This window comes from Papaver somniferum, chromosome 5 (genome assembly GCF_003573695.1).
Source record: "Papaver somniferum cultivar HN1 chromosome 5, ASM357369v1, whole genome shotgun sequence".
NCBI lineage: Eukaryota > Viridiplantae > Streptophyta > Magnoliopsida > Ranunculales > Papaveraceae > Papaver > Papaver somniferum.
In genome coordinates, this window is record NC_039362.1 from 125,689,919 (window position 1) to 125,762,007 (window position 72,089).

Genomic DNA, 72,089 nt, shown 5'->3' on the forward strand with positions numbered 1-72,089 from the left:
TAATAATTGAGAGAAAAACCAATGCCAACATGCAGTACCCAAACTAAAGCTACGAGTTTGTCTTTCGGCTTATGAGTGTTTACTATCGTTGAGGTAACGAAAACTCCATATTGTAGTAGTCGAGGTAAAAGTTACCTAACGTACAGATACTGGAACTCGATACTTGCAGGTACTTCACACAATTAATTCCACTATCAAGCTATCAGTGGCCAATCGATACATATATAGACTTAAAGGAAGCATCAGTTGATCACAATGCCTGCACAGTAAAATCAAAACTATGATATTGCACTAAATTTTAGAAATTAAGTCAAAAATGCAAACCAACTCAATATAAACTAGATACTTATCATACCACCACATAAGTACCTCATGCTCCACCACCTAATCCTCCGCTACAACCAGTATCACTTCCAATTTATCTTCCAACACCAAGTCCACCACCACCAACAATATCGTTAGTTACACTGTGATGACATATCGAACCCATAAAATCATCCCCAACACCATCATTTGTTACCTTTTTTCTTTGGCATCATGAAATAATTACCACCAACATCATCTCCTGACAACCGCCGCCAACACCACCACCACCACCTTACATAGAAATTGTTAAGCACAAATTGCAAAAATCTATGCATAAATCATCAAATTAACCAAAAAATTTTATCTTCCATACATCTTAAATTTATCATTTTAATTTTTTCTTCTTCACATTTTGAAATTCAAAGATTAATTATCAACACTAATTACAATGAAAATCAGAGATAAAGCTTACCTTTTAATCTATTTTGATGATTGAATCTACAGATCCAATTATTGATGACGATTTCGGTCATCTCATCCCAATTAATACATAAACTTCTTTAAGAACTAACGTTGTTATCATCGATTTTAGGTTCTTCAAGCCGGATCGAGTTGAACCCAAAATGAATCTAATGATCTAATTCTCAAAATTAGGTTTTTAAGACCATTTTCTCGTTGATTCATCACCAGATTTAAGTTTTTGTAAGTAGTGATGGAGCTGATTATGGAATATGTAGAGCCAATGGAGTAGGAGGTGGTACCAGAGATGATGGTGGCGGAGTTTGGTTCGATGGATTTTTCGTGGTGGTAGGAGATGCAGATGGTGATGGTGGCGATGAAGATGATGACAGTGGAGATGAATAGACTTTTAATGTTTCGGGGAAATTCATCGATGGATAAAGAAGGAATAGATGATAGGGAGGGTAACTTTGGAAAGATGAAAAAAATTAGTGGACCCTTGATGGACTTATAGATGGATATGGATATATTTATAGTGAGATAAGGATATTTTTGAAGTCCATCAGAAGGAGGGACAATAATTCAATTTCCACATACGTTATGCACTCGGGTGCATCTTGTGTGCTTCATGGATAAATCTAGGTTTATCCTAGGAATCACCCACAAATATATTTTATACAACCAAAATCACTAGTTTATGATCTCGAGCAATAATACCATCACATTCACCATCAACATCAACAAAAAACAAGTATTAAAGAAGAAAAATAAAAGAAATAACAAAAATTCAAAAAAAATATACGGTATGCACCCAAGTGTAACCTGACCAAAATATATTTTTCTGTCAGAATATGCATTTTTTACTCAGGTGCATCTTGTGTATTTTTATAGATAAATCTAGGTTTATCCTAGTAATCATCAATACCACAAGTTCCAGGATTATCACCATCGATTTCACCAGCAGATTTGTGATTAGTTAATAAGAGAATCAACTCAGTACTATAACATGACCAAGAGTTAAATCATTTCGTGCAAACCCATTCAAGGATTCGTCATGAATTTTACATTAGCAATAGATTTGGGGGAAAATCTCTCAAATCAATAAGAACCCTAATTATTTTGATTTTTAACAACTCCAATTTAAGGATGGGTGATGAATTTTTTCAAGTCTTCCAATTTTTTTAATATATCTAATTAAATTTGTTGTATGTAATAACACAAGTGTTATCAATGGTCTAATATTATCTAAGACTAGATGATCGTGTCCACGGTGCTGACCTACCAAAAATCCGAACAGATTTCAAGATTCTATTGCGAGATTTTGGTTGTTTTGAAGATTCTGATTTTTGTGACATTTATAAGAGTTGCTATATAGTTCATCAGTTAGCAACATATGTAGTTTGTTAGCGTGGCGGACTATCGTTTTATTCGAGATCTCTTAGCAATTGTTGATTCTGCGATAACAGAAAAAAATTAGGCAAGTGTATTGTCTTTTTATTTATTTGCTATTTTTTTTCTTGCTATTTATGTTCTATTTGATCGATAAGAATTCGGTGTCAACGAGTTTTAAACTCAATTAGGTCATAGGTATCATCACTTACTCACCAATAACTACAGAGAACCATCAAGTGGTTTGTTGGTTCACATTCTCCCTCCCACTGTGGAGGTAGGGTTTGAACCTCGTAATTGCAAAACCATCTCCAATTTAAAGGACTTTGGATGTAATACCCGGTGTTTTTAGCATGGCGCATGCGCTATGGCTTATGATGAAGCTTCATCCAAATTAAAGCTTCATCCAAATTAAAGCTTTCATTGCCTAGTAAGAGGCATTTGGCCAAAGGCCAATATCATGCCAAGAGTGGCGCATTTTTTTGGGAATATTGGCCAAGGCCAATATGACACCAAGAGGAAGCTACATTAGCCTAGAGCCAATAATGGCGCATTATGGCGCATTTGGTAAGCTATACTGGACAGATGCCAAATTTCGCATCAAATAGTGCGTTAGGCCAGTTGGGTAGATGGTCTTGGGCGTTGCAGCACAACCATTGCGCATTATGCATGCTATTGGCCTAAAGCCAATATCGCACAACAATTGTGCATCAGACCAGATCGGGCTGGTCGAGTGAATGTTTCGCAATCATTGTGCAATATTGAAGCTGGCATATTCCCAGAACAGAAACTCAGCAATCATTGCCGGTTATTCAGGAACACATGGCAACAACCATGAGTAGTGAAGCAAGCACCTCAAAAATGGTACTTGATGAATGTCAATCCGGTCCCCTAGTTTAGGTCGTAGAAATGTTATTAAGACATATATAGGGAGGGGTAGTTGGTTGAAGGTGCATATGCGGACTATGCACCAAGTAAAGCTTCATAACTTAGCCGGAAGAACATGAATGATGCTTAGGCCTGATTTATAGCTGTGTAGCCTCCCAATGGAGCGTATTTCACTTATCTTCTTGTTAGGGTGAAGAGCAGTGACATTTCATCTCAGCAAAAAATACACCTTAACTAAAATCGAATCCCATATAACCATGAGTATTCCCCAATCTCTAGTACAAACCTTCACATTGGCCACGTTTTTTGGTTTACAGCCTAGCCACGTTTCGGATTAATTACGTGGCTACTGGTCATAGGTATAACTATAGCTACGTTTTATGTTACCATGTAGCCATAATGTACCATTTGGTCATGGGTTTAAACCTAAACCGTTTGACTGTATCCATAAGGAACCTTTTGGTCATAGGTTTAAGTCTAAACCCATCACTCGTAGCCATAGATGGCTATGTGGCCACATTTACCAATTGTGTATGTGTCTAATGTTTTGGTCGGCATTAGACACGCCTATTCAGTCGAGGCTGTAAGTGAATTTATTTATCCACTTTGATTTATTTTTTTTTCCAAAATGTAGGGTTCATAGACATGTTACATGTCCAAATCATTGATCTTTTGTATACCCACCTACATGAGTATAGTTTGCGCCACAAGTATCTTGTTTTTTTTCATCCTTTGACATCTGACACACTGTAATGTAAATTTTTCTTACCAATTTAGGAATCGGGATCTTGATCAGTTAATCTTATCATGTAATGGTCATATTTAACGAAAACGGTGTTGGTCACTAAGCAAAAACTATGCACCATTTAGGGTGTGGTGCACTGAATCCTGTGATGCTGTCACATCATGTGCTAAAGCATTAAAAATACTCTTTCAAAGAGAAAACTTCATCAACATCAATGGCTTTGCCAAAACTAACATCTTTGCGGAATGTAAATTTCATCATCATCACCGGCTTTGCCAAAACTAACATCTCCGTAGAACAAATTAAACGAAAAAAAATTAGGATTGCAAGGAAAAATCCAGTAAACCACGAAGTAAATAAATCCACTGTAGTCAACTTCCTTGATCTCTGGTCCAGCACCACCAGCTCATGCTGCAAGACCATCATCGTCCATCCCAACAATTCCCATAAGATAGAATGAGAAATTAACTTATGGTGGTCAGCTGCATAATTTGGAGTCTTGTAGTCAAAAACAATCAAGAAAGTTATTCTAAGGCTGAGCAAAAATATTTCGATGGTACTATTACCAATTTAGAGCTAAAAGGCGTATATCTGGTGAAAACTTGCTATGGAAAATGTGTTGTGTATATCACCAACAATGAAAATGTGAACATCTTCACAGGGAATATATGTAACAAACCTGGGAAGTCTGAGCAAGCCTGTGAACAAGTGAATGTGTTTGTTGTTGTAGGAACAAAGTTTTTTCATAAAGCTTCCTTTTCTTGGATATAGATGGAAATCGCATATCCATACGACTCAATAACCCCAATTACTGCAGCAGTGGCATCTACCTGCTTCATTTGTAAGGTATTACTATGATTACTATGATCCTCATGGAAGAGAGCAAGTCTCTCTTCACTAGTAGTGTAGTTCTTGCAGTCCATACATTTACCATTTTCAGAACAAAGAATGTTTCCTTGGAAACATTTGCGGTATTTCTTAAGACATTCTAATTTCTTGCAATATCATCCCTTATGGTGCTTTGCAATCATTGACATGTCGCCATTTTCCTCCTAATTATTTGGGTTTAGACAGTCCATGTTTTTCTAGAAAGAGAAAGTGAGAATCTAGCAAATGGGAATATGTGAATAACAAGTTTTAGTGTGAAGTTCTTCACAGACATAACTTGTTAAATTGGTAATGTGAACATGGGAATCTAGCAATATTTGAAATTAGTCAACTTCATTTTCTCATGCCGTCTGTTTCTTACATGTTCATTTGTTAAACATAACCTAGCAAAATGCAACACAGACATGTAACTATGGGAAGTTTGGGTTTATATTTAGTTATTTACACATTGGTTGTCAATCAAAGAACTATTTTGAAGTAACCACGTATTAGATAATATTGTAAGATAAACAAACAAAATAATAGATGTGTGTCAAAATTTACCATTAAAAACATATGTTAGATGACAACACATATTTGTTTGATCGTGTTCAAGGAAGATTGAACAGTAGAAATCTCATGCTCACAAATATCTCTAGATTAATAACTCAAGTTTTGCTTCAGCTGAAGAGGATGATAGACCAAAAATAATTATGAAACAAGATGGTCACTACATCATAATTTTCATCAATTCGGAACCATCCATTAACGAACATGAAAGATAATAACCCATGGACACGTTTTTTAAAAACATAATGAGCTAGACCACATACCTTAGTATCACGAACTCCATGAGAACTACTAGCAATCTTTGTCCGGAATGCATTCGGATAACCGCTCTAAAGTAGCTTCCACAGACTCTTGCCTAGAGATTTTTTTCTCAACATTGTTAGAACAACTTGTGCAGTTGCATCTCACGGTAAACTTCTGAACCAAAGTAGTCACTAAATAAAATTAGATAACTTAGGAAACCTCCAAATTTAAAATAATAATAAAAAAGTCAAATTAATACAGCCCCGAAATCAATGTGTGACTACAGGGAACAAGGTATACGGGTATACCTTCTTTTCTTCATCTTCAAAATCAATGTGCTTTCCCTTCACCGGTTTTTCCGAGAAGCTATGCCAGCCCGACAAAAATGGATACATATAATGATATCAACAAATGATCCTGAAATCAAACTGACATTATCAAAATGAGCTGAAACTCCATAATAAATGGATTATATCTACAGATAATTCTGCTTTCACACAAAACAAATAAAAATACACACTTGAAGGTTAATTCTAGTGCCGATCTTAATAAACTAAGGAATTGGGTTATACCTACCACTACAAATAATGAATTTCGAGTCAAAGAACTTCTGAACTGGGATTCTTACTGCTCAACACAATCACATAAATTCAAAGTATCAATTTCTTTTTTCTTTTTTTCCTAACGACAGACTATCCTTAATTTCAGTGAAAATTGAATGGCAAGAGACATCAAGGAAAAATCGGTTATCTAGAGAAATATTCAATCAAAACCGTTTAAAACTCATGAAGGGAAAAAAATATCCCAAATTGAAACATCATGCTCATAAATATCCAGATAATTAGAATAATGCTTCTTCAACAACCCTCAACCAAAATAATGTCATTTTACGTGGAGTCCTTCCAATGATTTCAGAGAGTCTAGCAACAAAGGTACCCGGTGGAGCAGCATGAACGTCTCTAGGCAAAGAAGTCACTGCTGAACCAGAATGATTTCTCTTTAGGAAAAGTTGACCCTCTGCGAGTATCTCGCACATATTACAACGAAATTTATAGCTCATCCGAGGGATTATGCATGAACTTAACTAAGAAACTCAAGGTAAATTGAATATAATTTATAACCACTGTAAAGCCATTGCATTACCAGCATCTTTCTTTGTCGTTTAACAACTGATGTTGGGGGATCTTAGGCGCATTTTTCTTCAAATAAATCGATATATCATCTTTTTCTCCATCTTTCAAAATCTCTGAAAAATCAATAAGGTGGTCCCTTTCCTGTTTCCTGCAAGAAATCATATCTCAAAACACTTCACAATCCAGCTAGTCCTAATTATAGACTGCTGAAAGTTTGATGTACCTTCATTCTGGGATGAATTTGTTTACTAATTTTGTTAATCCCTGGCGGACTCCACCTGGGAGCTATCATTCTTATTGTCTGCTTCTTGTTTCCCTCTCCTCATGTTTTTAAACCTATCCTCCTATCCTGCCACTCATGTGTTTCTCCCTAACCGCACAACATTTCCAAAAATGCAACGATTCACTAATTGCGACCAACAATTCTACAAGAGTTCAAATAAATTTATACTTTTAACTACAAGAACTTAGAACTTAAACACTGCACAAGCCTTGTTAATTATAATCAAACCATCATGAAACCACACTCATTTTATTCAGCAAGTTTCTGAATAAGAAAAAATGACCCATCTCTTGAAACAATGAAGAGGAAGAAACTTTTCAACAACTCAACAAATTTTAAATCAAATTATATCCATGATCTGAAAACTCGAATAATTAAATCTATAATCAACCATGAACAATATGAGAATAATAAAAAGACCTAGCTTTTGTTGATTTTGAGCCGATTCATATGAATCCAGTCAAATAATAATTCACATAATTAATAATGAAAAACAGATCTTCATACCTCCAAAATCAGTGTACGATTATTGGAAAGAAGATAAATCTATATATCATGTTTTTCTCCATCTTCAAAATCTCTGAAAAATCAATAATTAATAAGATAAAATCTCAATTTACCAGATAGGTTTTGATTTATGGTTGATTAACCACTCAGAGATGTATTGTTTTCTGATTTTGTTTGAGAAAAAATACTCTACTTCTTGTTTATTGATATTTTGGTGGTGAACGGTGGAAGTGGTGAAGTTCTGTTCAGTGTTCATGGATTTTCTCGGAGGGGTTCGTGCTTGAAAAGAAAGGAGGAGGAATACGATGATATGTGGTTAGTGTTTCGAGGGAAAAGAAAAATTACTGAGATTTTAGGGGGAAATAGTGCGCCTAAACCTCGTTGTTCCCGCCCATTGAGATCGCAATTTCCCTCCTTTGTATAAGATGGTAAATTGGTGATACATATGAGTTCTTGTGTTTGCATTTATATTCGTTGGATTGAATATTGTGATTTTCCATTTGTCGAATAAACATTGTACAGATTGTACTTTGTAATATTGCTTTGCTCGGTAATTAATCCATGTTCAATTTCGTAAAAAAAAAAAAAATCATAGGTGACCAAATTTATAATTATGTGATCCAAGATTGTCATTTCTTACAGGTCGATGAATGATTTATGACGCCTACTTAGATCCTACAAAGTCTAGCGATGAATTCTAATAAATCATTAAGATTGGGCGAGACATGGAGAAGTTTGTAATGAAGTTTGTACTTGAATAAAAATGTAAATATTTAAGCATCAAATGAGATTGGGCGATTTGAAACAAAATCCGAGCCCAAATTTGATGAATAACGACGCAATTGAGTGATGTCGAAGTGAATAAGATCCGATCAAATTGAGTAAAATTAGATTCAACTGGATGGAGTCTAATGCTAACCTAACTCAAATTTTGTGGTTGTTTTTACTTTTTATACCAAAAGAAATATATTTAAATTAAGCAACACTTGCAAGAAGTTGTTCGTCCAATAATCTGAAGCTAATAATGTTGGATGGATCGGTAATCGAATCCTCAAATTTGTGGATAATTAGTCAAAATAAGCGTTATCCAATGACTGTGAGATAAGAAGGAGTACAATTCGGTTAAATTGAGTATTGTCTAGTAATTTCGAGTATAATTTGATGGAATGTTGAGTAAAATTGGATCAAATTTGTGGATCACCACTACAAGTAAGTGTTATCCAGTGATTGTGGAAGAAGGTTGAGTATATTAGGATTTGATTGGAACAACATTAGGTGGATAATGGGTTATAGTGAGTATGATCTAGTGATTTTGAATATGCTTTGGTAAAATGGAGTAAACTAGATTAAATTGGTGGATAACCAGTCATGGAAAGTGTTATCTAATGATAAAGAGAGAACTTTAAGCATAATTGAATTACATTAGATGAAATTGGGGTCAATGATCGGCCATATTGAATATCATCTAGTGATTTTGAGTATGATTTGATGGAATGAAGTAAAATTGAATAACGTTGGATTTAATTTGTAGAAAATCAGTTAAAGTAATAGTCATCTAGTGATCGATGAAAGAAAGTTGAGTTTAATTGGGGGGAATTGGATGGACTTACATGGGTAATCAATCATACTAAATACGACCTAGATATGTTGAATATGATATGATAGAATAAATTATTATTGAGTAAAACGAAGTTTGTGATCCATATTGGGTTATTACATTAAGGAGTCAACTAGAAAAGAAAATTATATACAAGTATGTTTGCCAAAGGTGTCAACTAATACAATTTGGTCGAAGAAAATTTGAACAATATGGTTTCATATCGTAGTCGGAAAAGAACCTGGCTGGCTAAATCTACACGACATCTCTCTATATGGTTGTGGCTTAACGTTCAATGTGAAATTAGTCTTATCAGGTAGTTGTGGTACAACATTCAATTTTGAATTAGTCTAAGTCGATGCTTAATTTTTGACATTATACCTGAGAAATATCAAGACACACTTTGGTATATTTTTTTTTATTTTTTTTTTATTTTGAAGCATGCTTTTTATCAAATATTAAGAGACTATTACACGAGGATATATAATACCCAAGATTCATCGGTTACTACAAGATTTGGCAAGCCAAAAATCTATACCAAAATGATCTTGGGGGTGAGAAAACAGTCTTCGGATCGGAGTTACATCGGTGGGTGTGTTGGAGTCGAAGGTCGGAAGGCTCAAAGTTTAATTTTACTTAGATTCATCAGAATCCCCGTGTCGTACTCTCTATAATAGGTTACTCGCATAATCTCATCTGGTTTTTTCCAACTAAACTCATTTGTCACTCATTAACACTAGATCACACTTACCTTATGACCAATTATGCACCTAATGCCCGTAAATAGCTAGATTTTTTGAGTGAACCGAAAAATTGTAAGTATCAAATAGAGGAATGATACTAGTGTGTCAGATTATAATATAAAGAAGATAGTTATTTGGCCAAAATTTTATTCTTACGTAGATTATTTTTATTATTTTTAGCTTTTTTTTGGTGGTCTAATTTTTGTTTATACGGGAAAATGATGTCCAAAGACAATAAATAGTTTCATATGTTAAGATAATATTTTTAAAAAATGCTATAAATTCGATTAGTTTTTGGTGGTCTAATTTTTGTTTATACGCAAAAATGATGTCCAAAAACAATAAATAGTTTCATATGTTAAGATAATATTTTTAAAAAATGCTATAAATTCAATCAGTTTTTCAAAAAAAAAAAAACAAAAAAAGAAATTAAGTTTGAAAAAGAAGCACCGTCGATATTATTTCCAGCTAATGTATTAGATGTGAATGACCACCGTTGGATGTTCTTATCAACAATCGCTTGTTAGAAAAACCCTAAACTAAGCCGCCTCTCAATGCATTCTCCTCTCCTTACCCTTGCGCCTGAACTTCTCTTCTTCTCATCCAACTAGTTCGATCGATCAAATTATCTGGTACTTACTCCTATTTTCTAATCGTAGAAGAAGATGATTGATACATCCGCTGAATCTTCAAACTCGTATGAACTTTTTTCAATTGGATGTATCACCTTTGATCTGTTTCAGTTGATTTTGGTTGTTTGTTTTTGAATTGATTTTTTTTTTTCTGTGAATTTGTAAATACAGGAAGGGAACGAAGGGATTTTCAGTAAACCTAGCTATTCTGGATTGTAACCAAGCTGCAAGTTAATTTGTCGTGGATGAAGGATGAACGATGATAACTCTGTTACACCCAGAAACCCCGAGACCATGGAAATCTCACCGCTCTTTGGTGGTGATATCATCCTTATCAAGGTAACATCTTTTCTATATTTTTGGTTATTAAGGTTTGTTTGATTGTTAGGGTTTCGAATATTTATGTTAATTCTTATGTGGATTATTACAAAAAAAACTTGGAACTGTTGAGTCTTATTGCTATGCCGATGTAGTTATTTGTTAGTGTTTAAAAATTCTAAGGTATGGGAATTATTCGGTGAGAGTTGTTCAGTAAGGGTTGGCTTTGGATCTTTACTTGTATGCTGCATTTTTTGAGTGGGTGAAATGATTCAATTCAATTGGGTTTGGAAGTGTTTTTGTTAATCTTTTATTGGTGTTATACTCAAAATTGAGTGGGTGATAATGCTTCAAGTCTATTGGATTTGTATTTTTTTTTTTGTTAATCTCTTATTGGCCTCGTACTCAAAATTGACTAAGTTTTTGTATCTTCTGATGCATTATTATTTTGAATTCTCACTTTTCTGGTCTAACTATGAGGCAGTTAATTGCATTTAGAATTTTAGAGTTTCCAAAGTCAAGTTCTTTTAGGTTTGTGCAAACCTTTAGGGCAAATGTTGTTTATACTGATACATATGATTAATGTACTTAAACGTTTTTGTTTGTTCATCTAGTTTTATCTTACATATTAGCAGCTTTCATTCCTTCTGTTGACTGTCCGCATTATGTCTGCCAATCTTTTAGTCTGACATGCAAGAACAACCTATGTAACCTTTAAATGCTTCCAATCACTTTGTCTTTTTTTTTTCTTCCATAGGTTCGTGAGTCCTAAGGCGTAAAATAATTCTACCAAGCACCTGTTGGTTTTTATCTTTGTTGAATCTGCTATCTTTCTCAAGTATGTGTACTTTACTTTCAGGACATATTGAAGACACAAGGGGGACGCGTAGATTGTTCAATGCTGTTGAATCTATTCCCCGTGTTACAAGGAAGGAAAAGTGGGCCTTGAATTGGATTCAAAGGTATTATTACATTTCCCTTACTCATTGTTGTTACATGTATCGTCGTCGATTTTTCTGGAACAAGGTTTATGTTACGGATCAGATTTAGTTTCCCTTTCAAATTTATAGTTTGTTCGAGAAGGGTCAGGGGCTGTATCATGCACCAAGTTTTGTCTCTATCTATTAACATCGTAGTCAGTGTCACGCTCTGAATACTCTGTATGTTGTGCTTACTATTGGATAGCTGGTAATACATATTGTAAGAACCTACATTTGATAGGAAAGCAGGATTTAAGCATCTGATCAAGTACACAATGTTCTCTTCATTGTTGCAGCTGGAGATTTATAGGTTTCAGCACAAGTTGTTCTTGTACGATACAAATATCGACAAATGTTATCAGGTTTTCAAAGTTACCTAAAGCTGTACTCTATACATCAATTTAGAAGCTTGCAAGTTATATGGAAATTGATGAGCGTTCTTTAAGGTTGATGATTAGAGATTGGGAACCAAAATTGTTTTCACTTTTCCCAGTTTAGGACCTGCACATCCCAGGCCAATTTTTATGACTTAGAAGCACAAAAGCCATCCTGTTTCTGTTGACGGCTGAAAGATTACCTCCAATGCGGGTTAATTTACTTGTTGATGCCTGTGACTGTGTTTTTAGATCTTTTGTACGGATATTATTGATTTGTAAGAATAACTATATGGCACTCTATACAGGAATCAGTGTATTGTAATGTTTTTCAAATAAATAAATAAATAGAATGTTCACTTTCAATTTTGTTTTTTTTCTTTTTTGCAACAATTTTCTTACATTTTTTATTCTTTTGTGTGTTCCTGAATTATATTTTCTTTTGCTTATTAGCTATTCAATCACTTGCATCACTTAATATTAGTCATGTTGAGTCGATCGTAACTATAAGTAGTGCATTGGTCATGTTTAAATGCACTTTGTGTGTGTAAATGATAAAGATGGCCATGACTAGAGCTGGCAAACCAGCCAAAACCCGCGGATAAACCCGGCCCGGCCCGTGAAAACCCGCACCCGGCTTGGCTGGTTGTCCAAACAAGCTGGGTTAGGGTTGTAGAAATGTTGGCCCGTAGAAAAACGGGTAAACCCGGACCGGACTGTAAATCCGCGGGTTAAACCCGTATACCCGCAGTTCCACCTCTCCATTCGTCGCGTCACGCGTGTCCTCTCAGGCCCTCACATTTAGTCCAAGTGTCCAACTCCAACAAATAAAATCGAAAAAGAAAAAAAAACCTAGCCCTCACTCTCTTCTTATTCCTCTTTCTTCTTCTTCTCCTCCTTCCATGATCTTCATCTGTTGCGATTCTGTGAACCATGCTATGAAGTGAAATCGTAGATTTGAGATCGAGAGAAACATGAAAAGATTAAGGAGTGGTTAACAGTGGTGGTGTGATTCAAGGAGGTGATTCAGACGCAAAGAAAAAGCTAATTCGGGTGTAATTTATGGTTCTTTGAATTCATAACTAATTACTGTAAAATTGATTATGAATCGAGGAATTAGAGGATGGGTTTAGCCAATTTATTAGTGATGTTCATACTAGTTTCAATTTCTTAAACCACTTCATCTTTTTTCCTTGTTTTCTGAATTTTGTTGGTGTATTTTTTTTGTCATCATACTGAAATCAATCAAGTGATTGTTAATCGTGTTGTAGCTGGTGCTTTTGGGTGTACAATCAGCGAGGGGAGATTTACTGTGTTTGCCATGAAACGATGAATTTGATTCAGCAGTGGTCCTTCATTTTGATAGAGTTTCTGCAAGGTTTGTTAGTATTTATCGGTATATGACAAGTCTGAATGATTTTGTAATTGTGATTTGATTTTCGAAACCTTTTTTTAGCTAATTGGTATTTCAAAATTTTGATCCTAGGGTTTCATTTACATTCTTTTTGTAGTTAGGCTTACTGATTTATGGAATTTTTACCTTTGGTATGTTTCTGTCATAAGAAAAGGCCTCTTCAATGGCAATTTACATTTCAACAGGGATAAGAAGAATTTATGCTGAGATATTAAGGTTTCACTGGTGTTGAATCTGTTGATTGAACTGAATTGAATAAATTAGATGAATGTTAGGTTGCAGCCTTGCAGGGAAGGAGCTTTAGATGGCGTGAATGTGGCCTGAAATAACCCAGAAAACAGAGGAAACTCTGTCAAAATCGATTTTTGCCGAGTTAACTGACCAGAAACCAGCTAACCCGTGAACCCACAAGCTTTACCCGTTACGGGCGCGGGTTGAATAAATGACCACCCGTGAAGAATATCAACCCGCAGGTTTTGGCCCGTGTTAACCCGAACCCGTGTAACCCGTAACAAGCCAGCCCCGGCCCGCCCGTTTGCCAGCTCTAGCCATGACTGAAATGAATCCATGTAACTTTAAAGTAGTAAATAGCCACGCTGAAACCATAGTTTGCGTCTATAAGGGCTTTATTGCCATGGTTTTATTGATTTGTCGTGTCACTGTAAATCATGGATTGGTCATGATAAAACTAAATTCGTGTCTAAAAGGTAAATAATAGCTACGTTGAAAGATGTTTGTGTGTCTAAAAGGTAAATAATAGCTACGTTGAAAGATGTTTGTGCGATCGTAACTCATAAATTGGCCATGGTGAAACGAAATTCCTGTATCTGATTGTTAATGAAGGCCATGGTTAAAATAAAATCCATGTGACGTTAAGGTAAAATTTAGCCACGTATAAATCAAATTGTGTGTCTATAAGGATCCTATAGCCATGGTGACAGTAAAAACGCTTAACTACAAAAAAACTAATGAGTACCATATAGACAAGGTAATAGAGGTACGGCCATGATAAATCATATTTTGTAGTCACTCAAAGTTTATGTAGTCATAAAGGTACCTCTTTGTCACGGCACCTGATGCCACATTTTTGAAGTTAAAAATTTTCATGACCAAAGGTCTATGGACACGGTGATTAAGTGTGGCCTATGTAAAGATTTGTACTAGTGAATTTGTGAGAGTATGCACCAATCGTGGGTTCTAAAAGTATCCACGAGACGTATAATAACACTTAGTGACTTGGAGGTATTTGTAAAGCATGTGAAAATGATATTTTTTCAGTTCCCTTTAAGGACTGCTTAAGTTTCTCTACCAAACTATATGAGCAGCCTATCCTACTAAATGTAGTTAGTCGATAAGTTGATTTATAATCAAAGATAACTTATTTATTTTTGAAGATTAAATGTGGATGTATGTATATTTATAAAGGTTAATTACAAAAGCATTGATCTTTTGATCTGATAATATAATTGAAGCCTAGGGAACCATTAATCATGTAGCTTAATAGAGTTCAAACTTCAAACAATACATCACTATCATATTAGCTACAGTTCATCAACAATTTTTTGATTTATTTTGATGGATCCAACAAGAAAAATTGCTAACCCGACCATGCGCACGGTTAACTTTACAGACGCTGCTTAATTTGTTTTTCGAATGATCGTGCAATATATAACCTGCTTTCAAAGCTTAAGAGATAAATCAAGCTTTAATACTCCCTCACCCGGCGGCACCAAAGATGAACTTACGACCGAGCACTTGCAAACGTCATTTGGCCGACCAGCTGCCAGGATAGAATCAGATGTATAGTTGTGTGAGTGGTTGTGTTTATCATTCGCATAGAAACAAGAAGAGGATCGAGAATCCCGTGATGATAAATAAGGTACTGGTTTTTGTACCATGGATCGAACTTGGATACCTAGTGATGATTTCTTGATAAAGTTGATACGAGTAAAAGTTGATGACGAAGATGATAATGAACTCGTACTTGATGATGAGAATCCATGGCGGCGCTGTAGGTTCTTGCCGTAACTTGCTTTATAATAACTAAAAGCTGTGAGTGCAGCTAGTGTAGCTGCACGTTCTCGTCTATGAGCATTTTGATGTCCTCCTAGTGCATGTACACTGTGATATTTCCGGTGACAATAGTTACAAGAGAACATAATCGTCGTCGCTACTCTCTTTGGCTGCTGATCAGTAATCTCCATTACTGTTTCTCGATTTCTTAAATCGTCCATGGGGTTGAATCGACTATGATGAGGAAGAGGACTTGGGTTATTGTGGAAGTAATCTCTGAGAGACATGATTTTTCTCTGATGATAATCAGTATAGTAAATACTGAGTACTAAAGGGTACTAGCAATATCTCTAATCCATGATCATTTTAATTGAGTATGTGGGTTTTGGGACTTTGAATCATATACAGCATATATAGGATGAGCTGGGAGACAATCTTTGATAATCACTAAATGTAAACAATATATTTAATAAAAAAGTTAATTCTCTTTGGGTAAATATTTAATTCTTACAATAAGTAGGTTACGTACGTAGTAGTACTGATCACCAGGGAGATTTATTATTAATTAAATCAATCGCTATTGAATGTGATCCAACCTAATCGGCTAATCCATATGATTATACCTACAATCTATGTATATGCTCTATCTACGTAGGAGGAGGATCCCTTGCACTTTTATTATCACATTATCTCATATGTTGGGCGTTATTTTTGTGACTTAAAATCAAATCGTAACGGGTTTGAAGCTAATATTTTGAGGATATGTTCCTCTTACCAAATTCTACATGACTATCAAAAATTAGCGTATTCCGAGAAGTATAACATCATCATCCACTACTTTGAAAATGAGTTGTTGAAAATCTGCGGATTTCTGACCGTAGAAAGACCGGTAGATTGTGAGGTTTTATATTTCAGAATGTGCTCATTTTTGGTAGGTATATAGCACTTGGTAAGAGGAACATATCCTCAAAATATTGACTTTAAATCCGTTACGATTTGGTTTTTATTTATAAAAATGGCGTCCAACGTGTGAGATAATGTGATAATAAAAGTGTGAAGGGATTCTTCCTCTCTATACAGAGAGTATCATTTGTAGTTGCAGTACTTTCTTGGATTTCCACGTACACTACCGTTTTTAGTGTCTTTGGCTGTCCCGTTTTCCATTGAACGAACTGTTCTTGATACTCTACGGATTATGGGTTATTTAGTTCTACCGACATTCATCTTTACCGATGGTACACCTGGACTAATCGTTGATTGTTAAAGACTCTGTTTGACCTGACACTAATTATAACTTTAAGATTAAAAACTCTAACTCAATTTGCAAATTTTCAATGACAACGCCATTATGCAGACACGCGTAACAATTTAAAATTCATAATGTAAATTCAAATGACACACACACATGCATAAGTACTACGAAACCGATATATTGGTACAGTTGCACAACGCCAGAGCAAGGACAAAGAGACACTTGGGCTACCGGCTACCGATCAATAGATGGATCCATGCACAGGGGCGGAGGCAGCCCTATGCAAGGGTTGGCAATTGCACCCCTGGATTTTGACTTTTCAAAATCTCTACTAGATGCGTTCTTTTCAAGCCCCAAAAGGAAAAAAAGCCATGTTTGCACACCTAAAAGTCCAGACCAAAAGTAATGTAGTGCAGAACAGGATTGATAGAGGTGAAAGCAAACTAGTTGCTGGGGATGAGAAGAGAGTTTAAATTTCGTCAGAAACTTAATAAAATCTGATTCTAAGATCAAGACTTTAGGGTTTGATAAAGATAATAATAATATTGATAATTGATTGATTAAAAGATGTATCTCTAAACAAGAAGGCCTAGCCTTTATATAGGTTCTACAAGAACCGGCTAAAAGAAAGAAAAAGAAATACTACCTAAACTAGGAAAGTAAAGGACTTGCAAGGCAAGTAAACAAAAACAGACACAAGGGATCAACAACTATTGTTGATACATACTAAGGGATCAACTATAATAGTTGATACATACGAAAGGGATCAACTGGGACAGTTGATACGTTGAGAACAAGTAGATGTCCTACATCAGTCCCCCCTTCTTGAAATAAACTCGTCCTCGAGTTAGCTAGTAAAAAGAACTTCATTCTCTCCATAAGTTGCTATAGACTTCGAATTGTCATCACAGAACATGAGTTCTTTTCTTCCATGAAAATTGTAGATTCCACGTTCAACGGCTTACCACGATCAAATACAAAAGTCATAGCTCTAGAGATTATAAACCAAAACGTCCAATAAATGTGTCTCAAAGTATGATAAGAGTTGTGTTTAAATTTTCCTCGATCGAACACAAAATTCACGTCATCAGTGGCGGTAATGTGAAGTAAGCCAGCAGCGACCTCGACGAGTACACCATATGTATATGCCAAGAAATGGATTAGAATCCACCAACCAAGTCTTCTAACATCGGCGTAACGTCTTGTTTTGATTGTGCTATCCAGCAAATTCCTAAAAATATGAATAAGCCTTTCTCCGTCTATTGGTCCAAATTCACGTATATCATATCCATCATTATGGAGTTTGTTTCTTTCTCCATTAAACTGACGTGCTGCTCTAACAACAAAAAGACCAAAGGCCTGGAATACTCCACCACTTGTTTTCAAATAAATTACTTTTTCTAGCTAAGATGAGTGGCATAATTTTTCACTCATAAATTTACTGCTTCTTGTGATTCCAGTTAGAAATGACAACAATTTCTGTTATTTATCGTTGTCCGTGATGCCAGGTGGATTATCACTCTCAATGTAAACAATATGTAAGCAAAATGAATAACAACTCAATAAACAATCGTCGGAGAACAGTGCACCAAATGGAGCTCACCAGTTTTGGTGTACTGACTGAAATCGTGAGAGGAAGAGGAAGCATGCAGTGTAAATTGTCCTTCATCCATCGTTTGCCCCTTATGCAAGTGGTGCTCGTCATAATCATCTCTAAATCTCCACATATGAGTATTCACACCATAAAATTCTATATTAGTTGCCGATATGCAAACTTGCCCTACACAGCTTCTACCAAAGCTTGAACAACTCTTCTTTATATCACCACCACCTGCTATAACATTGCGACGATCATGATAGATCCAAGTATGAGCTGAAAGAAGATTATAGACTTCACATACCATATCTAAAATCTCTAGAATTTCAGCTAGTGCAATCTGTTGAAATTTCTTGCTCTGAGATGTCGGTATAAGTTTTATGACAAGCCCACAAGAGTGACTAGAAGGTTCCATGTCGAGAATAGGTAATGTTTCCCACACCTTATGGTTCGAAGTATGAATAAGTCGTAGATACACATTCTTGATGTACTGCACATTTCGAGCTCCTTCAAACAAAAGTTGCCGGAAAACACGATCAGGAGGACCCATTACTCCAACACCTATTGTAAACGTATATATCTTATGAACGATCAGCCGACGACATGTAGTGCAGCGTTTTCCATCTGTACCAACAATAACAACCAAGACAGAACAGAAAGCCAGTGGGATGTACGCATCTTCCATTGTAAATATGGCATTGTTGCCACTAAAGTTCAGCAAGCATTTACCAAAACTCCGATTAACCGTATCTTTTGCTATGACTTCACCAAACTCAGCTCCTCCAAAGAGAACACCTGATAAATTGTTTTTCTTCAGAACTACAGAAATTATTTCAGTCATAGCGATAGTTATCAATGGCTCTGTTGGCGTTCCTTTCCAAGCAACATAAGGTTCAAAGACTAATGCAAAACATGCATTCCACCGAGAAAGTTGTTCAACATCCGAGCAACATTTCCATACATAAACAACCACACGAACTGTTGTCGAAATGTAGACTTGTACTGTACATCTTATGAGTAAGCTTGAAATATACCTCTTCAAACCATTACCATCTTCTTCACAAGATAGGCGTGAGGGTTCAAAATAGAAAACACTAGTAGCTTCACGTGGATCAACATTTTCGAATACAATAAATGCAGAATTCCCTCCAGGCTCCCAAATAATTTGCTCATTATTGATATTTGCAGACAATCCAAATAATATACTTCCAGTAGCAGTGGAGCCATGTATTGTAGCTAGGTGCGAAAATATTTCTCCAGAGTAAGATGTCCACTTCGACCTTTTCCAAGGTTGGTATGTACACAACAACTCCAAGAATATATACCATATTCCAATCATGACGAAGAATAGGATTTTTGTTGGAAACAAAGCACTATAATCAAATTACACAAAGAAACCGCTGAGTCGCGTACTAGGTCGCTATCTTTAAGGTGTTCCGCGACTCTGCCTCTTGATTGTGCTAGCAGTCAGTTTTTTGTCGAAACCCTATGGGATAAAACAGCTTATCTCTTTCGATTTCTCTGCACTGAGAAATCGAATCAATAATAACTCTTTCAACAACACTTGCTCAGAAAAAAACTTGACGAAATAAAAATAACGTTCTATATATATTCTTCCAGAAACCAGTTTTTTTTTTTATAATCAAAAAGAATCAATGGAATTAATGGAAAATTAATTTTCGATTAAATGCCAATTAAATTTCTTTGTAACAGCAAAAAAACGGCCGTATTAAAATTTCAACATTAACTGTAATTAATCATGATATAATTATCTTAATACGTTTTGAAAATTTAAGTTAAAAACAGCAAAAAAAAATTGTTTCTGGATCAGCAGACCTCCCAAGACCCCCAAGGCCCCGCTCCCGGACTAATGTAATATAATATATAGTATAAATAGTATATACCCTAGTGAAATTGTGTGGGGTGGGAATTGAACCCATGCCTATAGTGTGGGAGCTCAAAACAATGCCACCATACTATCTCTCTAACTTTTGCATATTATTACAAAACTATGTTTTTAAATATATACCCCAACAATCCCCCACTTATATTTTAAAACATTGAGCAAGTGCTATACAGTTGTGCATAAGCAAAGGTGCCTTTCGACTTGAACCTCTACATAGTGTTGAACTTTCTAAGTATCAGGTAACTAGAGTGACTCTCGTCTTGAACTCTAACTAATAATAGATTATACAACACACACAACTATATCTTAGAGTAAAGTTCTTAATTTTGCACATTAGGGCCATGTGCTTATCCCTTTCTTAACGAACGATCTAGAGAAATGCCCAAGTTCTCATAGAAGGCGGCCACACCTTCACATTCGTATAGGTGAGTCTATCAAGGATACTCCTGTATATCCCACTCTTAACTTAAGAGCTATAGACATCATTAAGAGTTTAAACACTCAACCTGTTTCCCACTTCAGGATATCATGCTATGGGAATGCATGACTCTATCATATTATTTGTAACTTCGTCTAGTCCCTTTGAACCTATTTCTAGGTTGGGTATCCATTACAAATGACTCAACTTCTCACGGGCAAAAGGCCCATACTTTTAGAGATATTCCATACCTTTTCTCTTGCTAATCCTTTCGTCAAAGTATCAGCTATATTTCCTTCAGACCTTACATGATCTACTCTAACAACACCAGTTGTGAGAAATTCTCTAACTGTGTCGTGCTTTCGACGTATCTGTCGATTCTTACTGTTATTATAACAGTTCTCTACTACTCCGATAGCCGCGGTACTATCGCAGTGGATCAAAGTGGCTGGTATCGGTTTTTCCCATACTGGAATGTCTGATAACAGACTCTTCAGCCATCCTGCTTCTTCACTAGCTGCTGCTAGTGCCATCAATTCAGCCTCCATCGTAGATTGGGCTATAATTGTCTGTTTCTTTGATCTCCAAGATACAGCGCCCCCAGCAATAGTAAAAACATATCCACTGGTGGCCTTGGAATCATCTGAAAGAGTATTCCAATTAGCATCGCTAAATCCTTCAAGGACTGCGGGATGCCTCTTATAGTGTAATCCTAGGTTTGTGGTTCTTTTCAGATACCGCATAACCCTCTCAATAGCATCCCAGTGTTCCAAACTAGGATTACTGGTAAACCTGCACAGAACTCCCACTGCATATGCAATGTCTGGTCTTGTACAATCAGTTGCATAACGCAGACTTCCAATTATACTAGCATATTCAGATTGTCTAACACTTTCTCCAGTGTTCTTAAACAATTTCACATTAGGATCAAACGGAGTACAAGCAGGCTTACAATCAAAATATTCATACTTTCTCAGAATTTTTTCAATGTAGTGAGATTGATCCAAACAAATACCACTACTAGTTCTAGTTATTTTGATTCCCAAGATTACACTAGCTTCACCCAAATCTTTCATGTCAAAATTCGAACTAAGCATACCTTTAGTTTCATTGACAACAGATAAATTGGAACCAAATATCAGCAAATCATCCACATACAAGCAAACAATCACACACACATCATTCTCAAATTTATAATAGATGCATTTGTCACCCTCGTTTATTCTGAAGTTATGTGAAATCATTAAATTATCAAATTTCTCATGCCACTGTTTAGGAGCTTGTTTTAAACCATAAAGGGATTTTTCTAGCTTACATACTTTCTGTTCTTGTCCAGGAATTACAAAACCTTCAGGTTGTTCCATATAAATTTCCTCTTCTAGTTCACCATTCAAAAAGGCAGTTTTAACATCCATTTGGTGAATAACAAGATTATGAGCAGCGGCAACAGCAATCAAAACACGTATAGATGTTAATCTAGTAACAGGAGAATAAGTATCAAAGAAGTCTACGTTCTCTCGTTGCCTAAATCCTTTAGCAACCAGTCTAGCTTTGTGCTTCTCTATTGTTCCATCAGGTTTTAGTTTCCTTTTCAAAACCCATTTACAACCTATAGGCTTACAACCAGGAGGTAAATCTACTATACGCCAAGTTCCATTAGACATATGAGAATCCCATTCATTATCTACAGCTTCTTGCCAGAACTAGACTCTGCAGAACTGAACGCCTCTTGTAAATTAGAAGGTTCTTCCTCTACGGCATAAAATTCAAAATCAGGATCTCTTGTGTCAGTCCTAGCTCTTTTACTTCTTCTAGGTTCAACTTCAGTGATCCTAGTTTCTGCACTTCTAGGTTCTTCTAATCTATGTTCAGAATCAGCACTAGGTAAAACACTAGATAAAGAACCCCCACTATTACCCCCACTTTCTAGATTTAAAAGGAAATCTCTCTTCAAAGAAATCAACATCAATAGATTCAATAATAACCTTATTATTAATATCAAAGAACCTATAAGCTTTACTGTTTTGAGCATAACCAATAAAAACACATTCATAAGCTCTACTTTCTAACTTATGTCTTTTAGGATCAGGTTTTCTAACAAAAGCTAAGCAACCCCAAACTCTAAAATAAGAGACATTAGGTTTTCTATTTCTCCAAAGTTCATAAGGAGATATCATGGTTTTATTATTAGGAATGCGGTTCAAAACATGGCAAACAGTCAGCAAACATTCACCCCACCAATGAGAAGCAGCACCAGAGCTAAGCAAACAAGCAACAGTCAATTCAGTAAGAGTACGATTCTTTCTTTCAGCTTTCCCATTCATTTGAGGATTATATGGTGCAGTTCTTTCATGTATAATGCCATTAGTTTGATAAATTTCAGTAAAAGGAGAAGAATCATATTCAGTGCCTCTATCACTACGAAATCTCTTAATTTTCCTACCAAATTGATTTTCAATTTCAGCAATAAAAATCTTAAACTTTTCAATAGCTTCGTTCTTATGGCTCAACAAATAAACATAAGTATAATTAGAACAATCATCAATGAACGTCATGATATACCTCTTGCCATTTCTAGTTAGGATACCTTCATATTCACACAAATCAGAATGTATTAAGTCTAGTGGTTTCGATTCTCTTACAACAGATTTATGTGAAGTCTTGGTTATTTTTGCTTGACTACAGTATTCACATTTTTCAAAATCATTTTCAGAAAATTCAGGGAGGACACCTAACTTACTCATGTTATTTACTAACTTTTTACCCACATGACAAAGCCTTCCATGCCAAACATTAAAATTGCAAACCATATAAGCAGAAGAATCAATTTTATTCATAGCATCAACATTAAGCTTAAACATTCCATCAGTAGCATAACCCTTTCCTAAAAATTCTTATTCTTATAGTGTAAATATCAGACCCAATAGTTTGATACAACCCAGCCTTGTTGAGAAGATAGCCGGAAACAAGGTTCTTTCTCATTTCTGGAGTGTGAAGGACATCTTTCAGCATGAGTGTCTTCCCAGAAGTAAACTTCAACTCTACCGTACCAGAACCTTTCACCATAGTGCTGTGGGAGTCTCCCAATAACACTTTCTTGTCCTTGGTTTCAGCATAAGTCTTAAACATGGACCTATCAAAACAACAATGACGCGAAGCACCACTGTCTATCCACCACCCATCAGATCCACCAACCATGTAGAACTCTGGATCAGAGACCATGGCAATTATAACGTCACCCACAGCATTAGCTTGTGCGTTATTCTTTTCCTTGTTAAATCTGCAATTCCTAGCCATGTGGTTTGGTTTATTACAGATATAACAAAGAAATTCAGAATTGGAATTCTGTCCATTTTTCGATGGGTGTTGGTTCTTGTTTTGATTAGGCCTTCCTCCTTTCTTCTGGTTCGGGTTAGGTTTCATATCCCTTTTCTTAGGTTTTAAATTCGGATGAGTTATTGTTAGAAACAATGAGAATCTCTTCCTTCTTATCTTGTTTCCGAGCTTCTTCCTCAACCCTGAGCTTAACAATCAAACTTTCAAGAGAAAATTCTTTAGTCTTGTGACGCAAAGTATTACGAAAATCTTTCCAGCTAGGTGGTAACTTGTCAATCATTACAGAAACTTGAAATTGTTCATCAGTTTTCATACCTTCGGCCACAATTTCGTGGTAAATTTTTTGAAGTTCATGAGCCTGTGCAACAACTGATCTATCATCCACCATTTGGTATCTCACATACCGGCTCACAGCATATTTCTTTGAACCCGCTTCCTCGGTGTCATATTTTTTCTGTAATGCATCCCATACATCTTTAGCAGTTTCAAAAGTTGAATAATACTCATATAAATCGTCAGATAATGCATTAAGAATGTAGTTTTTGCAATCAAAGTCATTATCGATCCATTTGTCGATGGCCTTTTGTTTTTCCTCGGGAGTTTGAGAAACAACTTCTTCAACACCACCGGTAGGAGGTGGATCTGTAGCAGCACCACCGCCAGCAGCAACAGCAGCAGTCTTATCAGCAGCAGGTTCCAGGGTTCCAGGATGAACACTCGACACAATCATATGCAGCTTCATCAGTTTGAGATAAAAGAACATCTTCAGCTTCCATCTTCTGAAATGCAACCCTTCAAATTTGAAAGGCTTGTTGGTATCATCAACGCGCTTCTTTTCATTCTCCATAGCAGAAACGATCACCTTAAAATTGTTGGAAACAAAGCACTATAATCAAATTACACAAAGAAACCGCTGAGTCGCGTACTAGGTCGCTATCTTTAAGGTGTTTCGCGACTCTGCCTCTTGATTGTGCTAGCAGTCAGTTTTTTGTCGAAACCCTATGGGATAAAACAGCTTATCTCTTTCGATTTCTCTGCACTGAGAAATCGAATCAATAATAACTCTTTCAACAACACTTGCTCAGAAAAACTTGACGAAATAAAAATAACGTTATATTTTTCTTCCAGAAACCAGTTTTTTTTTTATAATCAAAAAGAATCAATGGAATTAATGGAAAATTAATTTTCGATTAAATGCCAATTAAATTTCTTTGTAACAGCAAAAAAACGGCCGTATTAAAATTTCAACATTAACTGTAATTAATCATGATATAATTATCTTAATACGTTTTGAAAATTTAAGTTAAAAACAGCAAAAAAAAAATTGTTTCTGGATCAGCAGACCTCCCAAGGCCCCGCTCCCGGACTAATGTAATATAATATATAGTATAAATAGTATATACCCTAGTGAAATTGTGTGGGGTGGGAATTGAACCCATGCCTATAGTGTGGGAGCTCAAAACAATGCCACCATACTATCTCTCTAACTTTGGCATATTATTACAAAACTATGTTTTTAAATATATACCCCAACAATTTTCACAGCGTGCATGAGGATTGACGAAAAGAGTTCGAAGAACTTGAAAAATATTGTAAAGTATTCCTTCATGCTCCCACCAGTTCGAAAATGCACAATTCCTTGATCGACGCAGTGATTCCCCACAATACATAGGTTTCTGTTAACATGAAGCAAATCCATAATACCATTGTTACATACCGGAGTGATGATATTTGACCTTTCACCATTGATGCAATTGGCTTCGACACCAGATAATGGCCAATAGCACCAAATAATGTTCCGTAGTAGAAAGTAGTAGATTTGCAATGCTATAAACAAATAATATGGATTATAACCAACCACCTTTGACGTTCGTTCTGTTTGTATTCCCCCCTTTGTTGAGCTAACATACTGCAGAAATGTAATACTGCATTGTTCGTTGATAATAGAGAATACTCTACCTCTCTCGTAGTAGTTACAAAAATGATCATCTTCATTGCATCTTCTGAGATGACCATGTAAACTGAACCATCGCAATACCAAGCTTGCCAGGAGCATAACCTAATGATTTGATATGAAAAATAGGTCGATTATCTCTTTGAAGAAATAGTTCGTCTTTTGGTGTTAAAAATTCCAGTTCCATCACCAGTTCCAAAACAGACGAAAAGTGATCAGACGTAATGGTTGGCACAGTTGCACAATGCCAGAGCAAGGACAAAGAGACACTTGGGCTACCGGATACCGATCAATAGATGCATCTATAGAAGTATAAGGCGACACGGAAGAATTCTCATATGATAAATCAACAAGTTGAGTCGTACTAGTACTTGTATGCAATACTTGTGTATCCAGTTGATCACTAACTTGACTATGTTCAATCCTAGATAAAACAGGCATATCAACATAAGAAGCTATGATGCTAAAACACGAAAGCTTACCAATAGGTTGTAGTGAATCATCCGTAACCTTTTCAACTTGATTTCTTTTTTCCTCCTATGAAGTATATTCAGTACAGTCCTGGCCAACAAAATCAACGTGAATAATTCCATTGCTTTTAGATGACACCAAATCTTCTCGAATTGAAAACGAAACTTCGTTAACCTTATTTTCTTCCTCACCTTCGTCGACCAGATTTTCTTTATCTGTTTGAGAAGAAACTATAATAACTGGTTCAAACGGGACTTCATGGAACTTTCTAAACATTTCCTTAAAGTCATTAAATTGAGATCTTGTAATTGGTTTATCAATAATCTCCTCAAAAACAAGCGAAGCTTTGTCTACATGATTTTCTTCAGAAACCATGTTCACTTCTTCACGAACAGGTGTAATAGAAACATCTTTAACACCCATAGATGACAGTGAAACCTCTTGAGTTGAAGAAGAAACTTGTTTAACCTGAATTTCCTCTTTCTCTGCAGAAGTAGCTTTTATCTCTTCCACGGGAACACCAACTTCCAATTCGTTTGTGTTAACTGAGGTAGCCAAAACAGATACAGTAGTATTAGAAGATGATGATTCCACTTCAGTTGACAATGAAACTTTTTAACCAGATTTTCATCTTTCTTTACAGAGTTTTCGAAGAAAGATATGATACTTGTTTCCAACTTTGTGAAAACAGTTTTAAGGTCAACAAAATCATCTTTTGTAATTGGATTTTCACGTTTAGCTAAAGCAAGCTTAAACTTTTTACGTTCAACTTCAGCCAAAGCAAACTTTTCACGTTTTTTACATTCAGCTTCAGCCCTTTCACGTTTAGCGACAATAATCATATACTCTTCAAGTTTCTCCGATCTTTGGTTTTCATATTCTCTGACACAATAAAGCCTATTTAGTTTCTGTTCATCTTCTACACGGCAATAGATTATACGACGATTCTATATTATTTTCTCCTTGTATTTTTGAATACTTGTTGATAACTCTAATCTAAGTTGTAGAAGATTTTCCATAGATAGGTCTTCAAGGTTTGTTTTCTTCATGATCAAAAACGAGAACAAGAAAGCTAGGATTTTTGTTTTTTGTATTTTTTTTTTATATGGGATAGGGTTTTGAGTTTGCGGAAGCGGGTTTAAGGATCTGTTTCTAGATAAGAATCTAAAAACGCTGTATCTGATACCAACTAATGTAGTACAGAACATGATTGATAGAGGTGAAACCAAACTAGTTGTTGGGGATGAGAAGAGAGTTTAAGTTCCGTCAGAAACTTAATAATCTGATTCTAGGATCAAGACTTTAGGGTTTGATAAAGATAATAATAATATTGATAATTGATTGATTAAAAGATGTATCTCTAAACAAGAAGGCTTAGCCTTTATATAGGTTCTACAAGAACCGACTAAAAGAAAGAAAAAAGAATACTACCTAAACTAGGAAAGTAAAGGACTTGCAAGGCAAGTAAACAAAAACAGACGCAAGGGATCAACAACTATTGTTGATACATACTAAGGGATCAACTGTAATAGTTGATACATACGAAAGGGATCAACTGGGACAGTTGATACGTTGAGAACAGGTAGATGTCCTACATCAAAAATCAACTAATTAACTTGCTTTTTTTTGACTATTCTTCGACACACGTATTCACATGGGAACCACTTACGTTCCTAATTATAAATACCAAACGTAGTGTCCCTGATGATGTGATTACGTTCTTCTCTCGATCATATCACCAGATTTGGAGCTTGGGTTGTGTGTTGCTAGTGCTTCTGATCGTTATAGTTTAGTGAATTAGGTCATCCGGACATGTATTTATGTGCTCAATTTAATTTTAGAGTTTGATCTTAACTAATATATGTTTGCTATTCATTTAAGAGTATTTACAAAAACAACCACACTTTTCTATTTCGGTTCACAAAATGATCCCACTGTTAGCAAAGTGGTCACTCGGTCGTTTACTGCAAAGTTATGTCACGTGTCAGGCGTTTGTCGGGCTGTTAACTTACCTAAATTCCCCTAAACCGTGTCATTTGCACGTGTGGGATCGAGTAGGATTGATTAGCAAATCTCTAAAAAATCTGGTACTTTGGATCAAAACAAAAGAAAACCCTAGCTGAAATATGATTGTGTGACCATTTCCCACCTTATTTCTTGCCGCCTCTGTTCCTAGCTTCTTCTCCGAAGAAATGGAGAAGATGATGGCAATTACATGAATCATTTACAGATCGATCTGTTTCTTCACATATTTCTTCAACATCTTTTCCTCTTCATCTCGATCTACTAGTTGTGAAGCGAAAAATGAGTTTACAGAGTTGTGAACCGTCAATTATCGAACTGTGAAGATAATCAGTGTTAATTTTTTCCATCAATATGTTTACAAACATCACCAGGTAAATACCCTTCCTCGTTATACTGCTTTTGTAGATTATCAACTCGATTCAGAAACCCTAATTTTCTGAATTTTAATTTTTTACTGATAAACCCTAAATTTCTGAAATTGGGGGTTTGAGTAATATGTTAGTAAATGGTAATCATTGTCAGTTCAATTTTGTGCAGGAAGTATGTGAAGTACCCAACTAGGAATTTTAGGGTAGAATGGTTTTGGACAAATAAGGTTCAGTATTTTGATAATGTGGATGTTAATTCTGGTGGGTTGAAGGCATTTTGTGATAAAGTTCATGCTGGTTTTAAGTTAGCACCAATTAAGAAGGTTGAGGTTATTTGGATTGGTAATGATCAACCAGAATATATGGGGCTGTTGCTGAGGAAGGGTATGTAAATTTATGGTGCAATGTTAGTGATAGGATTGTGCCTCTTGGTGACGGATGTGCTGAAACTTCTGGTATATCAAACAAGAGAGACTCAACACCATCCAAGGTTATAAGCAGTTCAGTAACATGCATTAACTATGCTTCTTCACCAGGCATACTTGATCCAGAGATGTTTGCCACACCTAAGAAGGAGTTAACTTGCATTACATCACCATATCAGGTCAGAAGGAGTCCAAGGATAATTAAGAGATTTGTTGATGCAGTGACTGAAAGTACTTGCAGTAGCAAAAGGTTATTTCAGAATGTTGATGAGTATGTGAATGTTGATGATTATGAGAATGTTGTTTTTAGTGCTGAAACACTCCAAGCTGAAAGGGAGTATGAGAACATTCAACTACCTAATGATGCTGAAGATTTCTGTCATCCCAATGATGATCCTAGTAGTTCAGTTTCTGATACTGATGAAATGGGACTTGGTGTATACTGTGACTTTGTCAAAAATTACTTTAAGGACCACAACTGGGTTGACTATGTACATCCAAAACATTATATGAAAGCAGTCAATGAAGTACAAGCAAGTGATGTGGAGCAGGAAGGTGAGCAGGAGGATCCTAAAGGAAAAGCAATTGTTCCTTATGAGGCTGAGGGTAATGATGATTACAATAGTGGTGAGGAAATTTCAAGCTCTGAAGGTAATTGTCTAACTTATTGGGTTTTATTTTGGTATTTTTTATTTTAATCATGGCATTAGTTTGTTTGCTTCCATATAAAAGAACTGACAAACCAAGTCCTTATGCGTATGTAGGTGTAACTTAAGTACAAGGACCCAATGAGTGTGGTAATGAGCCAACTCATCAGAAACCTAATCCATGGTACAACCAGTTTGAGCAAATACATGGTCCAAATATTGATGCAGATGACAATGGAGATTTGTTTCCTGATGCTGATGAGAATACATTTCTCATGGTTGATGTTGACACAATGTTTGTGGGAATACAGTTTATGGACAAAGATGACTTCAAGAAGCACCTAAGGGGTTATGCCATTAAGAAGAGGTTCCAGTACAAGCTTAAGCCCAATGACAATGATAGAATTAAAGTTATATGCAGGTTCAATAAATCTCAATACTGCAAGTTCTTCATCTGGGAAAACGTTACCAGGGGTGAACCAACTTTTACTGTGAGGAGGTTCAACTTAAAGCATACATGTAGCACTCAACTGAAGACCAGGAATAGAGCAGCTAACGCAGAATTTGTTGCTGAGTATTTGTATGACAAGATAAAGAGAGGAGATGCAATGCCACTGCCATATGCACTGAAGTATGAATTCTTTACTACTCACAACACCAATTTTCCATATCATGTTGCTTGGAGAGAAAGAACTATGACTTTAGAAAGACTCAATGGGAGCTATGATGAATCTTATAAGCTGATTCCAGCCTTTTGTGACATGGTAAAAGCAACTAATCCTGGATCTGTTACAAATTACACTTTTGGAAGGTGGGTTTCAATCTAACTTTAATAAGTTAGTACATTAGTTATGTATTATGTATAACCACATAATACATGGTGGATGTCTAATGGCAGCTATGCTAACTTATGTCTTATGATTATGTTTGTTTCAGTGAGGAAAACTGTTTTGAGTCCATGATGATTGCATTTGCAACACCAATTCAATGATGGAAGGCTGGCGGTAGACCATTCATTGGTTTTGATGCCTACCACTTGACTGGAAAACATGGTGAATGTCTAATGGCAGCTACTGGTTTAGATGGACAGAATGGGATTGTTACTCTAGCCATAAAGGTGGTCAGGAATGAATGTGGTGAAAACTGTCACTTATTCATGAAAGAGCTGAAGCCACTTATTGAAGACCATCCAGCTGGAAAGATAACCTTTATCTCAGACAGACAAAAAGGTCTCTAAGAGTCATTGGATGAGGTTTTCCCAGAACATTTCAAAAGATACTGCCTTCGGTGAGTCTTACAATATCTTATTATTTAAAGAAAACCTTGTTATTGTTTAAACATTTCTCTTTAAGATGTTCAAGAACTCTTACTGAAATGATATGTTTTACAACCAGTCATATGTTCAAGAACTTTAAGACTCACTTAAAAGGATCAAAGATGCACTACCTTGTACACAATGCTGCAAAATGCTACAAGGAGAGACACTGGAAGGTAATCTCTCTTCCTAATTCACTGTTGTCAGTTTTTTTTAGTCATGTCAATTATGGATTTGCATTTAATTAATCTTGTTAATGGTATGTGTAGGCCAATGTGGATGATCTGATCAAGTTGTCCCCAGCTGCTGCAGCTTACATGTTGAAGGAGAAACCAGAACAATGGTCTAGGGATTTCTTTGACCCATCTGCATGTTGTGAGCACTTAAACAACAATTTCTCTGAGTCCTTCAATAACATGGCTAGACATATGAGAGACAAGCCTATTTGTACCCTTGGAATGATGTATGGCCAGCTAGTTATGGGTACTATGTACAAAAGAAGAAATGTGAGTGCAAATTAGGAAGATGGTAAGTTGGTTCCAAGGGATCAAGACTTGATTGATGAGATGCAGAAATGTTGTGGAGCATTCACGGTTAATGGAGCTATTATTGATAAGTTATATGAAGTGACTTCAAAGACCAATGTTGTATTTCAATTTGATGTGGTTGAGAAGACTTGTTCCTGTGTTCAATGGCAACTTAGAGGCTTTGTATGTCAACATGCAGTGTGTGTGCTCATGGACATGAGAATCAATTGGGCAGAGTAAGTATTTCTGACCTACTACACTTATTATTGCACCGGTTTAATGCATCTCTGTTAGTTGTTGTGCATTTATTTTTGGGTTGTTAGTTGTAATGGTTACCTATTTCTCACTTATTATTGCTCTGGTTATTTATGCAGTTATTGCAACAAGTACTATCATGTGGAATATTATAAGGAAATTTATGCACCTGAGATGGGGTTACTGATTGGAAGAGAAGAGTGGCCTGAGGTATGGTGTTTCTTTTTTTAACTTTTCATAGTTTGTCATTTTTCCTTTTGTCCTTTAATGTCTTTTGATGTCATTTAACAGTATTATTGTAGGGAATCTTATGTTTTTTGGAAAATAATATTTTTAGATTAGGGTTTTCATTCTCTTCCATATATACTTTCTTATAGATACTTATCTTATCTTCTTCCTTCTCATTTCATTTTGCAGCCATTGGTAGAAATCAACCCACCCATAGATATGAGGAAACCAGGGAGGCCTTGCAAGAAAAGGAAGAGAGCACATGATGAACCTTACAGTCCGAAGGTGGTCAGAACTTGTAAGAGGTGCAGGATGCCTGGTCACAACAGGAGGACATTTGTTGGTGCACCAGTTGGATCCAATCCAAAAACAAAAAGACAGAGAACTATGGTAGAAGGAGGAAGTCACAAGACTACTTACCCAGATCCTGCAAAGCTTAGTACCAGTAGAAGGGCAAGTAACATGGGAAGAGTAAAAGGATCTGCATCATCTTCTCAGCCTACCACTGCATCATCTTCTCAACCTACCACGGGATCATCTTCTCAGCCAACAACTGCATCATCTTCTCAGCCTACCTATGCATCATATGGATTTAGGGGTGGAAGGGGTTCAAGAGGTGGGAGAGGATCTAGGGGAGGTAGGTCTGGTGGTATATATGTACAACATACATTGAGCCAGATCATCAGTGGTACTGTTGGGTTGTCTCATACTCTTTCGAAGGCATTCACAGTCCCTTAACCAAAGCCAAAGAAGGTGACCTTCTCTGCTACTCAATGAAGACTAGTTGCTGGTAGTTAGAATGGATGTTGTGTTGGGTTCAAAATAATTTCAATACTTTGTTGTTGTTTTTTGGGTTTTTTATCTTGTTTGAATGGATATGTATGGTGCTTGGATTTCACTGCATCCGTTTGCAGTTAACTTAACAGACTTATATTAGTTATTAATGGGTATTAATATATATGTAATTAACTTAATCTTCTTTCTTTATTGATTTTTCATTGTCACTGACTGCATTTTACATATTTAGATTGCATATTTGGTTGCATAGTTCTGTCACTTTCAGGGTTGTAGCTTTGGTTTGATGGAAAACAGCATCAGAAAGCCATTGAAACTCCAGACATGTGGTATATTTGAGGTAAGCTATTCCACCATTATGTTCATTATTACATATATATAATGTTATTTTGCCCTTAAATTTCTTCTTCTTGCAGGGTTGATTTGCCCATGGACAGTTGCTTTTTCCATGACTTTTGTCACCACACGCAAAGCAGTAAAGTGGAGATGGAAGCTGAATTTGCATTGCTTTTCCAGGTATTGTAGCATCTGAAAACCACTCAAAGTATGAGCATATGGAACAGCTGAAGAACTTCTCACCAGCATGATCATCAGTTTGTGCTTTCAACAGCTTCCTCAAACCATTGCAAGGTACCATTTTGCATCTAGAATAGATCCATGGACAGTCTATTGCCTCATGCATACATTTCTCACACATACCACAATAGTTGTTGATGCTTCTCATCTTGTTCTTGCTACTTGATGTCTCACCTGAACTGCTGCTGCAATATTCTTCCATCTTGCCACCACCCATTCTAAACATATTAGTATTTGAGGATTGTGAATGGTAATGAATGTGTGTTAGTTCTGTCTGCAGGTGTGTGTGGTTTTATAGTGAAAGGCACATCAAGCCGTTGGGAACGGTCACATTTCCAACCACATAGAAAACGCCACGTGTAAAAATGTCAGGTGGATTGCCACGTCTTCAAGCTGTCAGCTGACATGTCAGTGCCACAGATGCATGGAGCTGCCACATAGATGTATCTTAACCATGGTTCAACTACCACAATTACAAGAGAACAAGGGGTAGATTAGTCACAATATTTACTGTTTTTTTCAATTTGTGTATGTCGGATGGAGAAAGACTACTTTGTAAACCTTAATTTAAAGTATGATCATTTTGTAAACCAATTAAGGATACTGTGACCATTTTGTAAAACACCCTTCATTTAATGTCGCCGACAAAAAAAAAAGAAAAAAAACTTGCACCCCCTCTCTCAATTTCCTAGTTCCGCCCCTGTCTATGCACCATATATATTTGAACGTAACTTCCCTTTACCTTTTTCTTGAAGGAGAAGTACGTATATCAGTATATTTGAACATAACTTCCCTTTAGTCAGGGGCGGACGCATGTACAGGCTCCCCCTGGCTTGGGCAACCCTTAAGAAAGAAATTTTTTCTATGAAGTAGTAAAAGTTGGCCCATTTGAGTTCAAGCCCAGGTTTACATTTAGTCAAGCCAGGGTAACAATCTTCTTAAACCAAAATGTACGAGGAAAAGAAAAAAAAATTGTTCTGTTCGTCAAATGGGGATGCGGGAGAAGGAAAAGAGGGGAAAGAAAAGAAAACCCTAGGTAAGGTGATTGCTTTGATTTGATGTGATATTGAGGATGAAATTCTTTCAATTACTGCTTACTTTCATGAAAAAGACATTGGGTTTTCTACGACAATTGCAGAAAGATATTTTTCAACAATGAAATTGGTTAAAACAGCTGCTCGCAACAAGACGGAAAAAGATTTTCTTAGGGATTACATGATGATCTACATCGAACGAGAAATTGCAGGATCTATTGATATTGATTCAATCATAAATGAATTTGACGACATGTACGATCGCAGGGTACCACTTAGGTACTAGGCTTCGGTTGGCGATAGTCAGTTTTTGGCAGAACACTTTTATGTGTATATTTTGGGTAATATGGGTTTCTAACATTATTTGGTAAAACACTTTTACGTGTATATTTTGAAAACTTAATATATATATATATGCATATATGAAACCCTTTGTTTGGATTCATGGTGTTCAATGGGCTCTTGGTATTTGTATGTGGTATGTCGTTAGCTTTTCTTATATTTCTTATTATTATTTAGGGTATATTGGTTACCAGTACTACGGAATTGATTGTAATACTCTTGGGAAAACCATGACAGGTAATAAGAAATGTTATTTTTCTCTGTCTTTATTGTCTTTCTGACTTAATTTTTAGGTTGTTGAACGTCATTGTTGGTTGTTTTTGTTTACAGGTATGAGATATGCTCACAATCCTATAACAATTTTTCAACATTTGAATGGTCTGGATTGCTTACTGGAAGTTCAGAGACTCTTCAATTGTCATCGAATAGGTAATCTTCTTTTAATCTTTGCATCGCAAAAAAAAAAAATTATGAGTGTACATAAATTTTCCCAAGCCACCCCAGTCTTCCATCCTGGTTCCACCACTGCCTTTAGTATTTACCTTTTACTTGAAGGAGAAGTACGTATGATCAGTATGTATGTGTTTGTGGTGGTTCGATTTAATGGCAACTTCAAGATGAAACTTAGCTTATATAAAGACAACTCTCTTTATTGATGTTTATAAAATCTCTCAAAACTAAACACAAGCTCTAATCTTGCTCATATGATCAACCAAAACTTTGGTGATCATATATATATAGAACTATGAATTCCTTTTCCTAGTCCTATTACCTTATTACATGTCTTTCCTTTTCTTAGAACTAGATGACTTCTAATTCCCTTAGGATTACATCAATTTCCTAATCTTGTCCTAACCAGCTTGTTAGTGACTTCTATGTTGAAGTTTAACCAACATTATCCCCGTTAAGATTCAACCTTACCCGTGACATATCTTGTACTCCAACCAGTTGTCTCATTTCTTCAAACTTGATCCGAGCTAATGCCTTTGTCAATATATCTGCTTTCTGCTCAGTTCCTGGTATGTGTTCAACGTTGATGATCTCCTTCTCGATACATTCTCGTATGAAATGATACCTTTTGTGAATGTGTTTCGTCTTCCCATGAAACTCTGGATTTTTAGTAAGTGCAATTGCAGACTTATTATCAATCTTGATGAGAACTTTTTCAGGTTCTCTTCCTTTGATTTCACCCAACAGTTCTTGAAGCCATATTGATTGTTTAGCTGCTTCTGTTGCGGTCATAAACTCAGCTTCACAGGATGAGAGGGCTACAATGTCTTGCTTCTGTGAACACCATGTAATAGGTGCTTCACCTAGATAAAATATATGACCAGTCGTACCTTTTCCATCATCTTGGTCAATATTGTGACTGTTGTCACTATACCCAACAATTCCTTTTGATCCTCCTCGACCATACTTCAATCCACAGCTGATTGTTCCTCTTAGATATCTCAATATATGCTTTATTACATCACCATGAGACTTGCGTGGACTCTGCATATAACGGCTTGCTACTCCCACAGAGAAATCCAAATCTGGTCTTGTGTGTAATAAGTATCTTAGGAATCCAACATTTCTTCTATAACTCGTTGAATCAATCTCTACTTCTTCTTGTGCCTTTGAAACTTTAAGTCCAAACTCCATTGGTATCTTAGTTGGATTACAAGTTTCAAGTCCTGCTTCTTTCAGAATTCTCCTTGCATAAGCTTCTTGTTTAATCTGAATCCCATCTACTCCTTGATGGACTTCTATGCCAAGGTAATAAGTGAGTTTTTCGAGGTCTGACATCTCAAACTTTGATGACATTTCTCTCTTGAACTCATTGATCACCGTAAGGGAGTTGCCAGTCAAAAATAGATCATCTACATAGACTGGAATCACAAGAAGCGTTCCCTTTTCTTCTCTTCTGTATACTGATGTTTCTTTAGAGCACTTAACAAATCTGATTTCTCTTAATATTTGATCTAAATTTGTATTCCAGGCTCGAGGAGCTTGTCTTAGACCATATAGAGCTTTTGATAACTTATAAACCTTATGCTCTTGTACTTTTACTTCAAAACCTTCTGGTTGTTCGACATACACATATTCTCGCAATTCACCATGTAAGAAGGTTGTCTTAACGTCTAAGTGGTGAATTCCCCATGAGTTTGATGCTGCTTCTGCTATTAAGAGACGAATTGTCTCTAGTCTGGCAATTGGTGAGAAAACTTCATCAAAGTCTATGCCTGATTCTTGAACGTATCCCTTAGCTACAAGTCTTGCCTTATATTTGTTAATAGTTCTATCAACATTTCTTTTAACCTTGAAGATCCACTTGAGGCCAATCACTTTTAACCCACCTGGCTTATCAACTAGAAACCAAGTCTTGTTTCTGTTGATTGAAATAATTTCTTCTCTACATGCTTGTGTCCATTTAGTCGAGACCTTTGCTTCCTGAAAATTCCTTGGTTCATCATTAACAGAAAGTAGCATAATCTCACATTCTTCTGCAGCTTGAAGAACATAATCCTCCAGATACTGTGGATTTTGTATCTGTTTTGTTGATTTTCGCAGTGGAATGGGTTGAGTTATTTCATCGATCTCTTCTTCTTCTTCTTCTTCGTTATTCCCAGTGTTTTCATTATTCTCTTCTTTTTCTTGATTAACATCATTGTTTCCATTGGTATTGATGATTATGGGTCCTTTGCCTTCATCAATTACTTGACCCCATCTCATGTGAAACATTCCTGGATCCCTACTTGGTCCATCATTAGTTTCTTTCCAGTTCCAGTTTGGTTTTTCATCGAATACCACATCTCGACTCACTATTACTCTTTTCGTTGTTGGATTGAATAATCTGTAAGCTTTGGATCCAGGCTCAATTCCTAGATGCACAAGAGTCTGAGATCGATCATCCATTTTTTTAAGAGTTGCAGATTTGCGTATGCTTTGCAACCAAACACTCTTAAATGATCTATGTTTGGTTTTCTATTTCGCAAACTTTCATATGGAGTCATGTCTTTCAGAGATTTCGTAGGTATCCTGTTTATTAGGTATGTGGAGTGTCGTACAGCTTCTCCCCATAGATAATTAGGTACCTGCATAGCCTTTAAAGAACTTCTTGTCATCTCCATTAGAGTCATGTTTCTCCTCTCCACCACTCTGTTTTGTTGTGGTGTATATGGTGCTGTGAGTTGCCTTTTGATTCTATTTGACTCACAGAACTTGTTGAACTCTAAGGAAGTGAACTCTCCTCCTCTATCAGTTCTAAGCATTTTGACCTCCTCTTTTAACTCTTTTTCTATCAGATTTCTGAAAGCTTTGAATCTGTCAAATGCTTCACTCTTTTATTTCATAAGAATAGACCACATATATCTTGAGAAGTCATCTATAATAACAAATATGTATTTGTTATTTGCAAGGGTTTGTGGTGTAATAGGACCACATAAATCAGCATGAAGAAGCTCTAATGGCTTTGAGGCTCTGAATGTTGTTGCTTTTGGGAAACCTTGACGAGTTTGTTTCCCAATTAAACATGATTCACAGATTTTTGCTTCATCATTTATCTTTGGTAGTCCTAGAACCATCTTGTTCTGAGACATTGCCTTTAAAGTTCTAAAGCTTATGTGTCCTAACCTTGCGTGCCACTTCCATGTCTGATCTTCCAGTCTCATATTCAGACACAATGGCCTTCCAATCATGAGACTTATCTTGTAGAGTCTATTCTGTGAGCGTGAGACTCTAACTAAAAGTCTTCCACTTGGGTCATGAACTGTTAGATAATCTTGTCGCATTCTAACATCACATCCAACTTCTGTAGCTTGTGTTAAACTTAGAATGTTGCTTTGTAAGTTTGGGATGAAGTAGATGTTTGTGACAAGCTTCTGTTCTCCAGTCTTGCTCTGAAATAGAATTGATCTTTTCCCTTCAATTTCTACAGAAGATCCATCCCCAAACTTACCTTGTCCTTTGATTTTCTCATTGAGTTCAGAAAAGTAGTGTCTCTTACCAGTCATGTGATTGCTGGCTCCATTATCTAAATACCAGATTCCTTCTTCTCCATCCTTTGATTTTTAGTTCTTTGGTATTAGTTTCCCTTCGTTTAAGAATACAACTTCGTGCATGAAAAGAGTTTTATCTGCTTCCCTTGTTTCATTCTTGTTTGCTTCTTCCATCTTTTGTATTCTTTCAGGGCATACAGAGGAGAAGTGTCCTGGTTTATCACATCTGTAACAAATAATGTTTGATTTATCCTTCTTTTCTTTCCCTTAGTTTTGATCATTCTGACTTGTTTTTCTATCTTGTGAGTTAAACCTTCCTCCCCTTCCTCGGCCTCTGTTTACTCTACCACCTCTTCCACGACCTCTTACTCTTGTCGCAGAGTTTTGTTGGTAAGAGTTTGTGTACAAGAGTTTTCCTTGAGTTTCTCCATTGTTTTCTTCATCAAGAATTCTCTCTTCATATGCTTTCAATCTTCCAATTATATCTTCATAGCTAGTCTTCTTTAAATCTAAGACTTGTTCGAGAGAGGATATGATATGAATATACTTGGATCTTGGTAAACTATTGAGAAACTTCTTTACCAGTTTATCTTCATCAATGGATTGTCCAAGTGACGCAGCTTTTGAGGCTATCTCTGATAGCTTTCCTGCTAAGCTATCAATAGTATCAGTGTCTTTCATCTTCACTCTTTCAAATTCAGACATTAAGGTTTGCAGACGGGCTTCTTTAACTCGATCATCTCCGAGATTACGTGCCTTTATTGCATCCCAAATTTTCTTTGAAGTTTCCTGTTCACTACTTGTAGAACAAGACATTCTGGTATTGCTTGAAAGAGTAATCCAATGGCAACATTGTTTTTGTCTGGGTCCAATGTACCAGGATCAATTGTTTCCCAAACTTTGTAGATTTTCATCAGTACCTTCATTCTCATGGCCCATACTGTGTAATTTGTGGCGTTGAGGATTGGAACTTGTATTAATGGTGGCATGAACTGTTTTACACCCACAATGGTGGTTTCGTTTTCCATGGCTCAGAAACTCGCTTTGATACCAATTAATGGCAACTGCAAGATGAAACTTAGCTTATATAAAGACAACTCTCTTTATTGATGTTTAGAAAATCTCTCAAAACTAAACACAAGCTCTAATCTTGCTCATATGATCAACCACAACTTTGGTGATCATATATATATAGAACTATGAATTCCTTTTCCTAGTCCTATTACCTTATTACATGTCTTTAATTTTCTTAGAACTAGATGACTTCTAATTTCCTTAGGATTACATCAATTTCCTAATCTTGTCCTAACCAGCTTGTTAGTGACTTCTATGTTGAAGTTTAACCAACACGATTGAAACTAAGGGTCTACTAATCACAACTTCAACTGCATTATATAAATTAGTTAAATCACGTTTGCTTTCATGAACCGATCTAGTTCATCAAGATGATTAAATAGTTAGATCCTAAATGCATATTCCAAATAGCTAAAATTGCAAGCGCAGCTGCGCAGGTATAAAACTGCATTTTTTTAATGATGAATCCGTACATTGTTGAAAACCATTAATCGCAAACTATATAGTGTATTTTTTTTAATATAAATTTACATTTTAAAATAAAATAAAAATTCCACATTATCTCTAATCAAGAGGGTTGAGTTCATGATAAGGAAAAGGCCTAGGGTAAGTTTGTTGATATAATCATTGATTATTCGCTGATGATCAGTATATAGTAAATTCTTATCAGTAGTACTAATACTACTGTTGCATGGTTGTTCTAGTTAATTATCGTTTATTCGTAACTTCCCATTTGTAATTAATGAGCCGGCGAGAAGATGATCATCATAATATGTTAACACTGTTTTTAATACTCATTAGTAGTAATTTGCATGTCAGTACTTAGTACTTGCCTCTCGCTACCATAAGCAAATGTTTTTTTATGGCCAATGTTGATAATGTTAGTAATACCTATCTAGGATCTATCTGACTGTCTCTAATTCTGCATCATATATATAGGTAATAGGTTGATGATGACTTTTTATGCCTATTGCAGTACGTACTTTCTTGAATAGTTATAGTTGACATTAGAAGCAAAGTGAGGCCACCCCTTATTCAAATATTTATATTAATATCAAAATCACATTTTTTAATTAAATAAGTGTAATGATAAGTTAGTGTGATTAGTTAAATAAATGATTAAGTTGAGTAATTAGTGATTAGTGTGTTTAAATTAATAAGTGGTTTTTTAGAAGTATAATTATTTAGAGAAGAAGATGGTTTTGGAGAAAAAAATTAAGATGGATGACTTCGAAATGAGGGTTTTGGGTATTAGGGTATATACTTCAAGTTTAGTTAATGTTGTTTGAATTGGCCAAAACTTTCGAAAAAATAAAACTTTTATAAACTGATTTCGGCTAGGTCATCAATAGAGTTTGACTACGATATCTGAAGAACAGGTAGCCGAAATCCTCTGCAAGTGTAGTTCGTCTAATGTTTCTGAAGACACATGTAGCCGAACTCAGCTATAATGGAGTTTTTGCTTTGTTCGGCTATCTGTTTCCAAGAGAGGTAGCCGAACTTTTAGGCTAGAGTGTACAGGGTGATGTTCAGTTTAGTCGAATGTACCATTTTTTAGCCGAACTTTAAGCCTTAAATCAGCAGGACTCGTAAAGTTTGCCATGCTCGCAAAAAATTCTTCGTGTTCTTCATCTTTGAAAGTTCGGTTACAAAACTAGGGTTTTTTTCAAAATTATCCTAACCGAACTTGCTACTGTAACTTCCATTTTTAATCTATTTTGATGGTTACTGCTCAATTTTTCTATTTTGATGATTCCTGCTGAATTTTTTTAAACAAAAACGAATTAAAAGTAATGGAGTTGTGGATAAACGAAGATGACGAATAATAGTGAAAGAGGGAATAAGAAAAGAAGATGAGAATTTTGTTTTTCAATTTCAAAAACTCGGCTAGGGGAAGGAAACGGTTTGGTTATGATTTAGTTTTGATATTAGATTAAATTAGGTTAGATATTTATTTAGGGTGGATGTCCTAAGTAAACCTAGCTAAATTGGGGCCTATGCCACTTAGTTGGGGCCTATAGCTAGATGACAAAATAGGGTCATTAAGAAATATTTCATAGAAACCCCTTATCAACTATTTATGTTAATACCTAATATACCCTTGTTAAATTAGTGCTAATTCGGATTATTAAATAATACTTAATCAAGCTAATCCTGAAATTAACTTTCATTAATGCATAATTAACAGTTGTCAAATTTTTTAATTTTCTTTCGAAAGACTCGATCCAGAATCGTTTTATGTTAGTTAATTTGTAAACCGATTTTGGGTTGAGTATTTTCAAGTGACGAAGTAAACCCAGAATCGGAGTTTGAACAATACCCAAATAAACCGATTCCCAAAATCGGTGTTTATATATATATATATATATATATATATATATATATATATATATATATATATATATATATATATATAATCCGATTATTCCTTAGTTTCAGAAACAAAATATTCATTACATAGTTTAGGAAATTAGTGCAATACATATAGGATTCAATATGGGAATTATAGAATTCGACACATCAAATGCTCGTCAATGAACCTCTGAGCACGTCGGTACAACGTCGTGTATTCTTTGTGGTGAATCAACTTTCTTTCCCTATTACGAATTCTCCATAGCCCGTTGAAACGTTCCAGCTGAAATTCAATGAATTCTTATATGTTAGTACGTGAACTTTTGACATAGGTATAAAAATGATCGCATTACTCACTTTTTCCCTAAGAGGAGCTCGTGTATGATAGTGGTACACCATATTTCTAACTATTACGTACTCTGGCATTGCCCCTTTAATGTATTGGAATCGAAATGCCAAGTCTCTTCATTTGCGGTTGTTGGGATTCGCGGTACGCCCGTAAAAGAACTCTTTAACTCTCTTCCAAAACATTGAATAGATTTCATTCGGACGTTCACGGAACGTATTAGCAAAGGATTTAACGAGACACAAATATTCAAACGGTTCCCATTCCATTTTCTATGCTGAGTGTGTGATATGGGAGTGGGTGAAAGAGATTGTCCTTATATAGATAAGGACTCAACGGCTATTTTTTTCAAATTCAAATCAAACAATCGGATTTTAGGTATGTCCATAAAAACCGATTCTAAAAGTTGCAGAACTTTTCTTCTTAGCAATTGAAGAGTGCTAAAAAGTGCATATTTCTATATATTTTTCTAAGCATTTAACTCATCTTTTGTGCATTAATTCTACATTTTATCCCATATTCTGTATTTTCATTGTTTTCAAGAATAAATATTTTTATTAATTAATTTTGTATTTTTAGGTACTAAATAAAGCTTGGATGAATTGTTGAGCGAAAAGAGCAAAGAAACGGTCAAGACTCCCGCAGGAAGGCAGCAAAGAATGATGTTTCCAAGAGCCGGATAAACTAGAAGTGGGCTTGAAGAGGAAGAATTATTCTTAAAGAAGATATGGGCTTGGCATACCCAAAGCCCAAAACCCTTACCCAAATCCATTTCCAATATCCATACCCATTTCCATGAGAACCGTCAGATAGGATCCATCACATCATCCTACGGTCGCCTCATCATCGTGCATCAAACTCTGAAGTTCCTGTCAAACATCATAGTACCTAAATCCAATCTAAGCCGTCAGTTTTGATGTATCATACATCCAACGGTCGCTCCAAGCCTGCTTCCATCTTGCCGTTAGATCCATTTCATAAGTGACAATCCAACGCTCATCTTCGCTGTTCATAAAAATTTTCTGCACCCGCTCAACACCACAATACCTAACCCTATTCACCCAAAACATAACCCAACCAAACACTCCCTTCTCTCTTCTCCCATCGAACTCTCTTCGTTCTTCTCTCCCTCACCTCCTCTGCAACCACCATTCCCACCACCTTCTCCTGCTGCCTCCACCAACTCGAGCAGAGATCGAGAAATAAAATCATCACCACCCCAACCACTAAAACCCATCATCACCCTATTTCTATAGCCATCTATTCCATCGATTTCTCACCTCACCTCTCCCTGAAACCCTAGGTGAGAAATTGATGAAATAGGTGAGTCTATAGACGTAATTGGAAGGCATGGAGAGGAGCAGGAAGAGCAGAAGAAGAGTGTGTCGAAGAGATGGAGCAATTGTCCCATCTAATTAGGTGAGAAATCAGAAACCCTAACTTCCCTGTTTTGAATTTGGGGGAAAATTTTAAACCCTAATTTTGAGTATAAATAGAAGGTGTTTTGTGCTGTTGTGGATATGCCTGGATTAGCCAGAGCACCACCAAGAGGCCTGGAATATCCAGGACCTCAACTGTTAATGTTGTTTCAATTTCAGTTCAAGTTCAGTTCAATGTTTTAAACAATTTCAATTCCATTGTCATTTAATTTCATTATGTTCTAACTCCATTTGCTAGGGGTTAGATGATACTCTTGAATTGTAAGCTAGGATAGTCCTTGTTCATGTCACTGTTCTTGTAGTGCTGAAACTAAGTAGGATTGATAATTGGCTAGTTGAGTGAATGCACCTGTGATCAGCTGTGCTGTAAGAAGACAGCTGATTCTAGGGGTGTAAGAGTGAGAGTAGCTAAGGATTCAGTCCATTTGAAGGACTGTGCTTAATTGAAGTAGGGAAGTTAGTAAACTTAGTGATCAAATGCACCTGTGATTGAGTGTGCTGTAAGAAGACACTCAATGCTAGGGGTGAACTAGAGAACTTAGGGGATTAACCTTCCACTAATGCGGATTGCTAGATGGCTGGTTGAGCAAACAAGCCTGTGATCAGCTGTACTGTGAGAAGACAGTTGATGCTAGGGGTAAGTTAGCAAGATTAGTTAAGTAAATCATCCATAATCTTCCCTGAGATGAAGCAATAACATGATTTGATTAGGATCTGCCTTAGTTTAGGATCAAGAAGTGGATTCAAAAGCCCTACCATGTTCCTGTTTACTTGCTTTACATTCTACTGTTTTTCAGTTCAGTCACTGCCATCATCTCAAGTGTGTTTTAACACAACCAAGACTCTTTGTTACAACTCAGTTTTAGTGAAACCTTAAGCTTCAACTACACACACCTTGTCCCTGTGGATCGACCCGTATTTGCATTGTTCCACACCTCGACACCGTGCACTTGCGGTATTAGTTTGTGACTCTTTTAGAGAGCCACCAAGTTTTTGGCGCCGCTGCCGGGGCCAAAAACCCACCTCTTTCCTAAAAATCCAAAGTTTTCCAAATGTTTCCCTAAAAACCAAAATTTTTCTTTTTCCCACAAAAACCAAATGTTGTTCATTCCCTTAAAAACCAAATTTTTCCCAAAAAGTCCAATCCCATTAAAAACCAAATTTTCTTGTATAGAGTCTAGTAGATAGTTTCTTAGTTAAATCTTTTGTTTCTTTTGTACATATTTTGCTAATCCAATGTGACTCTTAACTGAAATATGTTGGATTTTTGCCTTGAATAACGGAGTTCTAATCTTGCTTTCGCCGACATCCGGGTATTCTCTTTCCTTTTTCCCTGCTCAGCATGGTCCTATTCGTATGTTGTATTATAATTTTATTCATCTTTTGAAACATTGAGGACAATGTTTAGTTTAGGTTTGGGGGTATAGAGTAGATACTTTGATAACATGCCATAATCAAAAAATTGAACTCTTCCTTTTTGAAAAAAATGAAAAAATCAAAATCAAAAATGAAAAATTGAAAAAAACATAAAAATGGAGCTCATTTACCTTGAAATGTTGACTCTTGTGCAAATATGTAATTATTAGGAGTCTTAGTCTAGATATTTAGGCACCCTGATTCTAGCACAATTCACATAGTGATAAGAAACTTGCACGCGCACGATCTACCAATACATGTATAGCCTCATCCTTGAGGTGTTCTATCGGAAATTTTAGTTGCCAATCACTTTAGAATACTGAACGAAACTTGACTAGCTTGTTCTTTGGTTGGTTGGGATAGAAGGTGGAGGTTACATTAAGAAAGACAACCATCGAATTTAACTGGGTGCATCAAAAAGGGCTACCTCTTGCAAAGTGTCATGTAATTTTTTTTTTCCTTTTGTATATGTATCAAAAGTGTTTCCTTAAAAAAAAAAATGATGTATATTCAGAAAAAAAAAAAATCAAAAAAAAAAAAAAAGTCAAAAAAAAAAAAAAAAGAATGAAAAAAAAGTCAAAAAATCAATCAAGTATTTATCAATTCCATCCTCTCTTGTTCCAAAAATAAAAGAGAGTAGTCAATGTAAATAAGAGTCATGTAAAGAGTCATTTTGTTGTTTCATTGTAATAAGCAAGGAGGGTGTATGCCATTGATGTACAACGCGAGTAATTGTGAAATACCTCCAACTCATTCACAATTCTCGTAAAGTCAGGACAGCTACCTAGATTTCGACCTTGGTTCTTAGCCTGAGAAACTATCTCTTAGTGATGAGTAGTCATAACATCCGATCTTTCTTTACACATGTGTAGATACACTTTACACTCTTATCACATGTCTTTATTTGTTATCAGTGCTAGGATTGTGCCTTAGATAACTAGATTGACATCTCCATTTTGCTGTGAGCTTAAACTGACTTGCACATGTCACATTTGATGGAATCTGAGCTTATACTTTGTCCTAGAACTTTGTAGGTACGTTCTAAGCAAATCTTCACGAGACTTCACTCGTCCACTAGGGACACTTAGTGGTTTAAAAGGCTTAGTGCATATGCTAAATGCATTCGAGAGACCAGCGACAGTGGTATAGGTAGGATTTCCTTAGTTTCTGTTTTACTTGAGGACAAGTAAAATTCAGGTTTGGGGGTATTTGATGAGTGCTAAAAAGTGCATATTTCTATATATTTTTCTTGGCATTTAACTCATCTTTTGTGCATTAATTCTACATTTTATCCCATATTCTGTATTTTCATTGTTTTCAAGAATAAATATTTTTATTAATTAATTTTGTATAAAGCTTGGATGAATTGTTGAGCGAAAAGAGCAAAGAAACGGTCAAGACTCCCGCAGGAAGGCAGCAAAGAATGATGTTTCCAAGAGCCGGATAAACTAGAAGTGGGCTTGAAGAGGAAGAATTATTCTTAAAGAAGATATGGGCTTGGCATACCCAAGGCCCAAAACCCTTACCCAAATCCATTTCCAATATCCATACCCATTTCCATGAGAACCGTCAGATAGGATCCATCACATCATCCTACGGTCGCCTCATCATCGTGCATCAAACTCTGAAGTTCCTGTCAAACATCATAGTACCTAACTCCAATCTAAGCCGTCAGTTTTGATGTATCATACATCCAACGGTCGCTCCAAGCCTGCTTCCATCTTGCCGTTAGATCCATTTCATAAGTGACAATCCAACGCTCATCTTCGCTGTTCATAAAAATTTTCTGCACCCGCTCAACACCACAATACCTAACCCTATTCACCCAAAACATAACCCAACCAAACACTCCCTTCTATATTCTCCCATCGAACTCTCTTCGTTCTTCTCTCCCTCACCTCCTCTGCAACCACCATTCCCACCACCTACTCCTGCTGCCTCCACCAACTCGAGCAGAGATCGAGAAATCAAATCATCACCACCCCAACCACTAAAACCCATCATCACCCTATTTCTCTAGCCATCTATTCCATCGATTTCTCACCTCACCTCTCCCTGAAACCCTAGGTGAGAAATTGATGAAATAGGTGAGTCTATAGACGTAATTGGAAGGCATGGAGAGGAGCAGGAAGAGTGGGTCGAAGAGATTGAGCAATTGTCCCATCTAATTAGGTGAGAAATCAGAAACCCTAACTTCCCTGTTTTGAATTTGGGGGAAAATTGTAAACCCTAATTTTGAGTATAAATAGAAGGTGTTTTGTGCTGTTGTGGATATGCCTGGATTATCCAGAGCACCACCAAGAGGCCTGGAATATCCAGGACCTCAACTGTTAATGTTGTTTCAATTTCAGTTCAAGTGCAGTTCAATGTTTTAAACAATTTCAATTCCATTGTCATTTAATTTCATTATGTTCTAACTCCATTTGCTAGGGGTTAGATGATACTCTTGAATTGTAAGCTAGGATAGTCCTTGTTCATGTCACTGTTCTTGTAGTGCTGAAACTAAGTAGGATTGATAATTGGCTAGTTGAGTGAATGCACCTGTGATCAGCTGTGCTGTAAGAAGACAGCTGATTCTAGGGGTGTAAGAGTGAGAGTAGCTAAGGATTCAGTCCATTTGAAGGACTGTGCTTAATTGAAGTAGGGAAGTTAGTAAACTTAGTGATCAAATGCACCTGTGATTGAGTGTGCTGTAAGAAGACACTCAATGCTAGGGGTGAACTAGAGAACTTAGGGGATTAACCTTCCACTAATGCGGATTGCTAAATGACTGGTTGAGCAAACAAGCCTGTGATCAGCTGTACTGTGAGAAGACAGTTGATGCTAGGGGTAAGTTAGTAAGATTAGTTAAGTAAATCATCCATAATCTTCCCTGAGATGAAGCAAGAACATGATTTGATTAGGATCTGTCTTAGTTTAGGATCAAGAAGTGGATTCAAAAGCCCTAGCATGTTCCTGTTTACTTGCTTTACATTCTACTGTTTTTCAGTTCAGTCACTGCCATCATCTCAAGTGTGTTTTAACACAACCAAGACTCTTTGTTACAACTCAGTTTTAGTGAAACCTTAAGCTTCAACTACACACACCTTGTCCCTGTGGATCGACCCGTAATTGCATTGTTCTACACCTCGACACCGTGCACTTGCGGTATTAGTTTGTGACTCTTTTAGAGAGCCACCAGCAATCGGATTACATTTATGTACATAAACACCGATTATAAAAGTTACAGAACTTTTCTTCTTAGCAATCAGATTACATTTATGTACATAAAAACCGATTCTTGGCTTCAAAAGTTACAGGAGTTTTCTTGATGACAATCGGATTTTATAAAGGTACATGTAAACCGATTTTGAAACTAGACATCTGGGAAATTGTCATAATCGTTTTACATATAGTTAAATGTATACCGATTCTGACTGAAAAATGCCAGAATCCTATAATTTTTGCACATATTGTAGTTGGGTATTTTATCGCGTCTTGGACAAACACAAACAATTTTTTAAAGAGACCAGATTAAGTCATTCATAAACTAGGAATATAACCAAACATAATTCAACAATAAGTTTAAGACGAGACATAAGTTTTGACCCCATAATTATCCATAGTTAAAGACATAAACATGAATGTTACTATTCATTCATCAACATCCCCACCACGACCACGACCACCGCGTCCTCGTTTAGGAGGTTGGGCACTGCTTGATGCACCTTCAGACATCCTTTTTGGGGGTGCTCTCTTCCTTTTTTTATTTGGCTCCTCCTCCTCATCATCATCATCATCCTCTTCCTGCTCCCCACACTTTGCACCAGCTTCTACATCTTCGAGACCGTTCAATTCATCAATTATCTTTTCATTGGTCTTCACATTTTTCCCTTCCCTGATTTCTAGCTTTGCCTGGGTTATCAAGTGTCCGACTCGTCTTCTCTGTTTCAATTTCAAATAACAAACATTCAATATATAATGCTAAAACCATTAACAAAATCGTAATTGAGTAACAATACGCACCAAGTAATCGAGAGTTGTATCTTTGTCCTCTATCTTAGGCCTCTAATCTACTCGTATCACTCGAGTATGCAAAACTTTGAGGTACCACGGTATGTAACCCGGAATTGTCTCGTCATCTGCTCGAGATGGACCATCCAAAGGATATCTGTGAAACGCTATGTCGTCCCAATAATCACATGATGGTAAAGGCTTGTGAACAATGACAATATCATTATAATAATGTTTACATCACATAGCATAAGGTTTAGGTACTTACTATGGTATTGTAAACGACGGAGGCCTGATTATATTTTTCGTGGGGTTGTAGTAATGAGGTTCAAACTCTCGGACTTGTGAAGATTAAATTTAAAGATTTAATAAAATTATATACAAAATTATTAACAATGGGTGCGAGAGGTAACAAAGACACTAGATTCCACTATTATGCAAAATTGAATGATAAATATTTCAAAACTCTATTCAATTCTTAAGTCCCTTTTTATCTTTAATTCACTATCAATCATACAGATTCTCAAACATTATTTGCAAACCTTAAGCATAGATTATCAAGAGATGAAACCAAGCATAACCTATCAAACTGAATAGCAAATAATTAAGACAATCATTCAATCAATTTAAAACTCTGCAAAAGCAGCGATTAGGTGAATTATATAATTAAATGAAATAGTTACCCATTTATGTTGCATGAATAGCTTCCTCCATTGCCTTGGTTACGAGGGAATTAGCTCATCATAGTATAAATGCTCTCAAAATAATTTATTATGGCTCAAAAATGGTTTACAAATGATGAGAAGAAGAGAAAATGGTGTAAACTGTAATCTGAGACGCAAAAAAAGCGTCACAGAATGAACGATAAATGACAAGTGCTGCTGCTGTTTAGACTATACTGCGACCCACGGCTGTGCGTCTTAGACACTGTTCATAAACGACGGTCCTTGCGAGTCCGTTCTTCGTGTTCTTGGTGTTCTTCATCATCATCATCAGCAGCAGCAACAGAGTTTCATCAACTCTTGATTTCTGCTTCTCTGGCCCTCCTATCGACTCCCCAAACTCTCGACAACCCTTCTAGGACTCATGTATCTCCTATTTATACATTCCAGGCGCATCAAATCTCGCCATTAATTCCTCAAAATTTTCACAGTAAAGGAAAATTATTCTTGGGAATAATTTCTTATTTTCTTTCTCTGCATGCGTTAATTGTCTTGATAATTTCCAAAATCTGTTGATATGCAACCTAGGAGAATATCTGCACTTAACTTCCATAACCCATGCAGCATCTTTACGTAATTTTCTTTCCAAGTTTAACCGATATCTCTTCTTTCCTGCTTTAATCGAGAATCGATTATCTGGCAAAATTTGATCGATCCCAACCACCACAATATCTTCTTATATCCATATCACATATACCCATTAAGTTTCAGCGATTTAATCTCCTTATAACACCTTCAAAAATCGATTGGAAAATCTACCAGTGTATAAAGAAAATTTCCCGCCAAAATTTATTTTTGAATTTGAGAAGAAGGGTGCCCATTAACCAGAGCTGGGGTGCGAATAGCAATTGGGGTGGAAATAGTAATTTTTCTGGGTTCCTCAAGCACATTTCTGGGGCGTTTCCGGTGCATTTCTGGGGTGCCTTTAGTAATTTTCTTCGGGGGTGTAAAACACCACTTTTTGAGCCCATTTCGCCGCAAGGGCTTATTTCTCTAAAAACATCTACAAAAACCCAAAATAACACAATAAGTACTTAATCGAGTCTAACAATACAGAATATTGAGAACAAAATAGACACATAAATGCGTCTATCAAATACCCCCAAACTTATTATTTGCTAGTCCTCGAGCAAAACTAAAAAATAAAACCGAGTTAATCTCGGGTGGGTTTAACAGAGGTGTACCCACAAAAACCATGACTTCTAATTGGTCACAAGTATCCAAAGAGCTATGAGTACATACATATTCTCAACCTATCTCCAAGTAACTAGAATGCCAGAGAAATTAAAGATGTTAGCTCTAAAGCTGACTGAAGAAAAGGGGAGACACATCCGCACGACTGCTAGATAAAGAGATATCCGCTACACAGCTAGATAAACATTGTAAGATGCGTCCGCTGCTTTACAGCTGGATAAGATTAGGAGAGAGATAAAGATGAGAGGGACATCTGCTACACAGCTGGACTAATTACGTGTGATGAGTTAAACCAGTGCTAGAAAGATCTTGTGCCAGATTGAAAGCAGACTAACAAAGCAACCAAAATGCATCTTTCTTCGACTCTCTCACAGTGCTCAGTAGAAATAACGTCTTCTTCGGTCTTCAACTGTTGATGATAAACTCTCGAACCTCGTAGAACCTTGACAATTAACTCTTCTCTTCGATTTCTTGCTTGACTTATAAATTTCTTCTTCCCTACGGCCTTATTGAACAAAAAGAACGTAATGATGTTTTTTTCATTTTTCATTTTTTTTTTGTTTTGTTTTTTTTGTTTTTCTACAAGACAAAAATTTACATGGCCATGAGAGAAGGACTTTAGAACTTGGATCTTCACAACTTGTGATGTCTTGGTATCATGAACTTCAACAACTTATATCATTTGCTCTTGTAACTTCTTGTAATTAAGTCTTCAACTTTGATTTTTGAATTATTCTTTTCTATTGTTGCTTCTAAACCTTAAACGTCTTCAACTTTTTCATAAATTTTGATGTCACTCCGCTTGTTGATGATGATAAGTTTCTACTGAGAGAGAGTCGTAATCCAGTAACTAAGACTACATTGTGAGGTTGCTCTGTCTTTCTGGCATTTCCTTCTGACCTACTTGCCTTTCCATCATTGATGGTTAGGTCCATCACGGTTACCCTCTAAAAGGAACAAGTTCTCTCCTGAATTTCAAGGATCTCAATGTCTTTTTCTCTAATGTCTCAATAGGTTGTTATCTCTAGCATTCCAATTTCTATCTTTTCGGTGAGAAACAGTATGTAAACTTAGCTAACCGGGTACTATGTGACGCTAGAAGTTTCAAAAATGCGACTAAAATGTTTCTCCCATACCCCCAAACTTAAATCTAACATTGTCCTCGATGTTCTTAAGATAAAATTAAAAGCATGAACAAGGAGAAACTGTTACCAATGAAGAAAAAGAGATAAGGAAAGATATTACCATGTCGCATGAATACTGGGTTACCTCCCAAGAAGTGCTAAGTTTAAAGTCTTCAACCAGACTAAGCAAGGATTAGTCACCACGTAGAATCATATAGTAGTAGCCGGAATAACTGTGGGTCATCTGGATCAAAAAGTGTTACCCACAAGAAGAGGAAACTGCAACAGACCAAGAAGATACCGAACATACCCTTGCTTAAGACAACTACATCTAGTTGTGGTTCAGGTTCAGGCTCTATAAAAGGGTCTAAATAAAAGGTTTTCATCGGTTGGATTTCCTCAAAGCTAAGATCCGGTTCAGGTATTAGAGTCTGGAAAAACTCAACTAAGAACTTATAAGCACATAACAACAACCTGAATAACTGGGGATCCTCTAAGTCAATCAGATTTGACTCACACAGCTGACCACAATGAAAGAGGTGGTCTTCCTTAAGAAAATGTGTCGACCCTAATATCCTAAAGTGATTAGGTTTAGTCTCAAAACTTAATAACCGACACATCTTAAAATCAAAAGTTCCCACAATTGGTAGAAACGTTTTTGGTGGGAAAACAAAGTCAATCTTGGTATTATTGCCTGAGCTAACCTCATCAACCAGAGGATGCGTTTCTAACAGTTGAGACTCGTGTTGAATATTTTTAAGTTCGGGAAAACGAGTACGAAGATAGTCTCGTAAGATGGGTGAGGCACTGATGTCAAGTCCCAAGTGAGGGATATTTTTAAGAGTTAAAGAACATGGAGAATGATAATCACCCCCAAACTTAGAGTTTTCGGCTTCTCTAGGTAGACTAGTCATAATCTTCCTAATTTCTAGGTCATCAGATTCTTGAAAGTGGGCGATTGATTTTCTAAGTCAGGTTCATCCCCGCTAATCTCTACGAGTTCTTCTAAGACTATTGTTTCTAAATCGTTTGACTCGAAAACAGTACTCTCAAGATAAACTGGTTCCTCTAAACTATCATCGGTTTCGTAATCATCGTCTAAAACGGGGGTATTTCTAGTCAAATCCTCGTCCTTCTGAATAGGTAAATAATTATTAAAATTATTTGGAGTTGAACTAGAAATATCATTATAATCATCATCACCATCCTCCTCCTCATCATCATCACAATATAATTTTTGATATTCACGAATTCTCAAGCTTTGTTCCCAACTACATGGTCTATGTTTATAATATTTCTCATAGATCGTTAGAGGTGATTCCTCAATAAAAGTTGGAGTATCCATATGTCGCTGCCCACACATATATTCACCAAGAGTCATTTCCGAAGACGTCTCTTGATAACGAGAATTTCTAGACATATATTCTCGCCACGTCATCGCAGGTGGCGTCTCCTTAAAAGGATTCATCACCGAAGAAATATAAACTACAGAGGGATTATATACAATCACAAACAAGGACGACTCGACTCCACCAAAGAAAACCTAAAGACTTCTAGCAAACAAAAAGCATGATGGCTCCACTTAGATTGTTTCTATACCAGCTTCTATCTCTCGAAGGGGAATTCGTTACAGTTTGAGCAACCCCTCTGGATCAATCCGAGCTAATGTGAGATGAAACTGAGGCGAGGGAAGCTCAATGGAGCTTTGATACCCAAGGCCTCACCGGCGTTACAAGGCGGCTTGTTTCAACTCCCAGAAGTCATCATGAACTTTGAAGTTGCTTAAAAGGTAACCAATATCCTTCGAAAATTTTTCCTAACAAGCTCGATACCCTATAGGTCTCTTTCTAATCAGATTTTAAAGCTTGGGTTCGCGTTAGGTTTTGTTTTCCTAAAATGGGCAAGAAGGGAACGGTGATGAAATCCGAACCCTTATCTTGTTTAGGCCAGGCCTTGCCCTAGACTAGGAAAATAAAGACAGTCTGGTTCGTCCTCAAACAATTATCACCTTAAGGCATACAGTAACTCGCTTGCAGGGGATTCGCGAGTGTTTCGATTGGACTTACCTCCCGTACCAGACGGTGGATGAACCGTTGTCGTCGACTCGGGCCACGACTCCTATGCCGTGTACGAACCCGAGGGGCCGAGACGATATAGTAATCGTCGTCCTTCCCTGCACACAGTTTATATAATTTATTTATTTTTAATAATACCCTTCCGTAGGGTTAAAAAAAGAATAAAGTCCAATTGTCCAGAATAAAGTCCAAATAAAAAGTCCAAAAATTACAAAAATTATGAAAGATAAAGCCTATTTACAAATCCTATTTTTTTTTCTTCTCTTTTAGCTTTTAGCTTTAAGCTTTTTGTTCCCAAGTCCTTGGTATTCCACTTCGAACCTGTAAATCAAAGACACAAAAAGAAACGTAAAAAGGAACAAATAATAGTAAAAAAAATAATAAAAACCTAAAAATTCTACCTAAACACAAATCCGCGTCGGCGGCGCCAAAATGATTATATTTTTCGTGGGGTTGTAGTAATGAGGTTCAAACTCTCGGACTTGTGAAGATTAAATTTAAAGATTTAATAAAATTATTAACAATGGGTGCGAGAGGTAACAAAGACACTAGATTCCACTATTATGCAAAATTGAATGATAAATATTTCAAAACTCTATTCAATTCTTAAGTCCTTTTTTATCTTTAATTCACTATCAATCATACAGATTCTAAAACATTATTTGCAAACCTCAAGCATAGATTATCAAGAGATGAAACCAAGCATAACCTATCAAACTGAATAACAAATAATCAAGACAATCATTCAATCAATTTAAAACTCTGCAAAAGCAGCGATTAGGTGAATTATATAATTAAATGAAATAGTTACCCATTTATGTTGCATGAATAGCTTCCTCCATTGCCTTGGTTACGAGGGAATTAGCTCATCATAGTATAAATGCTCTCAAAATAATTTATTATGGCTCAAAAATGGTTTACAAATGATGAGAAGAAGAGAAAATGGTGTAAACTGTAATCTGAGACGCAAAAAAAGCGTCACAGAATGAACGATAAATGACAAGTGCTGCTGCTGTTTAGACTATACTGCGACCCACGGCTGTGCGTCTTAGACACTGTTCATAAACGACGGTCCTTGCGAGTCCGTTCTTCGTGTTCTTGGTGTTCTTCATCATCATCAGCAGCAACAGAGTTTCATCAACTCTTGATTTCTGCTTCTCTGGCCCTCCTATCGACTCCCCAAACTCTCGACAACCCTTCTAGGACTCATGTATCTCCTATTTAAACATTCCAGGCGCATCAAATCTCGCCATTAATTCCTCAAAATTTTCACAGTAAAGGAAAATTATTCTTGGGAATAATTTCTTATTTTCTTTCTCTGCATGCGTTAATTGTCTTGATAATTTCCAAAATCTGTTGATATGCAACCTAGGAGAATATTCACACTTAACTTCCATAACCCATGCAGCATCTTTACGTAATTTTCTTTCCAAGTTTAACCGATATCTCTTTTTTCCTGCTTTAATCGAGAATCGATTATCTGGCAAAATTTGATCGATCCCAACCACCACAATATCTTCTTATATCCATATCACATATACCCATTAAGTTTCAGCGATTTAATCTCCTTATAACACCTTCAAAAATCGATTGGAAAATCTACCAGTGTATAAAGAAAATTTCCCGCCAAAATTTATTTTTGAATTTGAGAAGAAGGGTGCCCATTAACCAGAGCTGGGGTGCGAATATCAATTGGGGTGGAAATAGTAATTTTTCTGGGTTCCTCAAGCACATTTCTGGGGCGTTTCCGCTGCATTTCTGGGGTGCATTTAGTAATTTTCTCCGGGGTGTAAAACACCACTTTTTGAGCCCATTTCGCCGCAAGGGCTTATTTCTCTAAAAACATCTACAAAAACACAAAATAACACAATAAGTACTTAATCGAGTCTAACAATACAGAATATTGAGAACAAAATAGACACATAAATGTGTCTATCAAGGCCCAACTGCTTTTGTAACCCCATAATACATTTCCTCCATCACCGGGTATCCCTAAAGGTGGATCATTAGGGCCGCGAGCAAACATCTTCAGCGGGTCGGGCATGTGGTTACCTTTCTTCTTCTTTGCTCCTTCTTTCTTCTTACCTTTTTCTTGAGCGTCTCCTCCTTGGTCTTGTTGTTGAACTTCTTGTTCTTTCACTTGTTCTTGAACGACTTCTTTTTATCTCTTCATCAACTTCCTTCTCACTTTCATCCTCACCTTCTTCTTCATCACTTCCATCCTCACCTCCTTCTTCATCACTTTCATCCTCACCTCCTTATTCATCACTTTCACTCTCATCACTTTCTTCTTCAACACATTTCTTCCCACGAATTTCTTCTTCAGCACCTTTCTTGCCACGACTATCTTAATCACTTTCACTCTCATCACTTTCTTCTTCAACACCTTTCTTGCCACGACTTTCTTCTTCTACATTCATCTCCTCCTCACCACCTTCTTGTTCAGTAGGTATATCAGAATCAGATTCTTCATGTGTTGGTTGCTCCGCTGGAGGTGGTGGGTCATTGATACTGATCCCTTTCGCTTTACTCCCCGCGGCCCTTCGGTGGGAAGCATTCAAATTTTGACCACCTTGTCGACGAGGTTCCAAAGGCTTAGGAGTAGCAAGGTCATGTCTCTTCTTATATTTCTTTTCGGCTTGCTTTTGTTGGTTGTCCTTGTTTGGCCTGTAGAATACGGAGTTAAGCGACAAACAACAATGGAATCGAATGCATTTTTTCTAAGTCAAGGTACACAATCGGTTTTTGTTAAGTGCTAATGTAAACCGATTCCAGAAATCGGTTTACTCGATATACATATAAATTCTGATTCCAACTACACAATCGGTTTTTGTGAAGACATATGTAATCCGATTTCAACAAAGTAAAGATCCAGGAATATTGGCTACAACAATCGGGCTATTTATACATTAACGATCCCCGATTCCTTTTCACATGCAGAACAATCAGTTTATAAGTTGAAGAACATAATCCGTTTCTAACAAGCATCAGGTTACTTCGACATTAACGTAACCCGATTCTGTGAACACTGAAACTTTTTGATTTCAAAATTCTCGATTTCTAACCTAATGCATGTTACTAAAACCTAGTTTAGAGGATTGGGTTGATAGAAAAGTACCTAATTCGACCCATTTCTTCCTCTCGTGCAATATGAGAGGCTTCAGATTGTTCTTGCACTTTCTTCGTTCTATTTCGAATCGCTTCAACAAGTCCGGGATTGTCCGCACTAGAATGATTTCTGTTGTAGCATACTTAGTTCTTGGTTTCGACATTTTATAGAAGAAAGAAACGATTAATCATTTTTGAATCGTCGATCGTCGACGATTTTCGGTTTCAAAAATATAAAAAGAGAGGGAGTAGAGGAGATGAAGAATCGGTTTTTAGGTTAGAAATGAAAATTGATTTTTGTTAGTTAGGTTTATTAAGGATTGATGGGGGTAATTTAGTACTATTAATATTTTTTGAGGATAATTTTGGTAGTTTATGTAAATATTAGACACCCTTATCATTGTGTATTAGGCAGATGAAATAATTTATAAGCTCCAATTAAGTGGCATAGCCCAATTTAGCCAGATAAGGAAATCATGGTCCACTTTTTGGAAACCTAAGTAAATCATGGTCCTAAGTAAATTAGGAGTGGTGCCCAAAACTGGGCTTACAAGCCCACTTATATATGGTTGAGTTTTTTTAATGCTCGATTACAATCCCTAGCTAGACTTTTGTTCCTCCACAGTAAGATTTTTGGCTCCGTCCTAGTAACAATGGCATGTAGTATCTTAGTGTGGACTATTATTTTATTCGAGAGCTCTTAACAATTGTTGGTTTTGTTATAACAAACTATGCTGCCCAAGTGTGTTGTCTTTCAATTTATATTTTTATTTGACAGACAAAGAATTCGATGTCAACAAGTTTCGAACATTAGTAAGTCCTAGGACTAGGAATCGTCGTCCAATCACTTTACCATTAATTATAGTGGAAACGGCTAATTTGTATCTCCGTCGTGTATTTCATATCTCCCTCGTCTGTATAGAAGAGAGTGATATCTTTTCCCTTCGGTTCAATTAGTACCCATGAACATTATTTAGGTACTTCACAATTTTTCTTTCTTTGTAAAAATATCCATGAGAGATGTATTTTGAGTTCTAGTGAAGCTTAACTAGTAATTTTGCGGTGTCAGACTGAACTAAAACGTCATTAATTAACACGTGAAATCGTCAACTCAATCTCCCTCATAGATTGATGTAACTTAATATCAAATTGTATGTGAATCAATAACTAGATCATAAAATTAAACACAAAATCGGTTAAAAAGACCAAAATCAACAATTTCTAGGTGAAATAGACAGTTAGATTTTGATACTGTTTAAATGGACAAAAATGTAAAAAGGCAGGATGTAACCAGTTTTATCATGCCCATTTTCAAATATTTTTTCTTATTTTTAATTTACACAGGATGTATCCAGTTTCATCCTTGCTATTTTTATTTTTAGCCATTTCACCCAAATTATTTTTTACTTGTCCATTTGAACCGTGATTTAAAAATATTTGGACAAATGACTCATTTGCCGAAAATTAAAATAATAACACCACTTAATGACTTAGAGGTATTTGTAAAGCATGTGAAAATGATACCTTTTTTAATTCCCTCTAAGGTCATTTATATCTAATGGCAACTGCAAGATGAAACTTAGCTTATATAAAGACAACTCTCTTTATTGATGTTTAGAAAATCTCTCAAAACTAAACACAAGCTCTAATCTTGCTCATATGATCAACCACAACTTTGGTGATCATATATATACAGAACTATGACTTCCTTTTCCTAGTCCTATTACCTTATTACATGTCTTTCCTTTTCTTAGAACTAGATGACTTCTAATTCCCTTAGGATTACATCAATTTCCTAATCTTATCCAAACCAACTTGTTAGTGACTTCTATGTTGAAGTTAATCCAACAATATCTTCTTAAGTTTGTCTACAAAACTATATGAGCAGCCTATACCAGTAAACGTAGTTGGTCGATAATTTATTTTCGAAGATTGAATGTGGATGTAGATATATAATTAATTATAAAAGCATTAATCTTTTTTTTTTTTTTTTGATCTGGTAACATAATTGAAGCCTAAGGAACCATTAATTATGTAGCTTAATAGAGTTCAAACTTCAAACAATACATCGCTATCATATTAGCTACAGTTCATCAACAATTTTTTGATTTATTTTGATGGATCCAACAAGAAAAATTGCTAACCCGACCATGCGCACGGTTAACTTTACAGACGCTGCTTAATTTGTTTTTCGAATGATCGTGCAATATATAACCTGCTTTCAAAGCTTAAGAGATAAATCAAGCTTTAATACTCCCTCACCCGGCGGCACCAAAGATGAACTTACGACCGAGCACTTGCAAACGTCATTTGGCCGACCAGCTGCCAGGATAGAATCAGATGTATAGTTGTGTGAGTGGTTGTGTTTATCATTCGCATAGAAACAAGAAGAGGATCGAGAATCCCGTGATGATAAATAAGGTACTGGTTTTTGTACCATGGATCGAACTTGGATACCTAGTGATGATTTCTTGATAAAGTTGATACGAGTAAAAGTTGATGACGAAGATGATAATGAACTCGTACTTGATGATGAGAATCCATGGCGGCGCTGTAGGTTCTTGCCGTAACTTGCTTTATAATAACTAAAAGCTGTGAGTGCAGCTAGTGTAGCTGCACGTTCTCGTCTATGAGCATTTTGATGTCCTCCTAGTGCATGTACACTGTGATATTTCCGGTGACAATAGTTACAAGAGAACATAATCGTCGTCGCTACTCTCTTTGGCTGCTGATCAGTAATCTCCATTACTGTTTCTCGATTTCTTAAATCGTCCATGGGGTTGAATCGACTATGATGAGGAAGAGGACTTGGGTTATTGTGGAAGTAATCTCTGAGAGACATGATTTTTTTCTGATGATAATCAGTATAGTAAATACTGAGTACTAAGAGCGTCCACAGTGGGCGACTAAATCCAAATATTTAGTCTTTTGAACAGACGTAGTGGAACGTATTATCGATCAAATTTTGATCGACGACTAAAACCCAGAATATATTTGGTCTGGGACCAAGACTAAACCCAAATATAGTCGAGCGTTGGTATAGTCCACGCCCCACCACCAGGCGGACGTATAGCCACGTCCCACACAAGGCGGACGTACAGTCCATGCCCCATATCAGGCGAACGTATAGTGCACGCCTGATTTTTTTTTCTTTTGTGTGGGGCGTGGTTTATACTAACGCCCCACTGTTTAAAACTTTCAATTGCATGGGGCGGGCTTAATACCTCCGCCCCATTTTCTTCATTTTTTTTTTTTTTTTGAATTTCTCTGCACCGGGCGAACGTATAATCTCCGTCCCACACCAGGCGTTGGTATAGTCCACGCCCCACACCAGGCGAACGTATAATGTACGTCTGACCAAATTTATTCTTTCCACCGTAGCGTCACATACCAGATTAAACCCAAAATTTGGTCTTTTTTCCCTCTTTGGTCTTTGGTTATACTCGCACCACTGCAGTCGCTCTAGGGGTACTAACTATATCACTGTTCCATGATCATTTTAATTGAATATGTTAGGGTTTTGGGACTTTGAATCATATACGGTATATATAGGATGAGCTGGGAGACAATCTTTGATAATCACCGAGAGTAAACAATATATTTAATAAAAAAATTATTTCTCTTTGGGTAAATATTTAATTCTTACAGTAAGTAGGTTACGTACGTAGAGAGTTTTTATTTCAATACACTATTGAATGTGATCAATCGCTATTGAATGTGATCATCAGGGAGATTTATTGTTAATTAAATAAATCGCTATTAAATGTGATCCTACCTAATTGGTTAGTCCATATGATTATGTTGCGTATGTAACAATAAAACACTTAAGAAAGATGTTAGAAAAAGATTAATTTCTGGAAGGTAAATAAACACTCAATTGGACTGCAAACAGAGGACAGAGCCACGTGTTCAACACGCTGTCCTTAACACGATATTTGACCGGTACGCCTCAAGAATGAGTGATGCCTATACCTTGTGGTCAAGTTCGTATCCAGGATAAAACTGCCCGTTGCAAGCACTGTTAGCACTACAGTACTTTCCCACTCTTACGACCTCAACAGCGATTGTGCACGGAATGAAAAATAAAGGACCACACAGGGGGAGAAGACGAAAAGAAGAGGATAGTAGCTCTTCTGGACACAAAACGAAATGAGAGAAAGTGATCGCTTTATATAGGGGAGAATAGAGAGAGGTCGCATAAACATGCATTAAAACAATTTCAATTAATTCAGATTTTTTCCAAAGGTTTTAAACGTTCATGCGTCACTTAATATCGATTTGAAACGTTCATGCGTCATTATGTTTGATATAAAACGTTCATGCAAATTTAAGTTTGATATAAAAACGTTCATGCAAATTTAAGTTTGATATAAAACGTTTTTTGGTGTCCATTTCACCCATAATAATTTTTACTCGTCCATTTGAACCATGTTTTAAAAATATTTGGACAAATGACCCATTTTCCGTTTTTTATTTTATTTTTAAGCAAAAGGGAAATATTAATTAAAAATATCAGATTACCACAAAGAAGTGGTAAAACTGATAGAAAACAAAAAAAGCTACCAAGTAGCATTACAAGGCAGGAAAAGCCTGTCAAAACCAAGAGGAAAGCAACAAAGAAACTAAAATTGCAGGACTAATGGCTTCCTAACAAAACAGTCCAATTATGAAGCACTGTATTGAGAGTAAACCCAACAAAAGTATTGGTGCCAATATACCAATTATAAAGCAAAAATTTTACTTCTTGAAGGATCTGATCATAATTCTTGAATTTGCCCCTAAAAATCCTGTTATTGCGCTTCCATACAGTCCACCAAATGGCAGAAGGAATCAAGCCCCATAACCTTTGTTTCAAAGAATTACCTTTCTTACTGCTCCATTCCCATATATTAGCTTTGACATCTTCTCTGAAAACCCACACTAAATTGAAGCTGTTGAAAAATAAATGCCATAGCTTCATAGTCTCTTCACAATGCAGAAACAAATGTGTATTAGATTTAGCAGCTTTCCTACATAAGATACAACCATTGATGACAATCCTATTCCTCAAAGTATCCAAAGTTGGAGCAGAATTATAAACAGGCACCAAGTGAAAAAAGTTGGAGCAGAATCGATCTAGTTCATCAAAATGATGAAATAGTTAGATCCTGAATACATATTCCAAACAGCTAAAATTGCAAGCTCAGGTATAGAACCGCATTTTTTTATGGTGAATCCGTACATTGTTGAAAACCATTAATGGCAAACCACATAGTGTATCTTTTCAGATATAAACTCACATTTCAAAAAAATAAAAAACTCACATTTCAAAAAAATAAGAATCCACGTTATTTCTAATCAAGAGGGTTGGGTTCATGATAAGGAAGAGGCCTATAGGGTAAGTTTGTTGATGTAATATTTGATTATTCTCTGATGATCACTATATAGTAAATACCTATCAGTAGTACTGATACTACTGTTGCATGGTCATTATATGTAACTTCCCTTTCGTAATTAATGAGCCGGCGAGAAGATGATCATTATGTTAACACTTTTTAAATACTCATTAGTAGTAATTTGCATGTCACTACTTAGTATTTGCCTCTAGCTACAATAAGTATAGTCCTAATAAAAAAAATGCTAGTAATACCCATCTAAAATCTATCTGTCTCTAATTCTGCATCATATATATAGCATCACATATATATATAGGTTGATGATGATTTTCTATGTTGTTAGAATACGGGTATCCAACTCAAAATCAATTGATAATGAGTGGAGCGGCTCTTTCATACTATATTTTAAGTTAATTCACCGGATTATAGCATGGGACGATTTATCCTTTCACAAATAGTACGTACTTTCTTGGACAGTTACAGTATTTTTAGTTTTACTGGTCAACTCTCGAACGGAAATTAGAAGCGCAAATAAACGGGAAAAAATGTCAGCTATGAGCTGTATATGGGGAACGTTGACGTTACTATATGGGGAAACACGTCTACTTGTTCTTCTTCTGTAAGTTCTGCATTCTTTCTATGCCCAAAAAAGGCAAAAACTATATTTAAATCGCTATAGCGTCTGTGGTATGGTTATTTCAATACACTGCTGAAACGTACAAAATCTTATTAATAAATTCGATATCCATAAGAGGGTGACAAATCGCTAGCGCTATTCAATTCACAATAACAGGGGCAAATACACCATTAAAGGACTGAATAAACAGCCTAGAACGCACCACCACCAAATAACTTTTTTTTTAATGCAAAAAGTAAGTTGTACGATGTGGTGTTACTTTTAGGGACATTACAAGCTAGTTCAGAAACGTTATTGCATCACGTTTGACATACATGTGCTCGTAAAAATGATGGTTAAGTAACTAAGTACCCTTAAGCACTCTTACAAACCTGATTCCAAACATTCCAAGGGAAATCCAACATATATGATCGGCTAGCCTTTTTTTTTCCGGGTTTAATTGGAGTATACTCAGATTAATTGGGGTATTCCTAATAAGACAAAATCCAAGACATTTTGAAGTAAAAGAAGCCACCTCTTAACCTTGTATTTTCTAAATGGCTAATATGCCCTTGTTTAAGTAACACTAAAAATTCTGATTAGGTTAATTAATTGAGTTTAGATTAAAATTTTGAAAATGAAAATTCAGTAGATTAAACCTTTTATTTGTCTTATGAGTTTGATTTCGATCAAAAATTTTGATTTTGAAAATATGCAAGGTCGGCAAGTTCTAGGTTTGAATAAGGTGCCGACGAAGATCCGCCGGCTTGGTCGACGTTTGAATAAAATGCCGTCTAAGATCTAGTCGGCATGGTCCAAGGTGAATAACACGCCGACCATTTTTTGGCGGGAATGGTCTTTGAATGAAGATTACGCCGACTATATTGGGCCAACAATCTTACGGTCGACATGTAAATATTTCCTACAATGCCGGCTATCATATAGCCAACATGCACATAATTTATAACACTGTCGGTTAACTTGTAGTCGGCATGCTAAGGATTTATAACCTTACCGACGTGTACTTATACCAAACAGAAAACAAAATATGGGAAGATTTAATTCACTTTATGCATGCAATTTTGGTTACTACATTGATTGAAACATAAAATACAACTCCTTGTCGATGGAAAAACGAATGCACTTAGCATGTGCATCAAGCCTTTGAACCCCTAGGCGACCCTAGTGGACGAGTTATAGTCTCGTGAAGGTTTACATAGAGATCTACCCACAAAACCTACACTAAAACCATCAATCTTCGTTGGAGGAATCACATTCATCTCCGGGATACATGAAGTCTGGGGCATACTCCGGGATTTTGGAGACCATGAATTCATATCTTGCATCGAATGCGAATGCTTCCCCCTTTTCCTCCAAGTATCCCGCTTTCACGGCTTCATGCTACAAAAACAAAACACAAACTTAATTTGTTAGTGTTGTTTAGTAGGAAGATCAAACAACATGGATCACGTAAAATAAACTACAAAAACACTTATAAATTGTTCAATGGACAAGTTGAAGTTGGCAGCGTTGAAAATCCGGGGTTGGAGAGCTAAAAAAGCGAGTATCGCATTTTCAATGACTAAGTGCCTATCATGCACTTGTTGCACACTTCTTCCACCCTTACGGAGGACTCATGTCTAACTCGAGTTTCCGCGTACACGCTTTGGTGATTGCCAAATCTTCGTTTGAATCAAATGAAACCATTGTTGTATGTAGAGAGTTATTGGGTGAGTTAGATGGAGTGTATGATGATATGAGCTTTGGGGAGTATATGCAAATAGTTGTGTGTTGTTTTGTAGAGATAAGTAGTGTAATTATAGGATGGTGGCCAAATTTGGCTGTTATAGTGCCCAAGTACAAGTCAATCAATGAAATTTTACTTGCAAAAAATTTGAATTTTGAATTCGCCGGCGAGGTTTGTTTTCCCCAGTATGCCGACTAGGTCTGGCCGGCAAGGTGGAAATTTTGCTACCATGCCGACCTTATGACTTTTAGGCATCATGAGAACATTTTCTTCTGTGTATCCACCGACAATGTATTTTGACATTTTCATGCCGGCTATGATAAGGCCGGCAAGGTAGAAATTTTCTTACCATGTCGACCTTATGACTTTTAGGCATCATGAGAACATGCAATTTTCTGTGTATCCGCCGGCAATATATTTTGACATTTGCATGTTGGCTATGCTACGGACGGCAGGGTAGAAATTTTCTTACCATGCCGACCTTATGACTTTTAGGCATCAGGAGAACATGCGATTTTCTGTTTAACCGTCGGAACGGTATTTGGTCCCTTGCGTGCCGGCTTTGATGTGGTCGGCAAGGAACATAATTTTTAACCTTGCCAGCCCTGGTGTGCAAATAATTTCTGGTGTCAGGGCCGGCAGTCTGACAGTTCAAAACCTTGTCAGTCTGGTGTGGTCGGCAATGTAACTTAAAAAAAACATGCCGGCATAAGTATTGAAACTTTACATGGCTAAAAAAACCATTCATTCAACAACTAGAAATCCAACACTTGTTGTCCAAAATACGAAAACATGTCCTATAAACCTTAAAAAAAACATTTATCCAACCGTTAACCTTAACATTTGTCCAACACAACATAAAGAAATAAAATAGAGATTGCATTCATTCACCACCACGACCCCGTTTAGGAACACCACCACTACTACTACCTTCACCACTACGACCACTACGAGTCCTCTTTTTGTCAGCATTCATCTTGGCTTGTGCTTCCTTCCGGGCTTTTTCTTCCCTCTTTACTTCAGCATCAGCTTGCTTGAAAATTTCAGTAGCATCCTCATTGTCAACATTGCTATCAAAGTCAATGTGCTTGTTTTGCTCCTCAATAGACAAAGGCTCTCCTCTTTCTCTCGCACAACACATCACCCTCACAAGGCTCTTCAAATGCTCATTCTATTTTCAAATAAACAACAAACAATTAATAGAATGATTTGATAATGTAATCTTAAAACAGTAAGAGCAACTCTAAAATACTTACAAAGAACTTAAGACTTGTTGATGGGTCTTTCGATGCCAACTTTCTCATACGAGCCAAATCTTCAGCAGTCATTTCCCTAATCACAGTAGGACGAGCCCAACCCAAGTACCACGTCATGTATTTCTCACTAACTTCATGACCGGTGGTCACCTCGTCCAAAAGACTCACATAGATGTTAGGGCCACGTCTACCGTCCCAATGTTCTTGAGCTGGCGATGGAGCGTAAGAGACGTTAATAATTTTTTGGGACGTGGTGCAGTCATCCCTTGACACAGTAAAGAACGTCTTATCTTCATCGAAATGAGGTTCTTATTGGACGTAACCCAATTGTCGCATTACCCGATTTGGATCGTACATTGAATATCCAGTGGTGGTCAACAACATAATGCAACTTCATCTCTCATTTGGATTAAACCTTGATTTCTAGCATCTCGATACGGATCAAATATCACCTCCTCCGCAGTCAGTTTGTCGATGGCGATTCAGAGTTTGATAAGATTTTGCGACATTTCCTTATCCCGAGTACCCTTAAAACTATAGCTTTGCGCTCTTGGCTTATCAACCGCAACATTCGCATCCACTTTGATGTAGGAGTTGGCTTTCACCAAAGAAGGGAAGTGCTCATATATCCAAACCTATGAAAAAAAAAGTTTAGTAAGAATCTTATCTTACGAGAATTTTGCAAATATAAATGATTTAGACAAGAAAATTACCTGGAAGAGAAATATGTTTCCGTTAACTTGCGCAGTGAGTGCCCTAGAACCCTTTGTCAACTCATTGTTCAAGAAGGAGACCACCACCGTACCCCAAGAATACTCATGCATCTTATTTAAGGGATCCAATAGTTGCATATAACTGGCGTCGACCAAGCTTCCGTAACTGCCGGGGAAGATACATTTGCCCAGGACGTATAGCAAATAAGCTGACGCGGTAGCATTGATTCGCACTGGGTTCACCCTTCATTCCTTATCAAATATTTTCTTTGTCTCACATAATGCGCCCCTCAACTTCTTCAAATTAAACTTCTTGCTTAGACGACCGTCCTTCTTCTCAAGTATAGACTCCGTCTCAATCTGATTACAACCGAACAATTTTTGGCTCAATTTGTAAATATACTTGAAAGAAAACTTATTATCGAAGCCCTCACTGACTGCTTTTCCCTCAACCTCGAGGCCTAGAATTTGATGAGCATCATCGGGAGTTATCGTCATCTCACAGAATGGGAATAACATTGTATCAGTCTCTCCGTAGAACCTCTCACAGAATGCAGATACGGTAACTCTATCATGCTCAATATTCGAACTCTCCACCGCAGTCCACAACCCGGAGTTCTTGACAATCACTTTCACCTCCTCACATTCATCCTCAAGATTCCAAGTCTTAGTCACTGAACATGAAGCTTGGCGCCACATGAGACGGACGGCATGCTTGTGATCCTAAATACCAAAAAAACAAAATGAAAAGAAATACAAACACTTGATGCAAATTTAAGATAGTTACACACTTAAATAAAAAACAAAGACGGATTGAGATTACTTACGATAGTATTATGGATCGTACATGCCCATGAGTCTTTGTATCCAAAAAGAACATTTCCACCATCTGTTGGGTGATTATTTATTTTCTGGGGTTGTAGTAATAGTGGTTATAAAATAGGGTTCTTTTCAGACTTGTGAAAGCAGATTTTTTTAGATTTAATAAAAATTATATACACAAAAATATTAACAATGGTGCAAGAGGTACTGGGGTTTAGGATTCCACCGAATTCATTTATTAAGGTTCAAATAATGATTCTTTTAAAAACTATAGCTCAGTAAATATATAAAATATATTGACTCTTATTTTTGCCAAGATAAATTCTCCAAATATTAGTTGTAAATGTTAAGCATGAGGCATCAAATCATCTAAGCTAAGCATGCCGCATCAAATCAAATGACAACTAATTTTTTCAAATCATAATTTCAATTAAAATTAGTGCAAAAGTCATGAGAAGAATTAAATATAATTACCCAAGTGTGAAATAAGGCTTCCTCCATCACCCCAGTGTTGGGGTTTATCTCATCATAGTAAAAATGCTCACAAAATATTTCATTGATGCTCAAAAGTGTTTTACAATGAAGAGAAATACAAGAAATTGATGTAAAACAGAACTCTGCGACCCACAGGAGGCGTCCAGAATCAACGACAGAGCTGAGGTGCTGTTGTCGTTGAAGAACTACGACCCACAAGGGACAGTCGATGTTTCTGTTGATAAACGACTGATGCTGTGAGTCCGTTCTTCGTGTTCTTCAGGCGTGTTAATGGCAGCAGCAGCAGCAGCAGCAGCAGGTAACTTCTCTGCAACTCCTCCTGCGCCTCTCTGCTCGCCTCCAAACCTCCCCAAACTCTCGACAGCCCCTTCTTCTCGACACTAGGGACCTATTTATACACAACAGGTCACTCCAATCCTTGTAATAACTCCAAGAATATCCGGCCATAAAAGAATATTTTCCAATATTTTTTTTCTTTATTTCTCTGATTCGTTACGGATTGTTTCCTGGTTTATCTCTTTCACGCATCATCTCTGAGTTGTAGGAGAAGTTTCCAGCCAATAGAGTTAACCCATGCACGTCTCTTCCATCCAACAATTCCAAAAATAGAATATCTTCCCTATTTGAGAATATCTTCCCTGTTTTGATTCCCACCGATTATCTAACCAAATTTGACCGAATCCAACACCCATACCAGCTATGTCTAGGACCTAGGAACAAACCCATTTAATTTGGGCCATTGAATCTCACTGGAACACCTTAGAATCATCAACCCTAGTCACGGCAGTTCAAGACAATTTTTTCCCGCCAATTTTGAGAATTTGAATTGTTGAAGAAGGTGCCCCTTATCCTGGACTGGGGTGCGAATAACAGATGCCTTGGGGGTGACCTGGGGGTGCCCCTTAGTAATTAGGTTACCCCTTATCCAAACTTCGGAGTCCGAATAACACGTGTCCTCCGGGTGCCAAAATCAACTTTTCGAGCCGAATTTTCCAAAAATGTTTATTTCCTAAAAATACATAAAAACACAATATTAGTACAAAAATAGAGTTCCAACAATACTGACATTGAGGACAAATTAGACACAAAAATGTGTCTATCAAATACCCCCAAACTTATAATTTGCTAGTCCTCGAGCAAATTGATTCTTGAAAAGTGACCGAGTTAATCTCGGGTGGGTTTATCAGAGGTGTACCCACAAAAACCAATACTCCAGACCCTAGCTATCTACGCAGAACCTTGGAAAGCACTAAAGAACCTCCTTGGTTGGCATACAATTATTGACTTTAAGAGGAAGAACCCTGATGCGAAATTCCAATTGCTGTACACGAGTTTGCACTCAAGCATACTAAAATTCATATAAGTGACAGAGCTCTACTAAGATAGTTTCACGATGGACATACTCGGAGTCAGACTAATCACATGAAAAGATTAAGAAGATGGAAAAAGAAAAATGTAGATGGTTGAAAAGTGAACGGTGTTTCCCACATCTGTCTGAAGGCCTCTGCCAAGGTGAACCTAACCTAAATGACTGAGATACCGGTCTGACTAATATTAACACACTGGCATATACAAGGGAACCAGTGGTCAATAACTTAAATCTAGATCAACAAACTGGCAAATACAAGGGAACCAGCAGTTGACTACACATAACAATTCACTCTTTTTTTTTTTTTTTTTTTTTTTTTTTTTAACTTAACGGCATGAATAAATCTTTTGATCCAAGCGCATGCTTCTTGTCAGCAGATTACACGATAGTTCCCACGGGTCCTGCATTCCACGCTTGCTTAGGCGACGGAAACAGGGAGAACACACGCATATTGCTATCCAAGTGTTAATACTTATTCCGATTGGTCTAACTGGTCCGGTCTTTTTTTTTTTTTTTTTTTTTGAAAAGGTAACTCAGTCACTCTATTTCACCCTAGCAAAGGTAACAACTTGAATCGTGTGCCCCACCAAATCACTTGAAATAAAAGAAAACTAAAAATAGAAGGTGAAAAGGACTCGACGAGATATGGAGAAACTATCATGTTATTTCTAACACCTGAGCTCTGTGCTTTTATGAATAGACTCTATAGATGTTTCCATCTAGTCAGATTGGTTCCTCAGCTCCTAAAACAAAAATGTTTCCATCAACTTAGATTGGTTAGTGCTATCCTTAATAGGCGTAAATTTCTAGGCTCTGGAGTTTATTTATTGCAACTAAAAAGTTTCTCCCATACCCCCAAACTTAAATCTAACATTGTCCTCAATGTTCTAAAGATGAAACTAAAAGCATGAACAAGGAGAAACTGTTACTATTTGAAGCAAAAGAGTTAAGGAAGGATATTACCGTGTTGCAAGAATATTGGGTTATCTCCCAAGAAGTGCTAAGTTTAAAGTCTTCAGCCAGACTTAGGAAATGATTAGTCAACTCGAACCATAAAGTAACAGTCGAAATAATTGTGGGTCTTCAAAACGAAAAAGAGCTGACCAAAGGAAACTACAATAACCCAAGAAAGTGAACAAGAATAACATGCCCTTATCTAGTTTCCTGAATAAGATATTTATATCTAATTGCGGTTCAGGTTCTATGAAAGGGTCTAAATAAAATATTTTCCTCGGATGCATTTCCTCATAGGTTGGATCCAAATTATTAGGTCCTAGAGTCTGGAAAAACTCAAATAAGAACTTAGAATCACAAAATAATAATAACCTAAATAACTGAGGATCCTTTAAGTCAATCAGGTTTGACTTATATAATTGACCACAGTGAGAGTAGTGGTCATTCTTAAGCAAATGTGTCGATTCTAATTTCCTAAAGCATTTAGGTCTAGTCTCACAACTTAATATTCGACACATTTGGAATATAAACGTTCCCACAGTTGGAAGAAAACTATTTGGTGGGAAAACAAAGTCAATCTGGGTATCATAGCCTAGGCAAACCACATCAACCAGAGGATGGGTTTCTAACGACTGAACTTCTTCCTGGACATCATTAGGTTCGGGAAAACGAGTATGAAGGTAATCTTGTAAAATGGTTGAGGCACAAGTCAAGTCCCAAGTGGGGACCTTTCTAAGAGTTAAAGGTAAGGCACTAGGAAGGTGATAATCACCCCCAAACTTAGAGTTTTCAGTGTCTCTAGAAAGACCTCTAATTATTTCTTGAATTTCCGTATCTTCAGAGTCCTTAAAATATTCAAGAGATTCTTCTAAGTTATTATCAGGTAGTGCATCTTTACTCATATCTACGGGTATATCTTCTTCATCTAATACTATTGTTTCTAAGTCGCTAGACTCTAAAACAACATTTTCGGAATAAACCCGTTCC

General features: G+C 36.5%; 2 protein-coding genes and 2 long non-coding RNA genes across 6 annotated transcripts in view; 1 reads left to right on the plus strand and 3 right to left on the minus strand.

The window, feature by feature from the left end:
• Nucleotides 1-1,167, minus strand: part of LOC113277776 — a 1,829-nt gene extending 662 nt beyond the window's left edge. The window contains exons 1-3 of one of the 2 annotated variants that reach the window (XR_003325139.1): nucleotides 779-1,167; nucleotides 370-597; nucleotides 136-259 (exon numbers count right to left, since the gene is read on the minus strand). This is a non-coding gene — a long non-coding RNA (uncharacterized LOC113277776). Of the gene's footprint in view, nucleotides 1-135; nucleotides 260-355; nucleotides 598-778 lie in introns of both variants that reach the window. The other variant, XR_003325138.1, reaches the window with a different exon arrangement.
• Nucleotides 1,168-10,274: 9,107 nt separating this feature from the next.
• Nucleotides 10,275-12,400, plus strand: LOC113282623. 2 transcript variants are annotated; one of them, XR_003327045.1, is made up of 4 exons: nucleotides 10,275-10,362; nucleotides 10,534-10,701; nucleotides 11,540-11,642; nucleotides 11,957-12,400. It is a non-coding gene; the product is annotated as an uncharacterized LOC113282623 (long non-coding RNA). The 2 variants fall into 2 exon arrangements; XR_003327044.1 differs by having other exon boundaries at nucleotides 10,286-10,427.
• A 36,772-nt stretch (nucleotides 12,401-49,172) lies between these two features.
• On the minus strand, nucleotides 49,173-56,928 carry LOC113279553. Its single transcript, XM_026528242.1, has 2 exons — nucleotides 56,848-56,928; nucleotides 49,173-49,463 (listed from the first exon to the last, which is right to left on the minus strand). The coding sequence occupies exons 1-2, from the start codon at nucleotides 56,926-56,928 to the stop codon at nucleotides 49,173-49,175; spliced, it is 372 nt and encodes a 123-aa protein (XP_026384027.1).
• A 67-nt stretch (nucleotides 56,929-56,995) lies between these two features.
• Nucleotides 56,996-60,501, minus strand: LOC113279554 (suppressor protein SRP40-like). Its single transcript, XM_026528243.1, has 2 exons — nucleotides 60,053-60,501; nucleotides 56,996-57,314 (listed from the first exon to the last, which is right to left on the minus strand). Exons 1-2 carry the CDS (start codon nucleotides 60,499-60,501, stop codon nucleotides 56,996-56,998), a joined length of 768 nt encoding a protein of 255 aa, XP_026384028.1.
• Nucleotides 60,502-72,089: the final 11,588 nt, after the last annotated feature.

Bases quoted from the DNA above. Each gene is read 5' to 3' on its own strand.
- LOC113279553 (XM_026528242.1), bottom strand. From the start codon at position 56,928: ATGAGAGTGAAAGTGATGAATAAGGAGGTGAGGATGAAAGTGATGAAG. The intron at 49,464-56,847 runs GTGAGGATGAAA...AAATTGAAACAG, and splicing joins TGGAAGTGATGAAGAAGAAG to AGAAGACGAGTCGGACACTT.
- LOC113279554 (XM_026528243.1), bottom strand. From the start codon at position 60,501: ATGGAGATTACTGATCAGCAGCCAAAGAGAGTAGCGACGACGATTATG. The intron at 57,315-60,052 runs GTGCTCGGTCGT...CGTATTCTACAG, and splicing joins CGGCCAAATGACGTTTGCAA to GCCAAACAAGGACAACCAAC.